This window comes from Telopea speciosissima, chromosome 8, assembly GCF_018873765.1.
Source record: "Telopea speciosissima isolate NSW1024214 ecotype Mountain lineage chromosome 8, Tspe_v1, whole genome shotgun sequence".
Lineage (NCBI taxonomy): Eukaryota > Viridiplantae > Streptophyta > Magnoliopsida > Proteales > Proteaceae > Telopea > Telopea speciosissima.
In genome coordinates, this window is record NC_057923.1 from 53,763,378 (window position 1) to 53,826,018 (window position 62,641).

Sequence of the window (62,641 nt, forward strand, 5' to 3'; positions counted from 1 at the left end):
AGCATAAAATGATAAAAATTACCAAAATGCACCTAGAGGGTGAAAAAGCAAAAAATATGAATAAAGACATATTTAAACATCACATTGGTTAAAACATGACTAAATACATTAAAAAAATGCATATGAGGTATTAAAAATATCTAAAATGCAAACTGACACAAAATGCTAAAATTACCATAATGCCTTGGAGGGCAGAAATGTAAAAAATGCATGAAAATGTCGTCTTTTGCTGAAAAACATGTTTATTAATGTTAAAACATTTAAACAAGTGTTAGGAGTCCATCTGGGGACCTAAACAAAGTTTGGATGCAAAATGACCAAAGTGCCCTTAAGGGAAAAATGGTAAAAATTGTCAAAACAGACACTCAATGGTGTTGCAGGAATCAAAAGTGATGTTAATAAACTTAAGATGACATGACATACCAAATAGTATTTCTGAAATGATGGTTTAGGTCCACACTTGGTAAATTATCGAAATGCCCCTGGAAGGCAGAAATAAAATTTTATGTGCAGTTATGATGCATGATGTATAAATATATATATATATGCATTGAAACATTATAAAACACCTTAAAAAATATTAATATGTACATTAAAGCAAGATACTTTGATGGCCTGCATTATGCCAAATTCAAAATGAAGTGAGGAGGTGAAAATACCTGAGGATGACCTCCAACAAGAGTCAAAAGGGAAGAACATTCACGCATAGGTGGAGCTTCGGCTTTATCAGAAGAGCTTGTCAATGAAACTCGGGCAGAACCACGAGTTATCAAACGAACTTTTTTTTTTGGTGAATAAGAGATTCATTACCAAAAGGAGAAAGAAACAAAGACCCAAGAATCAGCCTGAGAATCGGGTACGAGAAAAAAATATAAAAGCTACAACCCGCTTGACAAACCCCAAACCTCAAGAGGAGGGGAAACACAGAACAATAGATAGAGCTACAATCAGATCAAGCTAAAGAGAAACCACCCAAAGAATAACTAAAGGACAAAATGGTCCCAAGCAATGAATCACGAGATTTTAAAGTTGACCTTCTTCCCATTTGGATTATAGGGAGGAATAGGAGGAACCACCCATCTCCTGCTAAAACCACTGCCATCCTCTCTAGGATCTCCCCGAGTACTGGTGACTAAGTCAGAATTTAAGTCCCCCATAGGAGAGTCATTGCCTGGAACTACACCCTTAGAACCTACATCACAATCATTGTGAGCATTGCTCTGGCCCAAACTAACAACAACCCTATCATCGACAAATGATGAAACGGAACCTGAAATCATCAAATTCTTTTAGTGAGAGAGGTCATTAACTTCAGGAGCTCCAGGATCCCATCTCGGAGGAGGTGGCTTAGGCACCCTGGAGCTTCTTCTGCACACACTCGACCCATTCTTTTTTCCATTCATTGACTTCTTCTTTGACTTTTTCTTAGACATTGACCCCAACGAGGAGGGGGGGGGGGAGAGGATGAGACAGATAGATTACCATCATCCGCAAACACCTCTTCCAACACGGAAGTACCTAACTCCACCATCGAGTTAACTTTCCCCACATGGGCATAATAAGAATCGGATATGGGAGGAGGTGGGTCTTCTTGAATCTCACCTTCTTCAATCATAGACCCAACCTCCATAGTGGGCTCCACCCTTAAGTCAATGACTAATTGCATCTTTTCAGCCTCATGCACAAGAGAAGTCCTTGAAAGCCCAGGCCTAGTAGGATTTATGGGGTCCAGCATTGATGAGATTAGAGGACCATTAGAACCGTCCTCCACACCCAATTCAGAGTAAGTACTTAGGATTTCAAAATGATTTTTGTTTGGGGTCAAACTACAAGCGACATGATAAACCCAAAATCATCCCTAACCACTCAGGGATCGCCACGATCCTAGCCCAGGAAGGGGAACCAGCTCAGGACCAGAACCAAACAGGCGAACCAAGGAGAGATTCGACCCACACTGGACTGCCTTGGGCACGGACTGAACCCTGGGTGCGGACTGCTTGGGTGAGAACTGAAGACCCCAGGAGCCAAATACTTCGGGAGGGGACCGAACCCTGGCCTCGGACTGCCTGGGTGCCAATTGAAGACCCCGGGCACAGAGTGAAGCCTAGGCGCGGATTACCTGGGCATGGACTGAAGACCCCGGGCGCCAACTACCCAGGGTGCGGATTGAACCCCGGGTGAGGACCGAACCCTGGGCGCGGACTGCCTGGTAGCGGGCCGAAGACTCCGGGTGCCGACTACCCAGGGAGCGGAGTAAACCTCGAGCATGGACTGAAGACCCCGGGCGCAGACTAAAGACCCCGGGCGCGGGCATCCTGGGTGCAGTCTACCCCAGGGACGAACCCCTTTGGGCGCGGTCTCCATCGAACACGGCGACGACTACCACCATCAGCAAAACAGATCACATCACGAAGGACTCTAGGCCACCGCCTATCAATCACGTAGTCTAAACGGACTCATACTCCGAGAACCTCATCTACCACTTAGATAGGTCTATCCATCCAGGATACCAAGTCTATCATGACACTACGTCTCTCAGGAAGATGACTACCAGGTCTATTGTGACACCACGTTTCACTGGAAGACAACCAGTCAAGGATGAACCCTGCTACTCAGGGACTCTAGCGACTACAAAAGCCACTCTACATCAACTGAGACTCTCCACACTACCATAGTCTACTATAAAAGGGAAGGTACTCTACCCCATCAACCCATCTTGAATACTATTATTCATTTGTTTGCTCAGGAGATCTGACTTTGGCATCGGAGAGTCCTAGGCCGGAACCACACCGGTTCTCCTTTGTCATCCCCTGGTTCTTTTGCAGGTTACAACACTCGAAAGGACCCTTGAACGATTTTCTAACGCAATAGATTGGCGCCGTCTGTGGGAAGGATGCTAGCCATCATATCTACTAGCTTGTTTCTATACCTGTTCAGTAATGGCACCATGAGGCAAGAAGACCGCTCCCTCCACCAACAATGCCCCGAGGGAGGGGAATGGATCACCTCCTCTAGAGGGCTCACGTCACAGGGTCAATGACACATCTCTCACGAGGAAGAGATCCCAGAGAACCACCAGGCTGAGGCAGTTAACCTCAACCCCGAAGCAGCCATCGAAGCCACCGTGGAGCCATCACCTGATCCCAATGCACCGATGACTGTAGGTCAGATCAACAACTTGTAGCCCCAAATCCTTCGTGACCAACAACTCTTCTGTGATTACCTGAGGCAGCGTGCAACATCCCACCATCGTAGGATAGATCCTCGATGGGAGCAGAGCCCTAGGAGGACACCTCCCAGGGGTGACAGGTCAGAGAGGCACACCAGACAGCGGGGAGATCCCTCCCAGCATCTTAGGAGAATAGCAGACCTCCCAATACGGTCAAACCATGGGAGAACACCATCGCATTGATCTATGGTACCCAGTCCAGAAGGCTCAATTAGGAGGTCGGTGTTCCAAGGTCGACTAGGAGGAAGTCACACACCAGGGCAGAGCCAGACCTATCGAGAAGAAAGCCCCTCACGTTCACGCCAGGGGTCATCACGACATGACCATTCGCCATCCCGCCAACACTCAAGATGGGGGAAACTTCAAGGAGAGGTCGAGAGTGAGGTCGCAGTGAACATCCAGCCAGACGTGAGGGACAGTCGCGAGAAGAGGAGCTAGACAAGAGACTCTGAGATTTAGATGAGAAGCTAGAAGGATTGAAGAAGCAGACCAACGACGAGACACCCTCAATACCTGGGCAACATCCATTCTCGGCAGAGATCATGGCAGCCACACTCCCCTCTAGGTTCGGGCTACCCACCTTCGAACTCTACAGTGGTACCACGGACCCCAATGACCACATCAACTACTTCAATAGGATGATGACTTTATATGGGGGATCAGACGTGGTCTCCTGCCGAGCGCTCCCTGCATCCCTCAAGGGTGCAGCTACATCATGGTTTTCCAAACTACGACCGAGGTCAATAAGTTCATCTGCAAAGTTATTTGGACAGTTCGTCACCCGCTTCCAGAGCAGCGTCAAGCAGAAGAGGACCACAGTCAATCTACTAAATGTGGTACAGAACCCTGGGGAGTCCCTTAGGGAGTACGTCACCAGGTTCACCAAGGAGTCCTTGGAGGTAAGAGACTTAGACGACCAGACCCAACATGCAGCCTTGGCTGGGGGTATCAGAGACCTGGACTTGATTAAGGACCTGGCGCGACATGAGACCAGGACCATGAAGGAGCGTCTGGAGAGGTGTAACGAGTTTGCCAAAATGGCTGAGGCACTACAGGCTCGGAAGAAGGTGATTGATACCAAGCTACAGGATAACAAGTGATCAGCGTCGGACGACTGTAAAGAAAGCAAGAGGTTGAGGTCCGAGGACAACCGCCAATGACCGCGGATAAGAGACCACGGCTAAAAGACTACGACCAAGATGCCACAGCCAAAGGGCTATGGTCGTCATCAATGGGCATCACCTATCAAAAAAAAAAAAAAAGAGTGGCCACGACCAAGAGACCACAGCCAAAGGCCATGGCTTATGGGCATCAACCCCTTAGGCAAAGAGTGAAAAAAAACAAAAAAAATTTCATGAGTGGGCACCATCCATCAATGGACACCGCCCAAAAGTAAAAGATAAAGGCAGGAAACAAAAAAAGAGAGAGAGAGAAGGAAAGGACAACGCATACCAGGCATGGTCCAAAGCATAGACTGGGCGTGGATCGGAGCCTCGGGCGCCGATCGAAGCTTGGATGCGGACCAGAGCTGGGGCACGGATCGAAAGCTCGGGTATCGATCGAAGCTTAGACGTTGATCGGAGCCGGGGGCGGATCGAAAGCTCAGGCGCCGATCGAAGATTGGGCGGGAATCAAAGCTCTGGCGTGGATTGAAGCATTGGGCGAGGATCGAAGCTTGGGCGTGGATCGAAGCACTGGGCATAGATCGAAAGCTTGGACGTAGATCGAGGCCCAGGCGCGGATTGAGACTTGGCCACAGATCAAGGGTCAAGCGTTGTTGAGCACAGGAGCGGTCGGGTACAAGCGTAGACAAAGCTTGGGCACACACCTAGGAAGACGAACAAGGGTCGAGGCACAAGTGATAAAAGCATAGCACAATGGGCAAGACCGTGCGCACGATGCTAAGTAAGCCACCAAGGCAAGGCTAATAGCCAAATGGAATCAAGCAAACAAGTAGAGGACACTACTGTTCATTGTGACCCAGGAACAAATACATGGGGGGCACAATGAATAGCAACCAAGCTCAAAGCCCAAGCAAAAGTGGAAGATGCAAAAAAGCAAAAAGTGGAAAAGCAAGAGAGAAAAAAAAGATAAATAAGAAGGGGGTCTTTGGCCACAGCCAAGGACCGCGATCGACAAGCCATGGGCATGGATGTGGATCGAGGTCCAAGGTCCGAGGTCAAAGTTCGAGAAGGTTCAAGGTTCGAGGATCGAGGTCCAAGGTCCAAGATCAAAGTTCACAAAGGTTTGAGGTTCGAGGATCGAGGTCTGAGATCCAAGATCAAAGTTCAAGAAGGTTCAAGGTTCGAGGTTCAAGGATCGAGGTCTGAGGTCCAAGGTCAGAGTTTACGAAGGTTCGAGGTTCGAGGATCGAGGTCCGAAGTCCAAGGTCAGAGTTCACGAAGGTTCAAAAAAAAAAGGGGGGGAAGTATGAGACGTCATATTTGTGACGAGTTTGAGGTTTAGAGGCAGAGTCTGGGAAGTTCGTGGAGTTCGAGATGGTTCGAATACCAAGGTGTACTGCCACCAAGGCTTGTTGGCCACCAAGGTCCGTAGATCACCAAGGCGTAATGCCACCAAGGCCCGTTGGCCATCAAGGTCTGTTGACCAACAAGGCGTAATGCCACCAAGGCCCGTTGGCCACCAAGGCGCAATGCCACCAAGGCCCGTTGGCCATCAAGGTCCGTAGACCACCAAGGCATAATGCCACCAAGGCCCGTTGGCCACCAAGGTCCATAGACCACCAAGGCATACTGCCACCAAGGCCCGTTGGCCACCAAGGTCCGTAGACCACCAAGGCGCAATGCCACTAAGGTCCGTAGACCACCAAGGTCCATAGACCACTAAGGCCTGTTGGCCACCAAGGGCTGAAGACTACCAGGGTACAAGGCCACCAAGGTCCATAGACCACCAAGGCTTGAAGCCACCAAGGTTCGACAACCACCAAGGCTCAAAGCAAAAATGCAAAGTCTACTCTCTTGAGCACTCCGTTCCAAGAGAGTGGGGGGCAAATGATAAACCCAAAATCACCCCTGACTACTTAGGGATCGCCACGTGTCCTAGCCCAAGAAGGGGGACCAGCTCAGGACCAGAACCAAACAGGCGAACCAAGGAGAGATTCGAACCACATCGGATTGCTTTGGGCGTGAATTGAACCCCGGACGCTGACTGCTTGGGCGCGGACTGAAGACCCCGGGCGCCAACTACCCTGGGTGCAGACTGAACCCCGGGCACGGACCGAACCATGGGTGTGGACTGAGGATCCCAGGCGCCGGCTACCCCGAGAGTGGATTGCCTGGGCACGGACTGAAGACCCCAGGCGCTAACTACCCTGGGAGAGAACTGAACCCCGGGAGCGGATTGAACCCTAGCTGCGGACTGCCTGGGCGTTGACCTAAGACCCCGTGCATCGACTACCCTGGGCGAGGATTGCCTGGGCGCGGACTGAAGGCCCCGGGCGCCAACTTCCCCTGGCTCTGATTGAAGACCTCGGTCGCGGTCATCCTGGGCGTAGTCTACCCCAGGGATGAACCCCTTTGGGCATGGTCTCCATTGAACACGGCAACAACTACCATCATCAGCAAAACAGATCACATCACGAAGGACTCTAGGCCACCGCTTATCAATCACGTAGTCTAAATGGACTCATACTCCGAGAACCTCATCTACCACGTAGATAGGTCTATCCATCAAGGATACCAAGTCTATCATGACACTACGTCTCTCAGGAAGACGACTACCAGGTTTATCGTGACACCAAATTTCACGGGAAGACAACCAGTCAAGGATGAACCCTGCTACTCAGGGACTCTATCGACTATAAAGGCCACTCTACATCAATTGGGACTCTTCACACCGCCACACTCTACTATAAAAGGGAAGGTACCCTACCCCATCAGCCCATCTTGAATACTATTATTCATTTGTTTGCTCAGGAGATCTGACTTTGGCATCGGAGAGTCCTAGGCCAGAACCACACCGGTTGTCCTTTGTCATCCCCTGGTTCTTTTGCAGGTTACGGCACTCGAAAGGATCCTTGAACGATTTTCTGACGCAACACGACAGTTGTGTTGGAACAAAGCAGCAGAGTGGATGAAAGCTTAGAGTGTGCTAAGTTCAGACCTGCATGCACTGTAGTAGAGGGAGCCTCAAGAAAAGGGCCTGAAGCAGTGGTGGCAGGGACCTCGGGCATTGAAGAGGGGAGGTCAGCGGAGGAGACACCCTCCATGGTCGGACCTTGCATCCCTTCCGGCTAGGGCTGAGATCCAAACCTTAGGTTCTAACTCAATTACCAATAGGCTGGATTGAGTTATGACCCGATCTTCTGCCATTCTAGGAGCCTGAACGACAAGTCATTTGACCTACAATGACCTTGCCACAATGAACAGCTGAGTGGCCAAAGGAGCAGCACGTCTCACATCTTGGAGGCAACCATTCAAAGTAAACTTCTTGTTCAAAGTTGGTACCTCCCTCAGGGCAAACAGTAATGGACTATAGGAGCTCCGTCATGGCTTTTATCTGGACACAAATCCGAGCGTATGAGAGACGATCTTTTGAGAGGGTGATGTTATCAGAATACAAAGGTACACCAAGAGCACTACCTATCAAGCTGAGACCAGCAGAGGTCCAGAGGTGGAATGGAAGCGTAGAGAGGCATACCCAAACAGGGATGGATTTTACTCCATCTCCTTCAGAGGCAAATCGGGTTTCCACGGTCTAACAATCAGAGGTCTCCTTGCCAAACTCCAAGGTCCTTCTTCCAAGACTTTGATCTTATCTTCATCGAGGCTGAATTGGAATATAAGGTAGCCGTTATCTAATGCATTGATGACGACGTACTCAGACAAGCGCCACAGCTTCGGAAGGGTGGATTTGATGAATTCAAAGGATGGCTTGCGACCTACAAAGAATCCCACCACTGCCTTGCTCCACAGATGGAGATCCTTGTTCACAACACTCGCATCCTTATATCGCCATGAAGCATTCCTCGAGCAATTTTCATCCATATGGCGAACAAGGTCAAATTTTTCTGGGAAAGTAGCAAAAAATGCTCATTAAGTGTGCGAAACCCAAAAAGATTCTTTGCACCAATCAAGGCCCAAATGAAATTGGATTTGAACAAAATTTTATGCACATGCTCAAAATAGCTAAATATGATCCAAAAAGTTTTTTTTTTCAACTTTCCCCCTCCCTTCAAATCCGTTCCTCCTTTTTATTTCCCATTTCTAGCGCTAATCTGCCTTGTTGTTCCCATATTACCCTTGTATTACTACATCATTCTCTTAAACCATACTTTGATCTTTTGGGCCAAAGGTGAACCCCTTGGTCCTTAGACCCCTTGTTGTTCATTTTGAGCCAAATAAATCCAATTACTAAATTAACTAATAGGACCCCCATTGACTATAACTAAGCTATAGTAAAATCTATAAATCCCAATTAATTCAAATGAAAACGTGAATTATTACTTAATTACATATTTTTAAAATAAATCTTAAACAAATTAAATACTATGCTATCTATAAAATTATTTAAAATTCTAAGGTCTCACATTCAGGTAAACATACCCATCCATGGGTACCATTGAAGTGTCAACATCTGGTAGTACGAACAAGTGCTTTATAAATTTAATTGGGTACGAGGTATCACAACCCTTGTGTGCTGCGGTGCAGAGAACATCGCCCCATTTTTTTACCTATAAAACTTTAGAAAGACGAAAATTTCTGTCTCTAATGAACAAAATTCCAGAATTTAGATAGAAAATTCTGTCTCTAAAATAAACATTATAGTGATGGTAAAAAATAGGGGTGTAAGTTTGGCCCTATCAGCCCGAGCCCACCCTAAGCCTGAACAGGGCCCGGGCTGGATTTTTCAACCATTAGGGTGGGTAGAGTTGTAATTTTAAGGCCCGAGGTCATGGTCGGGCTGGGACAGGGTTGAGGCCTCGGGCTAAGCCCAGGCCGGCCCGACCCTGTGTTAGGTTATGCTTTACAATTTATTGATTATATTTTGCAATTTTTGTTTAGTATCTAATTATCTATCGAACAAAAGTATTTAGATTTTAAGATTAGGCTAAGTTTTCTAACCAAAAGAAAAGTCTAATAGTCGATTGAGTATTAAACAAACCAATACCCAATCACATGAGACTTGTTAATCAGGGCCAACCAAGCCCTAGAAAAAATCAGGGTCAATCTGGGCTAACCTGGCCCAACCCGGCCCGATTAGAATCAATCAAGGTCGGGTTGAGCTCGACAGGGTTGGGACTGAGTTGAGATATCTCAACCCAACCTAGGGCCAGGTTGGGCTTGGGTTGAGCTAAGAGGACTCAGGGTTGGGATAAGGGTTTACAAAACCCAGCCCAACCGGCCCTGCCTCACTCCTAGTAAAAAACCATCCCTAATTTAGTTTTTTTTTGCGGCGGTTAATAACTGTGCCTAAAAGTAAATTGTCCCTCAAAAACCTATTAGGAACGGTTGGTTTTCAAATGTCGCTAGCATTTGGGACGCTTCTTATGGAGATAGAATAGGCAAGACAATTATTTTCGTCCCAAAAAAGCTTTAGCAATTGAAAATTCACATTAGGTCAATTTTTTTTTCATTCCCAAAAGCCCAATGTTTTATGGTAGAAGAAAATCAACACTATAAGAATCCAGCTACTTATAGTTAACCATGGCCTTGTCAAGCTTGCAACATATACGATCCGTCCCCACCTGATAATTATTCAAGTATGGAACTGGCCTTTCCATTTAAGATCCATCAATCCCAAATCAAAGATGCATTTGTTAAATTCATCTGCCGCCACTTGGTAAATCATAGATCCTCCCAACTTCTCTCTTTGAAACCGGATCGAATTAAAGTCTCCTAAGATCACCCATGAGACATTAATATGACTGGCCATCAAAGAAAGAACAAACCAAAGAGCTTGTCTACCATCCAAAGAGTTCACCCCATAGACACTATAATTGAAAAATGCAGTCCAACATCTATGTGTTCTTTTAATAAATTTTGACTTAGTATTTTATCAAACGAAGCATAAACAAATACAAAAATAGTAACTTTATTAGGTAAGAGGGCCTTCGGCCCTTACTAAAAAATAAATGCAAAAAACCAAAATCAGATAAACGAGCTTGTCCCCCCCCCCCTCCCCCGCATGTTAATGGAAAGAACTCAAGGGACCAAACAACCAAAGCAATGAAGGCACAAAAAATAGATCCATACAGAATACCCCATAGAACAGAGTGTAACCACAATCAACATAAATTGGTATGATCATCAAGGCTGGGTTATGCTACGCAAGATGATTGTCTCCACAGTTAGACCTGGTCCAAACCCTAATAGCACACCCCAATCAAACCCTTCTCCAGTTGTGGCTTTCCCTTCCTTCATAGACTTGTTCCTCATCTCATCCAAAATGAACATCACAGTGGGGCTTGACATATTACCATATTCGCTCAACACTTTTCTTGATGCCTTGAGTTTCTCCTCCTCCAAACCAAGGGTCCCTTCAATCAGGTCCAAAATCGCCGGCCCACTAGGGTGAGACACCCAAAAAATGGAGTTCCAATCACTAATACCAATCTTGCTGAATGCTTCCTCCAAGCATTTTCCGATGTTCCCAGAAATAGTTTTGGCTACATCCTTGGATAAGCTGATTGAAAGACCCGTTTGACGTAAATGACCTTCAACCATATCATCCGAGTCTGGGAGAATTCGAGAACCTGCTGAGAAGAGTTGGAACATTGGGCGCTCAATTGATGTGTCGGGGTCTGCACCAACTATTAAAGCTGCAGCGCCATCTGCAAAGATTGCCTGCCCAAGTAAGGTGTGGAAGTCGGTCTCGGTAGGTCCCTTGAAGCCACTAACTGAGTTTAACTCCGAGCAAACAACGAGGACACGCGCACCTTTATTGTTCTCAGCAAGGTCTTTGGCAACACGGAGGACACTGCCACCACCGTAGCAGCCTAGATGATACATCATCACACGTTTGACGGTGGGTGAAAGGCCAAGGAGCTTGATGAGTTGGAAGTCGGCACCAGGCGCATCAACACCAGAAATGGTAGTGAATACAATGTGGGTGATCTTTGATTTGGGCTGCCCCCACTCATTGATGGCTTTTAAGGCTGCTTCTTTAGCCAACTTAGGAACCTGAACAACCATAATATCTTGGCGTGCATCAAGTGTTGGAGCCATGGGGTTGTAGAAGTCGGGGTTCTGCTCGATCATTTCCTCAGTCATGTAGAGATGACGTTTTATAATTGTAGATCTGTCACAGATTCGCTTGAACTTCTCCTTCAATCCAGTCATATGCTCACTCTTTGTGGATCTGAAGTAGAAATCTGGGAAATCAGGTTGATACACATAGTTGGATGGATTTGCTGTGCCGATGGCCAGCACTGTGGCTGGACCCTGAGTGCACTGCGCTTCATAGATTTCTCCAACTGACCCCATTGCTTGTGTGGATCGATCGATCAATCTAAAGGGTGGGAAAATCTGAAATAGAGAAATGAATTAAGATGGAAGGAAAGCGTATGTATTGAAACTAGCAAGCAATTAATGATGATTCTTGGATGAAATAGCAGGACAGATGGATGGGGTTTTATAGAAGTAGGAAGTTTGAATGGATCCATATGCGCGCAAGGACAAGCAATTCCAAGCTTTGAATTTTATTATAATCACTTAGACTTGGTGGAAGTTGCCTGTTTTGAAACTCCTATTTTGAAAATAAGTCAGAGAAGGCTAGAGTAATAAAACAAATTAATAATTGAGTAAGTTTTAGGGCATCTTAATCAATATTCATGTTAAGCAGTGATTGTGGACCAATTATTCATCTTTGTTTGAATGAGACTCCGTCAGTCACACTGACTTATATATATGGGTTGCTGTTATCAAGAGGATACGTACACTTGAATGGTTGGGGTTTCAAAGAAAACGTCTGGATTCCATCTAAACGGCTGTGAGTCGTTCTCGTACATTCATGTACGTGAATGTGAACATGCCTCCAATGTTTTGTATCCATCGAGTTACGATTGTGTATAAAAAAATAGGTTAACCAATAAGGGAATTTCCTTTAGAATCTAACAAAAGGTGGAGGGGCATTTATGACATATCACCACCTCATATGAATAGTGATATGTGAGGGAGTGTTCAATTTCACTTTTGAGCTGGTGTCTTACCAAACTTTTTTCCTTTAGGTTATTATGATCTTTTTCCTTTTTTTTTTCTTTTCCTGTTAATATAATGGGGGACTGTTCTTTGTTGGGGAATGTGCGGTTTGCGCCCAAATACAGAGGGGATGAAATGTCCACCCACATGCAAAACTGACCGCCTTACTAATGCAGGCTCAAAATTGCATCTTATTATTTATTTTGGCATATGATTAATTGTTTAATGTAAATGGGCATAGTTTTAGGATTCTTAATTATTTTAGATTTTTATTTGGTTGATGGGTCAGCCCAAGCCCCTGAATAATTTATATAAACCCATAGTAAAGTTAGGGATGTAATTATGTAAATGAATATCTGAAATCCGTTTTCGTATCCGTGTCCGTATCCGTTTAGCTCTATCCAACTCCGTCCGAAAGCTAAACAAATGCGAATACGGATAGGCTATAGCTATCCGAAAAGTTATATTTACATGTAAACGGATAAAATATTCGATCCGTATCCGTGTCCATATCCATTTAGTACTATCTGAATCTGTCCGAAAGCTAATCGGATACGGATGCAGATATAGCACTATCCGAGCCGAATCTAATCCGTTTACATCCCTAAGTAAAGTAGGTCTTAATCTCAATCATAGAAATTTAATTAGATAGGTGGTTGAGATTGGTTAGGGTTTTATTAGTGTAGAGAAGATTCAAAGAAGGAACCTGAAAGTCTCATCGGTGCAGATGTTCTGGCAAAAAGCTCCACTGCCAAGGCAGTCTATTTTTGAGTTTCTGGGAGTTTCTGCTCTTCCCCTTTTTTTTTTTTTTTAATATATTTATCTTTTACTTATTTTTTCTTCTCTTTATATACAAATGATCATTAGCCAAAACAAAAAAAAAAAAACAAAAGCAGTCTATTTATTGTTAGAAGATAGTGCACCGAAAATTATCTTTTGATGATATGATTTGCTCCAAGGGGGTTCCGCTACCTTTTAGATGTGACCTATGTCATGGCGTAGTTGAGTCTGCTTCTCATCTCTTCTTAGACTGTTTTTTATTGGTCTATTTGGAGCAACTTTTGGCGTGCTTTGAGGTGCCATGGATTACTACCAATGTCACTATTATTGAGTTATTTTCAAGGTGGAATCACAAGGCAAGGAATCTTGTTATGAAGGAGGTGTGGCGTGCAGGAATGGTTCTAGTGGCTTATTTTATTTGGCATGAAAGGAATGCCAAGCAGTTTGAGGGGTAAAGCAGACAAATTTGGTATGGTCTTTCATATGGTGTTGAGAGCTCTTAGATAGTAGCTTCCCATGCTTAAGGGTCGTGTCTAAGGGTGTCAAAACCAAGGTTCTAAAACTCGGGTTTCGACTAGGTTTCGATCAGTCAGAAAACAAGTTTGTCTCGGTTTCGACCATATCTTGGTCGAAACTTGAGATTTTCTCCAAGCTAACTCGAACCTTAGTTTCGAGGCCCAGAAGTTGTTTGTTTGCCCTGATTCTTGTTGTGTTGCCTATTTTTGACATTTAAAACTCAATCCATATATGCATTAGTTTCACATAGAGAACATTAAAATATTATTTGTGGTTTTGATCCAAGTTTGATACTGTATATTGTTCGCGGATATGGTATCAAATAAGGTTTGACCGGAACATAATTCTTCAGTATAAATGAGATTTAAGCAATCTTGGATTTGTTAGAAAGCTTTGTTTTGATAGCTTTCCAATAAGTCCAAGATTGCTTAAATCTGATTTATACTGAAGAAGTTAAGTACCGTTCAAACTTAATTTGATGTGCGCGAATACTGTCAAAATCAGGGCTGGGTTGAGCTCGACAGGGTTGGGCTTAGGTTGGGCTAAGAGGACTAAGGGTTGGGCTAGGGTTTTAAAAAACCCAGCCCAACCCGGCCTTATCTCACTCCTAGTAAAAAACCATCCCTAATTTAGTTTTTTCGCGACGGTTAATAACTGTGGCTACAAAAAACTTGTCCCTCATAAACCTATTAGTAACGGTTGGTTTTCAACTGTCGCTAGCATCTGGGACCCTTCTTATGGCGACAGAATAGGCAAGACAATTATTTTCGTCCCAAAAAAGCTTTAGCGATTGAAAATTCACATTAGGAGAATTTTTTTTTTCCTTCCTAAAACCAAATTTTTTATAGTGGAAGAAAATCAACACTATAAGAATCCAGCTACTTATAGTTAACCCTGGCCTTGTCAAGCTTGCAACATATACGATCTGTCCCCACTTGATCATTATTCAAGTATGTAATTGGCCTTTCCATTTAAGATCCATCAATCCCAAAACAAAGATGCATTTGTTAAATTCATCTACCGCCACTTGGGAAATCATAGATCCTCCCAACTTCTCCCTTTGAAACCGGATCGAATTAAAGTCTCCTAAGATCACGCATGAGACATTAATATGACTGGCCATCAAAGAAAGAACAACCCAAAGAGCTCGTCTATCATCCAAAGAGTTCACCCCATAGACACTGTAATTGAAAAATGCAGTCCAACATCTATGTGTTCTTTCAAAAAATTTTGACTTAGTATTTTATCAAACGAAGCATAAACAAATACAAATATAGTAACTTTATTAGGTAAGAGGGCCTTCGGCCCTAACTAAAAAATAAATGCAAAAAAATCAAAATCACATAAACGAGCTTGTCCCCCCCCCCTCCCCCAAATGTTAATGGAAAGAACTCAAGGGACCAAACAACCAAAGCAATGAAGAAATATAGATCCATACAGAATACCCCATAGAACAGAGTGTAAACACAATCAACATAAATTGGTATGATCTTCAAGCCTGGGTTATGCTACGCAAGATGATTGTCTCCACAGTTAGACTTGGTCCAAACCCTAATAGCACACCCCAATCAAACCCTTCTCCAGTTGTGGCTTTCCCTTCCTTCATAGACTTGTTCCTCATCTCATCCAAAATGAACATCACAGTGGGGCTTGACATATTACCATATTCGCTCAACACTTTTCTTGATGCCTTGAGTTTCTCCTCCTTCAAACCAAGGGTCCCTTCAATTAGGTCCAAAATCGCCGGCCCACCAAGGTGAGACACCCAAAAAATGGAGTTCCAATCACTAATACCAATCTTGCTGAATGCTTCCTCCAAGCATTTTTCGATGTTCCCAAAAATAGTTTTGGCTACATCCTTGGATAAGCTGATTGAAAGACCTGTTTGACGTAAATGGCCTTCAACCATATCATCTGAGTCTGGGAGAATTCGAGTACCCGCTGAGACGAGTTGGAATAGTGGATGCTCAATTTAAGTGTCAGGGTCTGCACCAACTATTAAAGCAGCAGCGCCATCAGCGAAGATTGCCTGCCCAAGTAAGGTGTGGAAGTCGGTCTCGGTAGGTCCCTTGAAGCCACTAACTGAGTTTAACTCCGAGCAAACAACGAGGACACGAGCACCTTTATTGTTCTCAGCAAGGTCTTTGGCTACACGGAGGACACTGCCACCATCGTAGCAGCCTAGATGATACATCATCACACGTTTGACGGTGGGTGAAAGGCCAAGGAGCTTGATGAGTTGGAAGTCGGCACCAGGCGCATCAACACCAGAAATGGTAGTGAATACAATGTGGGTGATCTTTGATTTGGGCTGCCCCCACTCATTGATGGCTTTTAAAGCTGCTTCTTTAGCCAACTTGGGAACCTCAACAACCATAATATCTTGGCGTGCATCAAGTGTTGGAGCCATGGGGTTGTAGAAGTCGGGGTTCTGCTCGATCATTTCCTCAGTCATGTAGAGATGACGTTTTATAATTGTAGATCTGTCACAGATTCGCTTGAACTTCTCCTTCAATCCAGTCATATGCTCACTCTTTGTGGATCTGAAGTAAAAATCTGGGAAATCAGGCTGATAAACACAGTTGGATGGATTTTCTGTGCCGATGGCCAGCACTGTGGCTGGACCCTGAGTGCACTGCGCTTCATAGATTTCTCCAACTGATGATCCCATTGCTTGTGTGGATCGCTGGATCGATCGATCTAAAGGGTGGGAAAATCTGAAATAGAGAAATGAATTAAGATGGAAGGAAAGGGTATGTATTGAAACTAGGAAGCAATAGCAATGATGATTCTTGGATGAAATAGCAAGACAGATGAATGGGGTTTTATAGAAGTAGGAAGTTTGAATGGATCCATATGCGCCCAAGCAATACTTAGAGTTTTGAATTTTATTATAATCACTTAGACTTGGTGGAAGTTGCCTTTTTTTGAAACTACTCCTATTTTGAATGAGACTCCGTCAGTCATACTGACTTACATGGGTTGCTGTTATCAAGTTGATACAGTTGAATGGTCGGGGTTTCAAAGAAAATCTGTGATTTCTTTTGTCGTCATTTGAGACTTCTGCAAAATAAATTAGAAAGAATGGCAAATGAGACAACTGTGAGAGAACGGCATTTAATATATATATGTTTCCCTTGATACTTGATAGCAATGTTTTGAGTTGGGCTGACCGGTTCACCGTGAATGTACGAGAACTGGTTCACAGCCGTTCAGATGGAATCCATCCTGCATCTAATGTTTTGTATTCATCAAGTTACAATTTTGTTTAAAAAAAAAGGTGAACCAATAAGGGAATTTCTTTTGGAAGCTGACAAATGGTAGAGGGGTATTTATGACATATCGCCACCTCATATGAACTGTGATATGTGACAGAGTTTTCAATTTCACTTTTGAGTTGGTGTTTTACCAAACTTTTTTCCTTCAGTTTATTATGATCTATTTTTTTTTTTTTTTTGTTAATATAATAGGAGACTATTCTTCGTTTGGGAATATGCGGCCTCCGCCCAAATACTGAGGGGGTGAAATGACCACCCACCCCTGTGTTAGGGACGCATGCAAAAATGACCACCGTACCTCTGGTCATTTCTGGGGTTACAGGGTATGCAACAGTCATTTCATAAACCCATGTGTCAGGCACAGGGGTGGCGTGCACTGTACGACCTAGTGCCGTTCTCTTTTTCGCTAAAGGGTCATTGCATTAAGGAAATAGAAAGAAATAAGAAAAACAAACCAAGGAAAAGGGCGTAGCCCCTTACAACGAAGGAAACAGCTATAAAGAAACCAACCAGGCAGAGGCGATCACTATACCCGGTCCTACAAAAATCTGTAGCTAGGCAAACCCATAGCATCACGGCCCAGAAGCTCATTAATATGGCTAGGGAAGGTATGGCTATTCAGGGATGTGCCCGTTCTCTTTCCCTTTAAATTATCTAATCTTTGTAAGTACCTTAATAATTTCAACTTTTGTAAATTTTTTTTTTTATTAATTTAAATTTATTTCCCTTTCTTTTATTGTAGAGGTTCCTCATGCTGCAACTGGTGGGTGAAAGTATCTATTCCACATATACATCTTCACTAAACTTATTAGCTTAATAGACTTCCTAACTCTTTAACTTTTACTTTCATGTTTCTCACTGCTGTAGGTGCCAAAGCTAAAAGGATGCATCAAACCAACTCACTGTTGATCTCACTGCTCTAATCACCAAACATTTTATTTATTAATGTGAGAGCCGGATAGAGAGTTTGAATTGGGATGAATCTCACCTTACCCACTTTGTTGGGTACTGATGGTATTTATAAACTTGAATTCAAAGTCTTTGTACACACTGTATCTCATTACAATGGGATAAACCCAATTAGTTACAACAGCCAATATTAGATAAGTGTTGACTAATTCAAATAAAATTGAATATTTGAAATGCCAACGGATCCTTATCCTTAACATCCCCCCTCAAGTGGAAGTTGGTCTTTGAATGATCTTCAACTTGTTCCGGATCATTTCAAAGCGAGAACGTGATAAGGATTTGGTGAAAATATCCACTAGCTGATCGCGAGTGGAGATAAATTTGACTTCAAGCAGGCCTTGTGCAACCAAGTGACAAACGAAGTGAAAATCCACCTCTATGTGTTTGGTGGGTGCATGAAACAATGGATTCACTATGAGATATGTAGCTCCTAAGTTATCACACCATAGTACCGGAGGCTTTGGTTGTGGCACACGAAGTTCTTGTAAGAGGGATTTAGTCTAGACCAGCTCTGCTGTCGCATTAGCAAGCGCTCTATATTTAGATTCTGTTGAAGATCGAGCGATTGTATTTTATTTACAAGCAGACCACGATATTAGGTTGTTGCCAAGAAATATTGCAAACCCACCTGTAGACCATCTGTCATCAGGGCATCCAGCCCAATCAGCATCGCCAAAGGCATTGAAGGTGGGAGATGTAGAGCTGGTGAGAAGAAGGCCATGTGAAACAGTTTCTTTAAGATACCATAGTGTGCGTTTGACTGCTTGCCAATGTTCATCAGTTGGGGTTTGAAGATATTGGCATACTTTGTTAACAGAATATGATATGTCTGGCCTTGTTAATGTGGCGTACTGGAGGGCTCCCATTGTACTACGATATGTTGTTGCATCAACCAATGGCTTCCCTTGACCTTGTGATAACTTGGTATTGATAGCCATAGGTGTATGTACTGGTTTGACACCATCCATGCCAGTCTTTTTGAGAAGATCTGTAATATATTTTTGTTGAGAGAGCACAATACCTTTAGAACATTGAAGCACATCCACGCCAAGGAAATAATGCAACTTCCCCAAATCACGAATGGCAAACTCTTGCTGTAGAGAAGTAATGGTATGATGAAGTAGTGTGGGATTAGAGCCAGTGATGACTATGTCAGCTACGTACACCAACATATAAACACAATGAGAGGCCTGCTTAAGAATAAATAATGAGGTGTCTGTTTTGGATCCTTCAAACCCCAAAGTAAGTAGATAGGCACTCAATCTTTGAAACCAAGCCCTTGGTGCTTGCTTCAAACCATACAACGCCTTATGTAACCGGCATAGATACTGTGGTTTAGTGGGATTAATAAATCCTTGAGGCTGTTTCATATAAACTTCCTCCTTGAGTGTTCCATGTAAGAATGCATTACTTACATCCAATTGGCGCATCTCCCAGTTGTTTACTGTCGCCAAGGATAACACAGTCTGAACTGTAGTAGGCTTTACCACAGGACTAAATGTCTCTGTGTAATCGATACCTTTCTGCTGGTTGTAGCCTTTGGCCACTAATCAGGCCTTGTAGTGCTCAACCATACCATCTGCTTTTCTTTTTATTCGAAACACCCACTTAGATCCAATTACATTCTGATGGGACTGTGGTGGAACTAAACTCCAAGTTCCATTTTTTAACAGTGCATTGAACTCCGTTTCCATAGCTGTCCGCCACTTATCATGTTTGTCAGCCTCTGTGAAACAAGTAGGTTCAACCTCAATGGGCCCTTCTATTAAGTGGGCAGATGGCAAAGGATAACGTGTTGATGGCCTTGGATTGGATCTTAGTTGCATTGGGTGAGTCCTTGTGAGAGGCACTGCAAGTAAATGATTTTGGGCTTGTGCAGATATTGAATCAGGAGGCAAGGAAGGTTGTGGATCTGCAATAACCCCTGCAACATTATTCATAGCATCTGATCCTTGTTCGTTAGTAGATGGGGTAGGGATCACATCAGCATTGGCAATGAGTGGTGAATAACTTAAGTAGGGGAGAGTGGAGGTGGTGAAGGTGTAGTATGTGAAGTCATATCAGATGAAGTGCATGTTGTTTCTTGGATCTGTAACGGACTGGTATCAAAGGTGGATATTGATAACCATGGTTGAGGTGGGATTGAATGTGGTTGTGTGCTTTGAATATGAGTGGCAAAAGGAAAGTGATCCTTAATAAACTGAGCATGGCGAGCAATGTACATGCGGTTTGCTTTTAGGTCCAAACATCTGTAGCCATGATGCAGGAGGACTGAATCCCATAAAAACACAGAGAGTAGAGTGGAGAGAAAACTTATGAGAATTATAGGGGCGCAAGAGAGGGTAGACAGCACAACCAAAAACTTTGAAGAAAGAGTAGTTGGGTGTGAGATTATATAAGACTTGAATACGAGATCTATTTTTCTGAAGAACAGTGGGTAAACAATTTATGAGATAAATTGCAGTTTCAAAAGCAAACAACCAATATTTTAGTGGGATTGAATTGGGATGAATCTCACCTTACCCACTTTGTTGGGTAGTGATGGTATTTATAAACATGAATTCAAAGTGCTGTTACACTCGTATCTGTTACAATGGGATAAACCCAATTAGTTACAACAGCTTGTAATAGATAAGTGTTGACTAATTCAAATAAAATTGAATATTTGAAATGCCAGCGGATCCTTATCCTTAACAATTAATTCTTCATAGGGGAGATGCAATTCATTTACAACAATTTGCAATCTGTGAATAGTTACTTAGTTATGCATCAATTCATAGTGATGGGGTCTATTTGTAACTTTCTTGACTCTAGTTTTAAATAAAGAAATAGAAAAATGGATACCATGTAAATTTCTCCCATGCTTTCATGCCCCGGTCAGTAAACTCTACTTTCATTTGTCTTATTCCAAAATCTGATCATCTCGTGGGGTTTAGTGGCTTTAGGCCTATTTCTTTATGCAATTTACTATATAAGTTTATTTCTAAGATTCTGGCTAATAGAATTCAGATGGTTGTTGGTACTCTAGTCTCCCTGAATCAATCGGCTTTTATCAAGGGAAGGTCTATTGCTAATAACATTCTTGTTTGCCATGTTGTTGTGAAGGGGGTTGCTCAAAAAAATTCTCTGCCATCAGCCATTCTTAAGATTGAGTTGCATAAGGCCTATGATTCATTGGAATGGAGCTTCCTGTTCCAAACGATGAGCCTCATGAGATTCCCTACAAAGTTTATATCTTGGGTGAAGCAATATATGTGTAATGACCCCCATGTTCTCAGTATTAGTGAATGGAAGCCCCGTAAGATATTTTGCTAGTGGTAGGGGAATTAGATAAGGAGATCCTCTGTCTCCCTACCTATTCACCTTTGCTATGGAAGGCTTGTCTATGATGTCGAAACAGATTGTTGAGGACAGAAGGATTCACCTTATTCCAAGGTGTAAAGCGATGAGGCTTTCTCATTTGGTTTTTGCCGATGACCTGATGGTGTTTGTGAAGGCGGATTATGGTTCAGTGGTGACAGTGATGGAAACCATTAACTCATTTTCATTAGCTTCGGGCCCTAAAGTGAATAACTCGAAGTCCTCAATAATCATTGGAGGGGTTAATCCTTAGATTGGGGAGCAGTTAATGGTGTTGATTGGTTTTACTGGTACTCAACATCTAATAAAGTATCTTGGAGTCCCTCTGATCTCAGGAAAGCTAAAAGCTACAGATTGTGCACCTTTGTTTGATTTGGTCAGGAAGAGACTGGAAGGATGGAAATCTAGATTTTTATCTTTTGCTGGTCGTCTTCAGCTAATCTTATCTATTATGCAGGGACATTACATTTATTGTTCTGGTCTGTTTGGTTTGTCTGCACATGTTATCAAGAAGCTGGAATCCATGTTCTCTAATTTCTTACGGTCTGGCCCTTCAATGGAAAGAAGAATTCACTTCTTGGACTAACATTTGTAAACCTAAAGGAAAAGGGGGGCTAGGAGTAAAACGCATTAAAGATATGAATGTAGCTGGGATCCTAAAGCAAGTGTGGTAGATTGTTTCCAAGAAGGATTCATTATGGGTTAAATGGGTCCAACATAGATACTTGAAAACAGACTCTATTTGGACAGTCCAACCGATCCAAAATTGTTCTTGGGTGCGGAGAAAAGTCATTATCGGGATCGGATCAGCTCGCTTGTTCTACACAGGTTAGGTAATGGAGCTTCTACTTTGCTTTGGCTTGACCCTTGGCATCCAGAAGGGGTCTTGCTTAATAGATTTAGGGATCGTATACGGTATGATGCAGGATCTAATAGACTGGCCTCTGTGCGATCCAGTTTGAGTGATGCAAGATGGAATCATGGCCCAGCTACATCTTCAGATCTTGCCCATGTTTGGGGCCAGTCAGACAGCGTATGCTGGCTCAATGGGTCAAGGGAAGATTCTATCATATGGATGGGGTCCTCATCCAACATCTTTTCTACTAGATCAGCTTGGGATATAGTGAGGAGCCACTCTCCTATGATAGATTGGGCGGTTACCGTTTGGTCTATAAGTGTATTCCTAGACACTCAACAACCACTTGGCATTGTTTGGTAGATGGTCTACCTACCAAGGACCAGCTTCGAAAGAGGAATGTGTTGGTGTCTCCCTATTGTTGCTTCTGTTGGGCAGGGTTGGAAAGTAGAGATCATTTGTTTTTTGACTGTCCATTTACTAAACAGATATAGATAAGTATATTGAAGCTTTGTTCTCCTTCTAGAAGGGTGGGGAGTAATGTCAGCTTGGAGGCTAGGTGGATTGCTAAGTATTTTAAGGGAGACTCAATTGGTGGTATTGTCATGATTGCTTTCTGTGCTACTATTGGTCATAAATGCAAGGAGAGAAACTTCCGTATATTTAGGACCAAGACCAGCCCAATGATTATTAGTGATATCCGGGCATATGTTGAAGACCGATCTAGGGTGGTTATCCCTAAGGGCAAAAGAACGCCTAGGAACTTGTTTCTAGTTGAAAAATGGAGGGCCATTCCAGTGTGGGAGAATAGATAAGTTGGGAAATCTTTGTAATATGTTTTGGTGATTTATTTTTCTGCTGTGTTGTTTATTGCTTCTCTAAGCTTTGAGATCTGTTTTTGAGGCCTAGTTTGGTTTGCCTTTGGCCTTTGTTGTAAGTATTTGTCTTTTGTTCTCTCTTAATAAATTGATACCACCTATGAAAAAAAAAAAAAACTACAAACCTTCCATTTTTTTGTAGAGGGAGTGCCTGAATGACACCACAATAGGTGTATTTAGAACCTGACACCTTTTAATTGTCACTTGTCTTATTAATTCTCAAAAGTTCTTTAAGATAGGAGTAAAAAAGGATTTTCAAAAATAGTTTGATAATGACAAATCATTACGTCATTATTAAAAGTTGTCAATTTCGTGCACAATTTTAGAGAATGCATGAGAAGTGATACTATTACCCTCATTAGAAAAAAATTGTGTATCTAACATAAAAATTAAAAAAAATTTAGGTTACAAATTATTTGACACCTTTCGAGATGTCAATAAGAAGATCCCATTCATAAATAACAAAATTTGAGTGCCAATTATACACACTTTAGAATTCGGCTCCGGTGGGGGGTTTCTATTTTTAATGATATGAATGTGTTTGATAATCCATATTTGGGAGCATTTCATGATATATTTTTAGAATAAAACATATTTGGGAACATTTCACTTTAGTGGTGTTTTACTGACCCCGTGCACAAGCCTTCCAATTGTCTGTTCCCGTTATAACGTTTCTAGTTGGAGCACACCGATTTTAATTCTATGGTAAGTAGCTCTTGGAACGACTATGTACCAGGATCTCCTTTTTTTGTTAGCCCGACTACAAATCAAGAAACGCAAAATCTAATAAATAAGAAAGGCAACATACTCTTCTTTGTGACATCACCACTAGTACGTCAGTAATGAGTGAGCTGAGACACGTACTCCACTTTTTGGGAGCAGTCAATCCCATGATCTTCGGAAGATGCTTGGGAATCACCATGAAACTCTTTCCCACCTGACCGAAGCCCAAGTAGTGCCCCAATATCCAGTAGAGTTGGACTCATTGCACCAAACAGAAACGGAAGGTGTTGGATGATCGAGACCAGAAGCATAAAGCCACTCATAGGAAAGGTTTGTTAGCATCGATTGGGGTCTTGGATAGATTGATAGCTTCAGCTATACCAAGCCTTCGCCAAGAATCCATCTTGTATTCAACCATTCTGTCGACCCAGGCATTCCAGGCTTGCAAGTATGTAGGCCAAAAACGAGAAAAGGGTCGAGGCAGTTTGTTGGGGAATGTGGGATGCTTGCAGAGAATAGCTTGGTCTCACTAACCAGTAGTGAAGTAACAAACTGTGCATTGGTAGAAGAGAAAATGCGTGGACCAACAACAAAGTGAGAATGCGATGTAGTAAGGTTTTCATACTGGAAGAAGTCACCAGGCAGGGAACCTCTTTCTTTCTTCAACCGATTAAAGTAAGAAAGAAGTTGACTCTCTCCAAGGAGAGAAGGAGTTGTCAAAGGCATTGGAACAATTGGAATGTCAAAATAAGCAGAGGCAGAGTTCATCTCAGCTCTCACCTTTGATGCTGTGAAAGGGTATTGGGAACTTTCAACCATTGAAACAGAAGAGGAATACACTAAGAAAATCCCAGAAAGGAAGAAGATAATCTTCTATAATCGTTGGCATCATTTATTTAAACCAGTGTTTGAGGGTTTCAAAGTGATTCAATCCCTAGGAAATCGGGAGCGCCGCCAAAATGAAGGAAGCATTAATGTGTACGTTACCTTTCACCTGCAACTGCTAACTCAAATGTCATACCAGACGTTTCTTTTCTGAAAAAGGAATACATATATAGGAAGGACGGATTCCAAAGGCCGACTATACCGTCTAATAACACTTAACAAACTGTTTTAGATGGAAACGAAATCAGCGGTTCAAAGTTGTGTTGCAACTCCATAAGGACTTTACGAGTATCATCCTTAGAAGTTGCAAGGGGCATTGTTTACACCCTAAAATTACAAATTAACTGCTAACGGTAGTCTGACTACCCTTTTAGGATCGGTCATCAAGGGAGGCTCTTTAGAGGGAAACATGGACCTGAATGGTTAAAACCATGAAGTACATGCCAACAATGGATTCTCACCCCTGCCCACCTTTTATTTGCTGACGATATTTTTTATATTTATGAATGCTTCTAATAGGTACATTCTGAACCTAAAGTCTTTCTTGGTTAAGTACATGGATTTTTAGGGCCAGAGGGTGAACTTGGAGAAAAGCAAGCTGTTCTTTGGAAATGTCCCTGTTCGAAGGCATAATAGGATCTCTAATGACCTTGGCATTCATATTTACTCCTTGCCTACGAGGTACCTAGGTGTGGAAATTTTCAAAGGGAGGGTCAAGCACGAGCATATGCTTCCCTTAATGGATAAAATCAAGGTGCGACTTTTGGGTTGGAAAGGAAAATTATTATTGATGGCTGGGCGAGTGGAGCTGGTTAAATCAGTGATTTTAGACATTCTAGTACATAATTTCTCCATTTATTGGTGGCCTGATTCTTTGGTGAACACTCTTGAGAGGTGGATGAGGAATTTCATTTGGACAGTGGATGCTGATTCCATGAAAAAAAGTAACTGTTAAGTGGGATTCGGTTTGTAAGCCTAAATCTGAAACAGGCTTGGGAATTCGGCATATGCATGATGTTAATAAAGCTTTTCTTTGCAAGCTTGTTTGTCAAGTCAAGCACTGGCAGTCAGGTTTGGGCCAAATTTTTTAGAGCTACATTTTTATAAGCTGATGGCTCTTTAAAATGCAGCTACAAATCCTTTTGAATCTGGCCTGGTATTAAACGCCTTTGGGATTTGGTGTCCAGTAATGAAAGATGGGCTGTGGGCAATGGGTCTCGAATCCTTTTCTGGTTTGATAAATTGTTGGGTCAGTCGTCAATTGCAAAAATGTCCCCTCTCAAGTCAGCATTATTAAAGGGGTTTGGAAGCAAGGTGGCGGATTTTATTCAAGGGGATCGATGGTGTCCCCCTAGTGTGGAGTCGAACTTCTTGAAAGGAATTTTTTATTCTGTTAGGCAGATCTGCATTCTGCCTGCGTCGCTGGAGGACAAATGTTTTTCGTCTCTTAACCCTGCAGGTGTTTTTTCAGTGAAATCAGCTTGGGAGGAGATTAGATTAATTAATCCTAAGCCGCCTTGGTTTTCGTTGGTTTGGAATAAATGTCTTCTGCCTCGCCACTCAGTTTTCGGTTGGAGGATTCATCATGGCATGCTACCTACTAATGATCTTGTTAATAAGTTTGGCATTCCTATCCCTTCGAGATGCATTTTCTGCTTTCGGGCTGAGATTTTTGCATCACATTTTTTGTTAGTGCCCGTTTGCTCAATTTATGTGGTTTTCTTCTCGATCTTTTTCAACATTGGTTAGCAGCCTCAATTTTTTCTTTTGGAGCTGAGTTCTTGGTGGAAAAGCAAGGCGTCAGTGTCCCTGCTCAAAGAAGTGTGGAGTTGTGGCCTAATTCTTATTCCTTTTTGTCTTTGACGGGAGAGAAATTTAAGAAGGTTTGAAGGTCGGTCTTCCAGTCAAGCGAAGGTCTGGGGTCTTATTCGTAAGGAAATTGAGGCTGTTTCCTCCAAACTCTCCTACCAATCATTTTCCATCAAAGACTTTTTGCTTGGGAGAAGACTGAATGTCTCTTTGAGGTCCTGTGGCGCTGCCAGATTACTAGAGATATTTTGGGTGCGGCCTTCTTCAGGGTGGGTCAAACTGAACATGGATGGTTGTTCTCTGGGAAATCCAGGCAGATCAGGGGCAGGGGGAGTCTTCTGAAACTCTGATGCCCAAGTAATCTTCTCTTTTAGGGAAAGTTTGGGAGTGGCGACTAATTTTGAGGGTGAGTTCCATGCGTATATTCTGGGCTTGGAATATGCTAAATCGCTTGGCGTTTCAAATCTGTGGATCGAGTGTCATTCGGTGGCCCTTTTTTTGCTAGCTTCGCGGAAAGTTGTCCCCTAGTTCCTTTGGCAGCATTGGTATAGTCTTATTTCTTTTATGGACTCACTCATGTGAAAAATTTCTCATTGCTTACGTGAAGCTAATCCGATTGCCTTGGTTCTAGATGAGCTTACTGTTGATGCTCAGGGTAGACTGAGATTTTAGAATTGTGTATGCCTGATTTCTTTTAGGGTCTTGTCTGTTTGGCGATTTGACAGTCCCTGCTGATGGCAATGCCGAAGATGGGGAGGTCAATTTGCTTTTTTTTTTCTGGTAAGTATTGCATTTTGTTTTAACTAGAGTTTCAAAATGTGGTGCGTAAAAGCCCATTGCTACCAGGAGGTCTTGGGTTCAAGCCTCCTGGTTCACATCTTCCCTCCCCTCTACCTATCAAAAAAAAAAAAAAAAAAAAAAAACTAGAGATTCAAGAAAATAAAGAGAAGTAGATTTTTTTTCTTGTATTAATGCCCCTTGAAGTAGAAGTTCAATTGAATTTGGGTCTCTGATTCCAATTAGTAACTTCTTTCAGTTATAAATCTATATGAAACACAAAAAGAAGGGGTCATAATCCCCACTATGTCGAATGGATATAGTGGGTTTAATAATGCTGTTTTGTCCTTGGAGTGCTCCCATGGTTTCCACCATTAACTTGTTGCTCTAAAAGTTCACCAGACCATGCATTCATTAGGCCTCTCCATTATTGAAAGTATTGTGTGGCCTTGGACAACTTTTCCATTGCCTCCAAGGATCAAAGCCCTTATCTTTTTATATGTGATTAGTGTAATCAAAATCATCATTGTTCTTCAGTTATAGTTTAACAATCTAAGATGATTCTGTGAAATATGGGTTAAATGATGTGATACTATGATAGCATTGCGTTAATCAGTGAAATGCCCATTAGGAATAGGATTTATTGTTGTTCTACTCATTGGCATGTGAATCAGTGAATGTAATAATTGTTTGGTGAAGGCACTAGTTCAGACTGTATAAGAACCTTGGTTATTGGATCCCAATATGAACTAATCTTGTCCTGTAGATAGGAATGAATATGTAGAAAAAAGAGAAAACAATAGGTTGAACATAATTTTCAATGAAGAAATGGATTTGCCAATATGGTTGATGTCTCAATCATTAAAATAGGTGAGTCTTTAGCTCAAATGGAAGAGAATGTGGGCTTTCACCCATGGGATGGTGGTTCGATTCGACCAAGACTCAAGAATAATTTTTTCTTTCATTTTTATTGTCTGTAGGCCTACTTGTTTTTTTTTTTTTTTGTTCCTCTAACTGTGTTCTTATAAGGTGATTCAGGTGTAATACGTCTCTCTGTTTTCAAATTATTTAACTACAGTTGTGTACAAGGCTTCCATTAGTTGAATATTGATGGAAGTTCCCTAGGGAACCCAGGTAGGGCGGGTTCTAGGGGAGTGTTTAGAAATCACCAAGCCCAAGTTATCCATTCGTACTGAAGACACCTAGGGGTTTCCAGCAGCTTTGTGGCTGAATTTGAGGCCTTGTTAGACAGTCTTTTTATTGCTATGGAGAGGAGCGTCAGGGACCTTTGGATAGAATCTGACTCGGCTGCCTTGGTTTTGTCCATTCAACATTCTAATGTCCCGTGGTTTGCGCTCCAAAGATGGTAGGTACTTAAATCTTTTCTTGAGTCTTGCAATTGGAAAATCTCACACTGCTACAGGGAAGCGAATCCTATTGTAGATTATTTGGCTAAACATGCGGCGATTACAGGAGAGTCTGTGTTACTTTCCCTAGTCATATTGAAGACCTTCTAGCTCGAGATGCAATGAGCATGCCTCGATACAGATTTTATAAGGTTTTTGGGTGAGATGGTTAGCTGTCTCAGCTTGTAGTTGTGATTTTTCAGTTCCTCTTTGTTTTTTTGGTTCTTTGTTTAATGCAATGATCTTTTAGCCAAAAAAGGCTTGAACATGCATTGATGTGAAAAACTATGCTCATCTTATCGCTCAATTTTCTCAGCTGCTCATGGATTTCTTTTCTAATGATTTATGTGAAAAACTAGGATGTCACAGTAGTATAGAATTTTTTAATAATATTTTATTCATATAATGGATGACAAGGACAGTTATTGGATAGGAACTCAATCAACTGCCATTTTAATTCAAGTTTAAACATTAGTTGCATGCAAATTTCGTCATAATTGTTTCATGTTCTAGCCATATAGTAGCCAATGTGTTGACATGATCTATCTGAACCAAATAGTTTTTCATGCAGATTCAAGCTGAATTCAACTGACAGACTCAGGGAAACCAAATAATTTTTCATACAGATTCATATTGAATCCAACTGACAGACTCAGGGTAACCAAACAGTTTTTTTGGAAGATTCAGCTAACGGGCTCAGGGTAACCAAACAGTTAATTTGTCAGGACAACGGATCAATTGGTGCACTACCAATGGATTCCTCACCAATATCAACGCAACCACCACTTGGTTTATGCAACCAAACACGTCCTTAATTTATGTTAATTTTTTTTTTATATGAGATTTTAAGTTTCAGTTTGTTATGTAAGAGAGACATTTATTTTGTTATATGGATGGCATAAATGTAATTAACATCAAATAGGAAGAACAAATTATACCAAACACCATTTTCGTTCTGAACGGCGTTCTTGAAACCTTATCAAACAGTCATTTTTGGTCTCAAAACGCAGTTTCAAACCAGAAATGCCAAAGAACGTTTCTAGTCAAGAACGGATGTTCTATGTTCAAACACTTACCAAACGTAGCCTTACAAGAATGCAAATCCAAGTTGATTTATGAAACGTTGTCGTTTGCTTAAAATTAATTTGAAATGTGGGAAGGATGGGTTTGGGAGATCGAACTACAGAGACTAGGGAGCATTCAGGGTTGGAGGTTTATTTAGGGTTCTTCACTGGACCTATTATGTTCTATGATTCTCTTATCTGATTATCAAGAGATTAACCAGGGAGAAGGGATAATATTGGACATGTTGCTGGTCTATTCTGGTTACCGCCAGAGTGTTCGAAAGAAGGAAGAAGAAGGAGAACTTCTGGAAGTTTTCTTTTCATTTAGTCTCTTGTTGTTAAGGGGGTAATATTGGAATATCACATGCTTAAGGGCATTTTTGGGTTTAATTGAATATATTAAGGGTGATGTCATCACTTAACAGCGTTTTTTTACGTAATGGGTACGGTTGAAAGAATCTTTTGATTATTGGAGAGGGGAGAGCTATTACTCAATATGCAGGGGAAGGGCTTGTCATTCGGATATAATTGAGGAGAGGGGAGAGTAATTTACTCAAATTATTTTTAAAGAGTTTTAATTTAATACATTATTATATTCCAAACCGTGTGTCTAATTTTGACAATCCTTATATCGCCATGAAGCATTCCTCGAGCAATTTTCATCCATATGGCGATCAAGGTCAAATTTTTCTGGGAAAGTAGCAAAAAATGCTTATCAAGTGTGTGAAACCCATAAAGATTCTTTGCACCAATCAAGGCCCAAATGAAATTGGATTTGAACAAAATTTTATGCACATGCTCAAAATAGCTAAATATGATCCAAATTTTTTTTTTTTAAACTTTCCCCCTCCCTTCGAATCCGTTCCTCCTTTTTATTTCCCATTTCTAGCGCTAATCTGCCTTGGTGTTCCTATATTACCCTTGTCGTATTACATCATTCTCTGAAACCATACTTTGGCCCGAATCTTTTGGGCCAAAGGTGAACCCCTTGGTCCTTAGACCCCTTGTCTTTCATTTTGAACCAAATAAATTCAATTACTAAATTAACTAATAGGACCCCCATTGGCTATAACTACGCTATAGTAAAATCCATAAATCCCAATTAATTCAAATGAAAACGTGAATTATTATTTAAATACATATTTCTAAGATAAATCTTAAACAAATTAAATACTATGCTATCTGTAAAATTATTTAAAATTCTAAGGTCTCACCTTCAAGTAAACATACCCATCCATGGGTACCATCGAAGTGTCAACATCTGGTAGTACCAACAAGTACTTTATAAATTTAACTGGGTACGAGGTATCACAACCCTTGTGTGCTGCGGTGCCGAGAACATCACCCCTTTTTTTACCTATAAAACTTTTAGAAAGACGAAAATTTCTGTCTCCAATGAACAAAATTCCAGATTTTAGACAGAAAATTCTGTCTCTAAAATAAACATTATAGTGATGGTAAAAAATATGGGTGTAAGTTTGACCTTGTCAGCCCGAGCCCGCCCTAAGCCTGAACAGGGCCTGGGCTGGATTTTTCAACCCTGAGGGTGGGTAGGGTTGAAATTTTAAGGCCCGAGGTCATGGTCGGGCTTTGCCAGAGTTGAGGCCTCGGGCTAAGCCCAGCCCGGCCCTACCCTATGTTAGGTTATGCTTTACAATTTATTGATTATATTTTGCAATTTTTGTTTAGTATCTAATTATCTATTGGTTTATAAAAAAATAGGCTAATTATCTATCGAACAAAAGTATTTAGATTTTAAGATTGGGCTAAGTTTTCTAACCCAAAGAAAAGTCTAATAGTCAATTGAGTATGAAACAAACCAATACCCAATCACATGAGACTTGTCAGTCAGGGCCAACCAAGCCCTAGCAAAAATCAAGGTCAATCTAGGCTAACCTGGCCCAACCCGGCCCGATCAGGATCAATCAGTGTCGGGTTGAGCTCGACGGGGTTGGGACTGAGTTGAGATATCTCAGCCCGACCTAGGGCCAGCTTGGGCTTGGGTTGAGCTAAGAGGACTCAGGGTTGGGCTAGGGTTTTAAAAAACCCAGCCCAACCCGGCCCTGCCTCGCTCCAAGTAAAAAACCATCCCTAATTTAGTTTTTTTCGCGACGGTTAATAGTTGTGCCTAAAAATAAATTGTCCCTCATAAACCTATTAGGAACGGTTGGTTTTCAATTGTCGCTAGCATTTGGGATGCTTCTTATGGCGACAGAATAGGCAAGACAATTGTTTTCGTCCCAAAAAAGCTTCAGCGATTGAAAATTCACATTAGGACAATTTTTTTCCGTTCCTTAAACTCAATTTTTTATAGTGGAAGAAAATCAACACTATAAGAATCCAGCTACTTAAAGTTAACCGTGGCCTTGTCAAGCTTGCAACATATACGATCCGTCCCCATCTGATCATTATTCATGTATGGAACTGGCCTTTCCATATAAGATCCTTCAATCCCAAATAAAAGATGCATATGTTAAATTCATCTGCCGCCACTTGGGAAAACATAGATCCTCCCAACTTCTCTCTTTGAAACCGGATCGAATTAAAGTCTCCTAAGATCACCCATGAGACATTAATATGACTGGCCATCAAAGAAAGAACAACCCAAAGAGCTCGTCTACCATCCAAAGAGTCCACCCAATAGACACTGTAATTGAAAAATGCAGTCCAACATCTATGTGTTCTTTCAATAAATTTTGACTTATTATTTTATCAAACGAAGCATAAACAAATACAAAAATAGTAACTTTATTAGGTAAGAGGGCCTTCGGCCCTTACTAAATAAATGCAAAAAACCAAAATCACATAAACGAGCTTGTCCCCTCCCTCCCCCAAATGTTAATGGAAAGAACTCAAGGGTCCAAACAACCAAAGCAATGAAGGCACAAAATATAGATCCATACAGAATAACCCATAGAACAGAGTGTAACCACAATCAACATAAATTGGCATGATCATCAAGCCTGGGTTATGCTACGCAAGATGATTGTCTCCACCGTTAGACCTGGTCCAAACCCTAATAGCACACCCCAATCAAACCCTTCTCCAGTTGTGGGTTTCCCTTCCTTCATAGACTTATTCCTCATCTCATCCAAAATGAACATCACAGTGGGGCTTGACATATTACCATATTCGCTCAATACTTTCCTTGATGCCTTGAGTTTCTCCTCCTTCAAACCAAGGGTCCCTTCAATCAGGTCCAAAATCGCCGGCCCACCAGGGTGAGACACCCAAAAAATGGAGTTCCAATCACTAATACCAATCTTGCTGAATGCTTCCTCCAAGCATTTTCCGATGTTCCCAGAAATAGTTTTGGCTACATCCTTGGATAAGCTGATTGAAAGACCTGTTTGACGTAAATGACCTTCAACCATATCATCCGAGTCTGGGAGAATTCGAGAACCTGCTGAGAAGAGTTGGAACAGTGGGCGCTCCACTGATGTGTCGGGGTCTGCACCAACTATTAAAGCTGCAGCGCCATCTGCAAAGATTGCCTGCCCAAGTAAGGTGTGGAAGTCGGTCTCGGTAGGTCCCTTGAAGCCACTAACTGAGTTTAACTCAGAGCAAACAACGAGGACACGAGCACCTTTATTGTTCTCAGCAAGGTCTTTGGCAACACGGAGGACACTGCCACCACCATAGCAGCCTAGATGATACATCATCACACGTTTGACGGTGGGTGAAAGGCCAAGGAGCTTGATGAGTTGGAAGTCAGCACCAGGAGCATCAACACCAGAAATGGTAGTGAATACAATGTGGGTGATCTTTGATTTGGGCTGCCCCCACTCATTGATGGCCTTTAAAGCTGCTTCTTTAGCCAACTTGGGAACCTCAACAACCATAATATCTTGGCGAGCATCAAGTGTTGGAGCCATGGGGTTGTAGAAGTCGGGGTTCTCCTCGATCATTTCCTCAGTCATGTAGAGATGACGTTTTATAATTGTTGATCTGTCACAGATTCGCTTGAACTTCTCCTTCAATCCAGTCATATGCTCACTCTTTGTAGATCTGAAGTAGAAATCTGGGAAATCAGGCTGATACACACAGTTGGATGGATTTGCTGTGCCGATGGCCAGCACTGTGGCTGGACCTTGCGTGTATTGCGCTTCATAGATTTCTCCAACTGATCCCATTTCTTGTGTGGATTGATCGATCTAAAGGGTATGAAAATCCGAAATAGAGGAATGAATGCAGATGGAAGGAAAGGCTATGTATTGGCACTAGCAAGTGATGATTGTTGGATGAAATAGTAAGACAGATGCATGAGGTTTTATAGAAGTCGGAAGATTGAATGGATCCTTTGGCTGAAGTGCGCAACCTTGTTTTGAATTTTATTATAATCACTTAGACTTGGAAACAAGTTGCCTTTTTTGAAACTTTTTTTTTTTTTTTCAGGAAACTAAGTCAAAGATTATCCATTGAATTGAGCAAAGCAGTGATTGTGGACCACTTGAATTCAGCTTTGTTTGAATGAGACTCTCCGTCACACTCACTTATATGGATTCTTGACTTCTTGTTGTAGTTGGGATTCGAAGGAAACGGGTGGTTTCTGTATTGGTCATGCGAGACTCGTAGTTGAGACAAAAAAAAATATATAATAATTAAATGCCATGTGTGACAATAGGAGGATCAAGATATTTTGTGTAAAAAAAAAAAATAAAGGCCAAAGATTCAGCTACATGATCGTGTATATTTCAGGTAAGCTTAGATTATCATGCATAAATGATCAAATTATTTTATGTTATTTATTATTAAATTTTTTTTTTTTTTTTTGAAAAAATAATATGCTTGTCACCATTGATCATTTAGTCATAAGTATTGAGCTACCTGCTACCTTCACCATCCTTAGTTCCAACGATCAATTCATCCATTTCCATGTTTAGAGGCTCGCCCATAATGGCTGGTGTAGGTACAACGTGCATCGATCGGGTCTTCTTGTGGGTGCTTCTGAACTTACCGAAGGTTGATATCACTTTTTAACGACTCCAAATGAGTTCGGTGAGACGGTTACATGAAGTCTATGCCTGTTGGGATGTACATAGAACTTAAAATAGGGAATTAAATTATGTTTTACAACCATAAGTTAAAATATTGAAAAGATTTATCAAATCCCCATAAGAGTAATAACAGCTAAGGAAAGGAAATAATCTAAACTACCCTTTGCATCTTTTTTTTTCTTTTTATTATTTTTTTATTCCCATTTTAGCGTTTTACAGCCATGTTATCACCTCCCTCCATCGGCGTCCATCACCAGGGGATGAGGTTGCAGCGGCTACTGTCACCACACTCCCTACTCCCACCTTTTAATTTTTTATTCCCCACCCCTGCAACCACCATCCCTCTTCTTCGCTGCTCCTTCCTGTTAGCTCTACGAATTTCCCTCCAGCCACCCTCTTCACCCCATCCCCTACAACCAATTTTCTGTGGAATATTTTGGACACTTGATATCCTTGAATATAGATTAATCAACTCATTCTTCAGATTTTTTTTTTCTTCCTTTCTTTCAAAATCAACATTTATTGCGTGACCTTCAAACCTTGCAATTGGTTGCTTTATCGTAATGGTTGAAGAGGGCAACACAAAACATTTTTCCTTGCTTAAAGCATTACACCCTGAGTATCTAGTTTGAAATACCCAGACTACTGCCTCCAACTAGTCTTTATAGGAAACTAGGGTTTAGGTCAGATGGGTTAATTACTAGATTGCCCCTCACAGCCTGGGCATTAATACAAGTAGGATTATATTAGAACATATGAAGGGATATTGCATAAATACCCTTACAGTTGCACATACCTCATAACATCATAAATGACAAATGATGGCAAATGATGGCAAATGCCTCTGTTCATATCCCAACTTACACCCACCTTTCACCTTCGCTGTCCCAAAGGAGTTTATTTATGGGTAAATTGGCTTCTCCCCACCTTTCACTTTGTTCTATCACAGAATTGATTCTATGAAAGAATAGTTTATGATTTGTATATTATACCTAGGTAAATTGGCTTCTCCCCATCTGAGCAGATCGAGGAGATATCAAGCTCCCTGGGCGCGGACTGCTTGGGCATGGACTGAAGACCCCAGGAGCCAACTACTTCTGGCGTGGACCGAACCCTGGCTGCGGACTACCTGGGCGCGAATCGAAGACCAAGGGAGCAGAGTGAAGCCCAGGCGCGGATTACCTGAGCACGGACTGAAGACCTCAGGCGCCAACTACCCTAGGCGCGGACTGAACCCCAGGCAAGGACCGAACCCTGGGCGCAGACTGTCTGGGAGCGGACCGAAGACTCAGGGCACCAACTACCCAGGGCACGGAGTAAACCCCGGGCGTGGGCTGAAGATCCCTGGCGCGGGCATCCTAGGCGCAGTCTACCCCAGGGATGAACCCCTTTGGGCGCGGTCTCCATCGAACATGGCGATGACTACCACCATCAGCAAAACATATCACATCATGAAGGACTCTAGGCCACCGCCTATCAATCAAGTAGTCTAAACGGACTCATACTCCGAGAACCTCATCTACCACGTAGATAGGTCTATCCATCAAGGATACCAAGTCTATCATGACACTACGTCTCTCAGGAAGACGACTACCAGGTCTATCATGACACCACGTTTCACGGGAAGACAACCAGTCAAGGATGAACCCTGCTACTTAGGGACTCTATCGACTACAAAAGCCACTCTACATCAACCGGGACTCTCCACAGTGCCACACTCTACTATAAAAGAGAAGGTACTCTACCCCATCAACCCATCATGAATAATATTATTCATTTGTTTGCTCAGGAGATCTGACTTTGGCATCGGAGAGTCCTAGGCCGGAACCACACTGGTTCTCCTTTGTCATCCCCTGGTTCTTTTGCAGGTTACGACACTCGAAAGGATCCTTGAACGATTTTCTAACGCAATAGATTGGCGCCGTCTGTGGGAACGATGCTAACCATCATATCTACTAGTTTGTTTCCATACTTGTTCAGTAATGGCACCACGAGGCAAGAAGACTGCTCCCTCCACCAACAATGCCCCGAGGGAGGGGAATGGATCACCTCCTCCAGAGGGCTCACGTCACAGGGTCAATGACCACATCTCTCACGAGGAAGAGATCCCAGAGAACCACCGGGCTGAGGCAGTTAACCTCAACCCCGAAGCAGCCATCGAAGCCACCGTGGAGCCATCACCTGATCCCAATGCACCGACGACTATAGGTCAGATCAACAACTTGCAGCGCCAAATCCTTCGTGACCAACAACTCTTCCGTGATTACCTGAGGTAGCGTGCAACATCCCACCATCGTAGGATAGATCCTAGACGGGAGCAGAGCCCTAGGAGGACACCTCCCAGGGGTGATAGGTTAGAGAGGCACACCAGACAGCGGGGAGATCCCTCCCAGCATCTTAGGAGAACAGCAGACCTCCCAATACGGTCAAACCGCGGGAGAACACCATCGCATCGATCCGTGGTACCCAGTCCAGAAGGCTCAATTAGGAGGATGGTGTTCCAAGGACGACTAGGAGGAAGTCACACACCAGGGTGCAGCCAGACCTATCGAGAAGAAAGCCCCTCACGTTCACGCCAGGGGTCATCACGACATGACCATTCGCCATCCCGCCAACACTCAAGACGGGGGGAAACTTCAAGGAGAGGTCGAGAGTGAGGTCGTAGTGAACATCCAGCCAGACGTGAGGGACAGTCACGAGAAGAGGAGCTAGACAAGAGACTCCGAGATTTAGATGAGAAGCTAGAAGGATTGAAGAAGCAGACCAACAGTGAGACACCCTCGACACCTGGGTAACATCCATTCTCGGCAGAGATCATGGCAGCCACACTCCCCTCCAGGTTCGGGCTACCCACCTTCGAACTCTACAGTGGTACCACAGACCCCAATGACCACATCAACTACTTCAATGGGATGATGACCTTATATGGGGGATTAGACATGGTCTCCTGCCGAGCGTTCCCTGCATCCCTCAAGGGTCCTAGATAATACAATGTGGGTTATATTTTGCAATTTATTGATTATATTTTGCAATTTTTGTTTAGTATCTAATTATCTATCGAACAAAAGTATTTAGATTTTAAGATTAGGCTAAGTTTTCTAACCCAAAGAAAAGTCTAATAGTCGATTGAGTATGAAACAAACCAATACCCAATCACATGAGACATGTCAATCAGGGCCAACCAAGCCCTAGAAAAAATCAGGGTCAGTCTGGGCTAACCTGGCCCAACTCTGCCCGATTAGGATCAATCAAGGTCGGGTTGAGCTCGACAGGGTTGGGACTGAGTCGAAATATCTCAGCCCGACCTAGGGCCAGGTTGGGCTTGGGTTGAGCTAAGAGGACTCAGGGTTGGGATAAGGGTTTAAAAAACCAAGCCCAACCGGCCCTGCCTCACTCCTAGTAAAATACCATCCCTAATTTAGTTTTTTTCGCAGCGGTTAATAACTGTGCCTAAAAGTAAATTGTCCCTCAAAAACCTATTAGGAACAGTTGGCTTTCAAATGTCGCTAGCATTTGGGACGCTTCTTATGGAGATAGAATAGGCAAGACAATTATTTTCGTCCCAAAAAAGCTTTAGCGATTGAAAATTCACATTAGGACAATTTTTTTTTCATTCCTAAAACCCAATTTTTTATGGTAGAAGAAAATCAACACTATAAGAATCCAGCTACTTATAGTTAACCATGGCCTTGTCAAGCTTGCAACATATATGATCCGTCCCCACCTGATAATTATTCAAGTATGGAACTGGCCTTTCCATTTAAGATCCATCAATCCCAAATCAAAGATGCATTTGTTAAATTCATCTGCCGCTACTTGGGAAATCATAGATCCTCCCAACTTCTCTCTTTGAAACCGGATCGAATTAAAGTCTCCTAAGATCACCCATGAGACATTAATATGACTGGCCATCAAAGAAAGAACAAACCAAAGAGCTCGTCTACCATCCAAAGAGTTCACCCCATAGACACTGTAATTGAAAAATGCAGTCCAACATCTGTGTTCTTTCAATAAATTTTGACTTAGTATTTTATCAAACGAAGCATGAACAAATACAAAAATAGTAACTTTATTTGGTAAGAGAGCCTTCGGCCCTTACTAAAAAATAAATGCAAAATACCAAAATCAGATAAACGAGCTTGTCCTCCCCCCCTCCCCCGTATGTTAATGGAAAGAACTCAAGGGACCAAACAACCAAAGCAATGAAGGCACAAAATATAGATCCATACAGAATACCCCATAGAACAGAGTGTAAACACATTCAACATAAATTGGTATGATCATCAAGGCTGGGTTATGCTACGCAAGATGATTGTCTCCACAGTTAGACCTGGTCCAAACCCTAATACCACACCCCAATCAAACCCTTCTCCGGTTGTGGATTTCCCTTCCTTCATAGACTTGTTCCTCATCTCATCCAAAATGAACATCACAGTGGGGCTTGACATATTACCATATTGACTCAACACTTTTCTTGATGCCTTGAGTTTCTCCTCCTTCAAACCAAGGGTCTCTTCAATCAGGTCCAAAATCGCCAGCCCACCAGGGTGAGACACCCAAAAAATGGAGTTCCAATCACTAATACCAATCTTGCTGAATGCTTCCTCCAAGCATTTTCCGATGTTCCCAGAAATAGTTTTGGCTACATCCTTGGATAAGCTGATTGAAAGACCCGTTTGACGTAAATGACCTTCAACCATATCATCCGAGTCTGGGAGAATTTGAGAACCTGCTGAGAAGAGTTGGAACAGTGGGCGCTCAATTGATGCGTTGGGGTCTGCACCAACTATTAACGCTGCAGCGCCATCTGCAAAGATTGCCTACCCAAGTAAGGTGTGGAAGTCGGTCTCGGTAGGTCCCTTGAAGCCAGTAACTGAGTTTAACTCCGAGCAAACAACGAGGACACGCGCACCTTTATTGTTCTTAGCAAGGTCTTTGGCAACACGGAGGACACTGCCAGCATCGTAACAGCCTAGATGATACATCATCACACGTTTGACCTGTTGGCCAAACAACGGTCCAGGGATCAAACCTTGGTTCCCTAGGGAGACCAAGATATTTATCTTTAGGGTTTTGCACGCCCTGGGTTAGCCCATGGTGTCCCATGGGTGCCCCATTTTAATTTTAGGGTTTCCCATGGTCGCCCATGGGAACCCTGGTGCATCCCTATTAGGGTTTCTCCTTCCCTATTGCATTCCATAAAATTAATTATCACAATAGGGACGGAGAAACTCGTCTCTAGTCCATCACATGGCAAGAGGGATCCATCCCATACTCGAATGCGCAGTGGAAAATAATCGATTCGAGTTTCTTTCGCATCCCATAAATATTAATAATCAATGAATAGAAGGAATTAATAAAGAACTGCTAACCTGGTGAGCCTCAAGTGTTGCTCCTCCAATAGATAGTGGTTCTTCCTCCAATGAGCGCTCCAAGCAAACAGATCTCGAACCTCCAATGGTGCTACCAAGGTTCTACACGCCAATCCCAGATGCCCTCAAACTCCTCAGCACAGATCTAGGGTTTCACAAACCCTAACTCTCAAACACAGGTGAGAGAAGCAAGAAGAAGAAGAGAGATCACAAGAGGGAGAGAGAGAAACCAAAAACGCAGGAGAGAGAGTGTCTGCTCCAAAAACATGGAGAGCTCCTCTTCTGCGTGTTTTTGGTCCCCTATTTATAATAATGGGGTTTAATTAAATCCTAGATAGATTTAATAGATCCCTAGTGAGAGTCTGACTCTCTCTCTCTCAGTCTGGCAGTTTTGTTTAAACTCAAAGTGCTACACAGGTGAAGAAGCAGAATCTAATAGGGAAAGTATTAATTAGATTCTTTATTTAATTATTAATGGATAATTACAATTAGCACCAAATCCATTAATTAAATAAAGAGCCAATTAAATTAGCAAATTCCAAATAACTCCCTATATGATAACAATTTATCATATACAACCCCCCCACTACTCAATACCATCATTATGGAATCTAGGGCATGTACACATGTACTGCCAAACCCCAATCCATATTACATGTCCATATAAGAGCGTCTGTGCATCCGATCGGGTCCCGCAAAACTCGATAAAACACTTTATTTGAAATAACTATAAATAATGTATCATTTTATGTAAAATAAATTTTGCAAAACCATTTCCAAAAAGCATCGGATCCGATTCTAATCCGACCATGCATGCAGGCAGTCTCTATCTTGGTGTTCCCCAATCGGGCGGTGGTGACCGTGTTGGATAACTCCTTCACTCACAAAGTGTTCACGCATTCCTAGAACACCGGCTTTGACTCGCTTGAGTCTCAGTCATTGATGAATCAAAGAATGCGATCACACTTTGCAGTGACAGGGTTCCCTCAGGTACAGGGTGTCGGTGACACATGTCTATCCCTTCCTACATCTGGCAGTAATACATGAGGGAATCAACAAAGTAGATTCTTCGCCAATGCACACATCAAACATGTGAGCACTCGCATTCGTACCCTGACATCACATGTCTAGGCATACCCAATGCGACGACCATATGATAAGGGTGCCCAGCCCAAACCCTAGTCGTGACTACCATTTTAAGTATAACTTATGGACACATAATGCTCAAAAAGTTTATATCGCATGTGACAATATTAAACTAAAATGTATAAATGTTCAATACAAAGGTGAACCGGGTTGAACCGGATCGAACCTGGTTTGATGGACACACACTTGTCCAACAATCTCCCACTTGTACATCAAAGCCAATTCCCCATACATTTTAAACCCATGCCCTCCATGTGTTTCTCAAACACTCCTGGTGACAAACCCTTTGTCATGGCATCAGACACATTTTCAGTTGTGTCCACTTTGGAGATACTCACGTCACTCTGCTGGATAATCTCTCTGATGAGGTGATACTTCCGCTGCACGTGCTTGTTCCTCTGATGAGCCCTAGGCTCCTTAGCTTGTGCAATGGCCCCTCTGTTGTCACATAACAGGGGAATAGGGCCCTTGACAAGATCAGGGACTACTCCAGAAATGTTAGGAACTTCCTAACCCAAACACCTTATTAAATGCATCACATGATGCAAGGTGTTCATAAAAATAGGGATCGGCTGTAGATTTCTATTTTGTACTCCTCTATACAATGGCACCTCCACTCATTAAACTCGTAATGACTCACAATACCTACTGCATAGCAGGCGTCCGGCCTCGTGCGCAACATGGCGTACATAAGACTCCCTACTGCTGAGGCATAGGGAATCCTCTTCATCTCTTCAATGTCTGTCTGAGACTGAGGACATTGAGATCTAGAAAGACTGACTCCATGTCTAAAGGGAACACTTCCCCTCTTGGAGTTCTCCATACTAAATCTGGCCAGGACTTTGTCTATATAGGTAGCCTGTGACAAGCCTAGCATCCTTTTCTGGCGATCTCTTATGAGTTTGATCCCAAGGATATAGCTAGCTTCACCAAGGTCTTTCATCGAAAATGTTGTGGATAACCACTGTTTTACTGATGAAAGGAATCCTACATCGTTACCAATCAGCAATATGTCATCTACGTATAAAACAAGAAAACATACTGCCCTCCCACTGATCTTCTTGTAAACACATGGTTCATCCATGTTTTGATCAAAACCAAATGATTTGATTGATTGATCAAACCTGATGTTCCAGCTCCTGGAAGCCTGCTTCAGCCCATAAATGGACCTCTGCAATTTGCACACCTTTCTTTCTTCCTCCAAGGAAGAGAACCCCTCTGGCTGTTCCATGTAGATTTCCTCTTGAAGGAACCCATTTAGAAATGCGATCGCACATCCATCCGCCGGATCTCATAATCAAAGTGTTTTGCGATAGCCAATAAAATCTGATGGATTTCATCATCGCCATTGGTGAAAAGGTTTCCTCATAGTCTATACCCTCTTTCTGGGTATAACCCTTTGCCACCAGTCTCACTTTGAATCTCTCGACCTTTCCATTTGCACCCTTCTTCCTCTTGAAGATCCATTTACATCCAATCGGCTTGACGCCAAGTGGTGGATCGACTAGAGTCCAGACCTCGTTGGAATGCATCGAATCGATTTCAGAGCGCATTGCTTCCAGCCACCTAGTGGCATCAACATCCTTTAGAGCCTCAGAGTATGTCATCGGATCATCATCCGATTCAACCGATACCATGTGGAACTCTTCCACTGTTTCCTCTTCAGTTAGAAGAGTTAGCCTTGTGGGTGGTCTAATAGTCCTCCCACTGCGTCGAGGTTCCTCAGGTGTTGGTATTGCAGCGGGTATGTCAGTTGGTCTCACTTCTGGAAGTGACGTTTCTGAGCCATCTGATAGCTCTTTTATGACTACTGGTTCGGACCTCTGGGTCATCATTTCTTCCTCCAAAAATGTGACATGTTTACTTACAATGACCTTTTGGTCAACTGGGTCATAGAAATAATAGCCTATCATGCCTTTGGGGTAGCCTAAGAAATAGCATCTCGAAGTCCTGGATTCTAACTTGTTTGTCTGTTGCTTTCGCATATGTGCTATGCAACCCCATACCCTAAGGTGTTGAATACTGGGCTTTCGCCCTTTCCACAACTCAAAGGGTGTCTTGGCTACAGACTTAGATGGAACCCTATTCAAGATATATATCGCCGTCTCTAAAGCGTACCCCCAGAAAGAAAGAGGCAGCTCACTGTAAATGAGCATCGTCCTGACCATATCCAATAGGGTCCGATTACGTCGTTCGGATACACCATTTTGTTGTGGTGTGCCTGGATTAGTTAGTTGACTAACTATCCCTTGGGATATGAGATGTTCTTTAAACTCATCCGATAAATACTCCCCTTCACGATCTGATCGTAAGGACTTGACGCGTTTATCGAGCTATCTTTCGACCTCGGCTTAGAATTCTTTGAATTTATCAAAGGCTTCCGATTTCCTACGCATCAAGTATATGTAACCATATCTAGAGTAATCATCGGTGAACGTGATAAAGTACTCATACCCATATCTTGCTTGTATGTTTATGGGTCCACACACGTCAGTGTGTATCAACTCCAACAGATCTGTGGCTCTAGGACCTTTATTGCTAAAGGATATCTTGGTCATTTTGCCCTGAAGGCATGACTCACAGGTGGGGAATGGTTCCACCCTCAGACTCTCTAAGGGCCCATCCCTCATCAATCTACTAATTCGGTCCACATTAATGTGACCCAATCTTAAATGCCACATATATGGTGAGTTCACTGGAGCTGCTTTCCGTTTTAAATCAACATTTGAAACAACATTCGTTCTAATAGGGCAATCTAGAAAATACAAACCACTTTGCATATATCCGGATGCCACAAAGGAATTATTAAAACGAATAATCAATTTAGAATTAAAGGAAAAACTATATCCGTCCAAAACAAGTTTTGAAACTGAAATTATCTTCCTCTTGAAAGAGGGTACATAATAGCAATCCTTTAAAACTAAACTAGCAGAACTAAAATTTAAAATAAAAGTTCCCACAGCCAACACCATGGTCTCAACTCCAGTGCCCATCCGAAGATGCACTTCATTTCTTTCCAGGTTCCTTGTCTCCTTGAACCCCTGCAAATCATTGCAAATGTGAATAGTGGATCCACTATCCACCAACTAAGAATTGGTCGGTTCAAAAGACAAATTAGACTCATAAAGAACGTGAACATCACATGTACCTTCTTTAGCAGCCTCTATTTCATCCGGCTTCTTATCTTTCAAAGTTGCCAGGTAAGCACGACAGTTTCTTTTCTAGTGACCCTCCTTCTTGCAATAGAAGCACTTGCCTTTGCCTTTATTGCCAGACTTCCCACCCTTGGCTTTCAGGGTCTTGCCCTTACTTTCCTTTTTCTTCTTCTTCCCATTTGAAGAAGGCTTTGCCTCAGTTGCATTGACCTCAGCCTTGTCCTTTTTCAAGGATGCTTTAGCCTCTACCAGTGCATTAGCAAGCTCGGTGAGCTCCATCTCCTTCTCGGACATCTTATAGGACATCCTAAAAGGTGCGTAGGCAGAAGTGAGTGACGCTAAGATCACATCAGTCTTGTATCGCAGGCTGAAATCAGTCCCCATGGATTCCAGTTTTTCAAACAGATTGATCATTTTCATTACATGATCCATCACTGGAGTCCCCTGAGACATCTTGGAGTTATGGATTTGACTCACCGCATCAGAATGTGCGTGTGTCAACGCTGTTGAACAATTCAGCAAGCTTATCCATTTTACCCCAAGGTGCGTATATCCTTGACTGAGTCTACAACTGATTTTTCCAACGATCCTAGGATATAGAGTGATGCCTTGGAATCCCTCATGAGGAACCCTTGCATCTCTTCATTTGCCTCAAAATCGTTTGGGTCGGGTTGAGGAGGAACTTGTTCATCTAAAACTGTGTACAGTCCTTCAGCAGTCAGGAGCAACTTAATGCTCCGGTACCATTAAGTTTGTATTCGCTAATGAGTGTTAACAGGTTGGAATTAACGGCAGCCATCGTATATTAATCTACACATGCACAAGTAAATAACCACATGCTAATTAATGACCATTGAAAATAATAGATTGAGCACACACACATCAATGGTCTTTCATGATTTGGGTTTCCCTCATAACCCAAAAGATGAATTGGATACCTACAACCCTTGCATGCATAACTTACCCTGTCGGGAGTCATTATACACACCATGGTAGTGTGGACTAAGCTGTCCGCCTCATGGGCTTCTAATATTTTCGGCCACCTGGGTGTCATGTCCAGATCCTATCGGCTGACATACACCCAAGTCATGTACTTACCTATCGCATTAGTTAGAATCATGGAATCATGAAAGATGGCCCACTGTCGCAGTGCCCTCTCACTATCCATACCCTAACGTATCTAGATGGAGGTAAATATAGATAAATGCATGACAAAGGTCCTGGCAATGTCCTATCGGCTTATGCGGGGTCATGTCACACATTTTCTACATTTATCTTCAATAGGAGGCCATGGACATGTCTACCGATTTAGACTAGTCCATATCATACATGTATTGTGAATAAAGAGGGATTAATTAACTCTCACATACATGGATAGATTTAAACAACATAATTAATCAACATTAATTAAAAGTGATTATGGGATGGCGGCATTTTTATCAGAAGCAATTAAAGAACCCTCCCAATAAAAATAAAACTAATAACTTTGGGTGCATTTATCATGCCATGGATGCCACGCCTCGATCATCTCCTCTGCCCGATCACGTTTTCAAAGTAGGTGACTCGCATCTCCATAAGCTTTGAGCACCACATGTGGATCACCATCTACATGCCCTGGGAGTCCTAACTCCTCTAAAATTACAATGGAAACCTAAAAAAATTCTATACACTTTCCTTTCCATAATAATAAAGAAACCCCGCATGGATAAACCAACCCACCATTTGGGTTGCCCATGGGGTGGAGTACATTTGTTTATAAAAAAGAAAGGGGGAGAGAGAGAAAGAGAGAGAAGCATCACATCTACCCATAACCCCATGTATCACATACATAAACAATCCATCCATTTATTAGAATGCCATTCCCATAATCACATCATAATATAATTTCATGCATGGGCATTAAAGCAAGTGAACCAAAAATTAAAACATGGATTCCTTCAATTATTGAACCACCACATCGCATGTGATATCATGTATCCAAGCACATAAAATTAAAATCGCATTTTAATTGCAAGTGGGTAAAGAGGGAATCTCTTCATCCATCATCATCCTCCAAAAACAAAACAAAATAATAAAATTCTGTTTTGAAAAATCTGTTTTTTTTTTTTTTTTTTGTTAAACTGGAGGGAAAACAAGGGGGGTGCATGCAGCCCACTTACGCAGGCTGCAGGCACTCCTTGCGCAGCCCATAGGCACAGGGCCCACGGACAGCAGCCTTGGGCTGTAGGCCGCAGGCCTGCTGCCCATAGGCTAAAGCCCATGGACAGCAGCGCAGCCCGCAGCCCGCAAGCTTGCTGCCGCAGCAGCAGCCCACAAGGGGATGCGCACAAGGGTAGGTTCATGGGGAAGGGCGTGCACAGAGGCTTGGCAACGTGCGCTCCCCCCCACATATAGAACATGATTAAAAATTTTTTAAAATAAAAATTTATAATCACAACCTAATTGGATACATGCTTCAATAATTGGAATAAACAAAACAAACCAAATCTATCATCACATGGGTAGGTTGTTACACTAACAACCTTGTAACTACCCATGTGCACATGGGAAGGTTGTTACAACAACCATATCCTAACCACCCATGTGCCAACTTGCATCCCAGTCATGATAATCATATTAACCATTAATTATCTAATATTCATGGGTGGGAAAGGTGGCTCTGATACCACACTGTTGGCCAAACAACGGTCCAGGGATCAAACCTTGGTTCCCTAGGGAGACCAAGATATTTATCTTTAGGGTTTTGCACGCCCTGGGTTAGCCCATGGTGTCCCATGGGTGCCCCATTTTAATTTTAGGGTTTCCCATGGTCGCCCTTGGGAACCCTGGTGCATCCCTATTAGGGTTTCTCCTTCCCTATTGCATTCCATAAAATTAATTATCACAATAGGTGATGAGCACATTTATGTGTGAAATCTTAGGGCATAAAGCATACATTTTACCACATTGGACAAAGTTACTCGGTGCTTTCTTGTGCTTTTCAGGGTTTAGGTGAATTATTGTGAAAATGGAGGAGATGATGCTAAGGAGATGTTTTTAAGCTTTTTAGAGGTGTTAATAGTATGGATGTTTAGCCCATCGAGTCAGCTTCGCAACGGTTCAAACGGTACTTGATTCCGAGTTGAAACGAAGAAGTTATGGCCGTTTTCGTAACGACGCGCGAAAGTGGTCTGTAGGGGTTTATTTATAATTATTAATAGTCAGATGGGGATAAAGTGAAGTGGAAGTTCAGATTTTAGGGGCCTTAATGCAATTATCAGAAGTTACTTTACTGTACCCGAAAGATTCCATTTGGAAGGCTCTGGACAGTCCAACTTCAACTTGAGATATCTTGGGCTCCCCAACTCCGAATTGGATGAAATTTGGGTCTATTTTGTGTGATTTTTCACAAGGAACACAATGGTGAGACCTATATAAGCACCCCATGCTCCACGTTTTCTGAAGGACAGAATGGGTATTTTATTTATTCTTGAAGGAATCCTAGTCATCACCCTTACTCTCTCTCTCCTCCAACTTCTCAAGGGCACTTCTGGAATTCTACTTGGGATAGATTTATATTTTCTCATCTATGGAAGGTTGAAAAATCAAAGATGCTTTGATTTTATTGCTTGGAGAAGATATCTACAAAGAAAAGGAAGCACTTGTTAGAATTTGAAGTTTATTTTTCTAGAAATAGAAGGTCTATGTAAACAATCTTCTCTTCTTCTTCTTTCTATTTTTTTCTTTTTTCTTAGGATTCAAGGCATTGTAAAAGAGGAAAGAGAAGAGAATATTCTCTTTTCTTAGGGAATATTTCTCCTACACGTCCATTTTCTCTCTTCTCCTCTCTTCCACCTATAAATACCCCTACCTCTCTTGTAAAAATTTGCTCATTCACTTAGTGAAATTTCTTCTCTTCTTCTCCTTCTAATTTGTGATTTTTGGCTTTTCTAAGTTCTAGTTTGCTTTTATAATTTTTAGTTAATGGTTATAATAGGTTTAGTTTTTGCTTTAATTTCAATTTAAGTCTTCAATTGGGTTGTAATTTCTTAATTCTAGTTTAGGTTTTAAGCCTTTTAGTCTAAGTTCTTAAGTTGATGACAAGACTTGAAGATTTAGAAGAGGAGGCCATGGTAAGTTTATGCAAGTATTCAAGCTTTTCATTTACATTCATGCAAGCACATCCAGGTTTTACTATCTAAACTCTCAATCTCATTCTCCATCTCATCTATCTCTCTCTATCTTCTTCTTCTTCCCCCTCTATTTCTTTTATTTTAATTTTATATGGTTGTGGTTTATGGATGCATTTTTATTCCCTTATTTCTTTTTATGTGGTTAGTATGTGTGGCTGCATTTTTATTCCTTTCAATTCGCTTTAGTTTGATAGGTTAGATGTTCATGTGTTAGGACACCGATTTAATCCCTTAATTTTGTTAGATGCTTATGAGTTAGGATGCATTGATTTTCGTTAGTTTAATTAGTTTAATTTAACACTTTAATTTGGTTCATTTTGCATTACTTTTAAGTTAGTTAAATAGAGTGGCGTATATCTCCTCGTGTTCGACCCGTAGCTACGATTGACCCGTATGCTTGCGGTTTTATTTTAACTCAAACAAGTTTTTGGCGCCGGTGCCGGGGAGATTATTGTCCATTTTATTTATCTGATTTTTAAGTAGTTCGAAGTGTTTTAGTTTATTATTTTCTCTTCTTTTTTTTTTTTTTGAAAAAAAAAAAAAATCAGTTTTTGAAAACCTCTTCTTGTTTCTCTTCTGTTTCAAATAGTGTGCGTCCAATCTAAAGTCCTTCATATGCTTCAACCCTCCATCTTTTGGTGTCCCTCATAGGATTAAGTTACCTATGACGCTACATCTTGACTTGGTTGGGTGGATTGACATGTGACTTATCTTTGGAGGTGACCACTGTTGATAACAGGAAAGCGACATAGTGAGAGTGTTGGAAACATAAACGTATAGTAGACCTCCATTCTACATCAGAATCCATATTGGAGTCGCACGTAGGTGGTTATAGAAGACTATACGGGTTCCCTTGCTGTCAACCTATATGGTATCCTTACAGCTTTTGAACCATTGTTTCGATTTTTGAGGGACAGAGATGCACTATCTACCTTGGGGTCCCTCTTGTTTCTAGTTTTTTTTTTTTTAAGTGTTTTATTTTTCTTTAATTTTTCTAAAGGAGACCTCATATCTATTTAGGTGGCTAAGGCGTGGACTCGTGATTCAAGTAATCGTCTTATTAGAAGACCACCTTCTCTACCACCTTTGACCATGGGTGACCAACAACCCAAGACTCTTAAGGATAGGTTTTACCCCACCAGGGCTGCACAGCCCTCATGCATTAGTTTGCCTGTTGTTACAGGGAATAACTATGAACTCAAGACCAACTTCATCAGCATGCTACCCCATTTCCATGGGATGGCTAATGAGGATGCATATCTCTTCCTTAGGGAATTTGAGGAGGTCTGTGTTCTAATTAAGGTCCAGAATTTGACTGATGATGCAGTTAGGCTTAGGTTTATACCCTTTGCCCTGAAAGACCAGGCCAAGAAGTGGCTCCATGGACTGCCAACAAACTCCATTAATACATGGGATGAGTTCACCATTGTCTTTTTGAGAAAATTCTTCCCTCTTCACAAGACCAATAAGCTTAAAAGTGACATCCTCCAGTTCAGGCAGAAACCACATGAGTCCTTTTCTAAATTCATGGAAAGATTCAAGGACCTCCTCTTAGAATGCCCTCACCATGGTTTTGACTTGTGGCAGCTATGCCAAATTATTTATGAGGGTATTGATTATCAGACCAAGCAACTTGTAGAGTCTATGTGTCCAGCAGGCTTTACTTCTTTTTCTGAGGAGAATGATGCATGGACATTCTTAACCAACTTGGCTGATAAGACTAGGGAATGGGAATCTTCCCAAGAGGCTGAAAGGACCACTAAGGGGTATCTCATTGAGGGTATGCCAGCCAAGGAGGCCAAACTTGATAGCCTCATAAAACGGTTGGAGTCCATAGTTCTTAAAGAGTCTATACCAGTTAATCCGGTCAACCATGTGTCAGTATGCAGTTGGTGCCAAACCCCTGGACACCTTTCTGAGGAATGCCCCAACATCTTGGTGGGCAATTCCAGCACTGAGAATGTAAGTGCTCTCTACCAAAATAACCCATATAGCAATACTTACAATCCAGGATGGAGAAATCACCCCAATTTCTCATGGAATCAAGGGAACCAAGTAGGCCCATCCAACTTTAACCATCAAGGCCAGGTTAGTGCCCAAAGGACCAACTATGCACCACAAAGCCAAGGAATGTCTCCTAACCCCTTTCCCCCTCGTCCTCATCCAGGATCTTCTATTAATTCTGCTAGGCCTCCTCTCCTTGCACCTTATCAGCAACCCCCAGGGTTTACCAATATAGGAGAGACAACAAGACTGAATGAGATGGACAATAAGATAGCTCTTCTCACGACAAGCCACAATAACATGGAAAAACAACTCACCCAGCTTGTCACAATCCTGCATGAGAGGGAAACAGGGAAGTTACCTAGCCAGCCTGAGCCAAATACTAGGCATCAGGTTCATATTCAGCAAGGTACCCAAGCTCCTCCAACCAATGTTGCACAAGGCCAATAGCACCAAGGGCCCTCCAGACAGGTAAATGTTGTTTATGCTTTAAGGAGTGGCTGTGAGTATCAACAGGCTAGTGCACCTCAGTCTTTATCATCTCATACTCCTGTTGACTCTCCCCCTTCTGAAGAGGCCATTGAAGTGCCTACTATTTCAGGTTCGTCTGATGAACCTAAAGATATACCAGATGATTTGGTTGAGGAAACCAAAGAGGATTCTGTTGAGGAAGTTAAAAAGACCAACCCTGAAAGAATTTATACCCCACCTGCCCCTTTCCCAAATAGGTTGGTTAGCAAGAAGTCTCCTTCTGTGGAGAAGATATTGGATGTGTTCAAACAGGTTCAGGTGAATATCCCCTTGTTGGATGCTATTGCCCAGATCCCCGCTTATGCTAAAGTCCTCAAAGACTTATGCACCCAAAAGCGGACCACCAATGTGCCCAAAAGGCATTCTTGGCTGCTAACATTAGTTCTCTAATCTCACACCCGTAGAGCCAAGCATAAGGATCCGGGAAGCCCCACCCATCTCTTGCACTATAGGCCATACTACTATTGATCATGCCTTATTGGACCTTGGTGCAAGTGTGAACCTCTTACCCTTTCATGTCTACCAACAACTGGGATTGGGAGAACTGAAACCGACCAAAATTACTCTTCAACTTGTAGATCGGTCGGTTAAAGTTCCTAAGGGAATGATTGAGGATGTCCTATTGAAGGTTGGGGAATTTATTTTTTCTGTAGATTTTATTGTTTTAGATACCCAACCCACTGCCAACTTCAAGGACCAAATCCCAATCATATTGGGTAGACCATTCCTAGCTACCAGTAATGCTTTAATCAATTGCAGGAATGGTCTCATGAAATTATCTTTTGGCAATACTTCTGTTGACTTCAATGTGTTTAGGTTGGGCAAGCAGCCTGACATGGATGAAGAGGTGCATATGCTTCAAGGATTTCCCGATGATATTGATACGTTCTTTGAGATTGATTTTGATTCAGGATTTCAAGAATGTATGCAGGAATTGGAGGGTGTTGATGATACTCCCTTATCTGAGGTCTGGAGCATCCAACCACCTTTGGAGCCCCTTGGACCCCTATCCACTTCCATTCCCAAATCCTCTATTATTGAGCCCCCCACATTAGAGTTGAAGGTATTGCCCTCCAACCTCAAGTATGTCTTCTTAGGACATGATCATACTCTTCCTGTTATTATTGCTTCTGATTTGACTTTTATTTAGGAAGAAGAGTTGATTAAGCTTCTAAAGGACAGTAAGGAAGCCATTGGTTGGACCATGTCTGACATCAAAGGTATTAGCCCCTCCATTGTTCAACATCATATACATCTGATGGAGAGTTCCAAACCTTCTAGGGAACCCCAAAGGAGGGCTAATCCTGTGATGAAAGAGGCAATCAAGAAAGAGATCCTAAAATGCTTGGATCATGGCATCATTTATCCTATTTCTGATAGCCAATGGGTGAGTCTTGTGCAGGTTGTGCCTAAGAAAGGAGGAGTCACTGTAGTTGAGAATGCTAATAATGAGTTAATTCCAACCCGTATCCAAACGGGATGGAGAGTGTGCATTGACTATAGGAAATTGAATGCGGCAACTTGGAAGGATCACTTCCCCTTACCTTTTATTGATCAGATGTTAGAGAGACTAGCTGGCCATGAATATTATTATTTTCTTGATGGTTATGTAGGCTATAACCAAATTCCTATTGCTCTAGAGGACCAACACAAGACCACTTTCACATGCCCTTATGAAACCTTTGCTTACCGGCGTATGCCTTTTGGGCTTTGCAATGCCCCTGCTACATTCCAAAGGTGCATGATGAGTATCTTTTCTGATATGGTAGAGCACTTCCTAGAGGTGTTTATGGATGATTTTTCTATTCACGGCTCTATTTTTTCTAATTGCTTGCATCATCTCTCTTTAGTTCTTAAAAGATGCATAGAAAAGAACTTGGTCCTGAATTGGGAGAAGTGTCACTTCATGGTAAAGCAAGGTATAGTTCTTGGTCACATTGTGTCCAAAGAAGGGATCAAGGTTGATAGATCTAAGGTGGATCTTATTGCCAATTTACAACCACCCAAGAGTGTGAAGGACATTAGATCTTTTCTTGGCCATGCAGGTTTTTACAGGAGATTCATCAAGGACTTTAGCCAGATAGCTAGACCTCTCACCTCTCTTTTGGCAAAGGACTGCCCATTTGATTTCTCTTCTGAGTGTCATGATAGCTTTGAGCAATTGAAAAGAGCGTTGACTTCAACCCCCATTATTCAAGCTCCAATTTGGACAGTTTCATTTAAACTTATGTGTGATGCCTCTGATTTTGCTATAGGGGCTGTTCTTGGGCAAAGAATCAATAAATTGTCCCATGTGATTTATTATGCAAGTAGGACTCTTAATGATGCACAGCTTAATTATACCACCACTGAGAAAGAATTTTTAGCTGTTGTGTTTGCTTTAGAGAAATTTAGGCCCTACCTGGTTGGATCACATGTGATTATTTATACTGACCATGCAGCTATCAAATATCTTGTGCAGAAGAAAGATGCCAAGGCTCGCCTCATTAGGTGGGTTCTTTTGTTACAAGAATTTGATCTTAAAATTAGGGATAAGAAAGGGTGTGAAAATTTGGTTGCAGACCATCTATCCCGGCTGCCTAATTCCTTGACTATTGATTCTCCAGTCAACGAGAATTTTCCTGATGAGTATCTGATGGCAGTGTCTAGTGAACCTTGGTTTGCTGACATTGTTAATTATCTGGTTACGGGTGTGACGCCTGCACATTGGTCCACCCAAGATAAGAATCGTTTCTTTTCACAAGTTAAGTATTTCTTTTGGGATGATCCTTATCTTTTTAAGACCTGCCCGGATCAAGTAATCCGGAGATGTGTCCCTGATCATGAGCACCAATCTGTCTTATCTTTTTGCCATGATCAGGCTTGTGGAGGCCATTTTGGGCCTAATAAGACTGCGGCCAAAGTTTTACAGTGTGGATTTTATTGGCCTAGTCTGTTTAAAGACGCTTTTACTTATTGCAGGGCATGTTCTTCATGTCAATCCTTAGGGTGTCTTACTAAAAGAAATATGATGCCCCTCAACCCAATTCTGGTGGTTGAGGTGTTTGATGTATGGGGTATTGATTTCATGGGGCCTTTCCCTAACTCTTTTGGTAACCTATACATATTACTTACTGTGGACTATGTGTCCAAATGGATTGAGGCAGTTGCTTGTAAGACCAATGACCACAAGGTAGTTGTGAAATTTCTGAAGGAGAACATCTTCTCCCGTTTTGGTACTCCCCGGGCTATCATTAGTGATCGGGGCAAGCATTTTTGTAATCAACCTTTTGAGGCCCTCATGAAAAAGTATGGTGTCGTCCATAAGTTGGCCACACCCTACCATCCCCAGACCAGTGGCCAGGTTGAGGTTTCAAATAGGCAGATCAAGCAAATTCTTGAGAAAACCATCAACCCGAACCGTAAGGATTGGTCTAACCGGTTGGTAGATGCGTTGTGGGCCCATAGGACAACCTTCAAGATCGATCTTGGTCAATCTTAGTACCGTTTGGTGTATGGAAAGGCATGTCACTTACCTGTAGAGATTGAGCACAATGCCTTTTGGGCTATCAAGAAGCTTAACTTTGACCTACGCACTGCAGGTGCCCATAGGAAACTCCAACTATCAGAGTTGGAAGAGCTTAGGAATGAGGCATATGAGAATGCCCGGATTTACAAAGAAAAAACCAAGGCTTTCCATGATAGGCACATTTTGAGAAAATCTTTTGAGGTAGGCCAGAATGTTTTGTTGTATAATTCTTGTTTGCATATCTTTCCAGGTAAGCTGCGTTCTAGATGGGATGGCCCCTATATTGTTCAAAAAGTTTATCCTCATGGGGCTGTTGAAGTCCTCAATCCAAGTACATGAGCTACTTTCAAGGTCAATGGCCAAAGATTAAAGCCGTACATAGAGATGCCTACTTCAGTTGAAGAAGAGGTCATGGATCTCCATGAGCCTCTTTACCTTGACCCCTGATATCCTGGTATGTATCCCCTCCCTTGTCCTTATTCTTTCTATTCTGCATGCATCGAGGACACTGCATGAATTAAGTGTGGGGGGTGTGTTGGATTTTAATTGTGAATTTAGTGAATTTTGATTGTGGCAATAGTTTGGTTTTGTGCATATGTCTCTTTGATTGCAAAACGAGAGAGAGAGGGAATTAGGTGTCCTAGCATACAAAATAATAAAAAATCCCTTTTCAAGGACGGTGGTTGGTTTGTATCCGGTGAGAGTGATTGAATTGGAAAATATGAGCATTATTTCATTTGATGGCTAGATTTCTCTATGTATTTTATGGACCCTGTGATCTTTTGGCTACTAGTTGAGACCAATTTGTTTCTGACAAGGCAAGGCATGAAAGTGAATGAAAGAAAAAAAAAGAAAAAAAAGAAAGGAAGGTGGAATTCCTTGGGACTAGACAGGGCACTGTGCCTCATGAAGCAGGGTGACTTGATCGAAATTCCTTGGAAGGAAACTCAAAAAAAAAAAACTCTTGCATCAATGTCTCAATGTCTTATGGATATATGGAAAAAGCGAAGCTACCAAGTATTTGGGTGTTTGGTGTATGCTCCACCATGTCATTCAGGGAACAGTAGTGGAGTAGAAAAAGAGTTTGTTGTTAAGAAAGAAAAAAAAGCTTTTGCCTTAATGCCTGAAAAAGAAAGTATGGTCAACAATACTCAATGCCTAAGTCTTTGGTTCCATCGATGCTATGGGGAGGTTTACTTGAAGGTGAGTAGTGTTCAAAAAAATATGAGGAGATCCCTTGAACTTGATGCATGCTTGTTACTTGAATTGATGTGGGGTGATAAAATTCAAGTGTGGGGGAACCTTTGACTCCTTGATCTTTAGTTGAACACTTTTTTGGATTATGTGCACTGTACTACTTATGCTATGATTAAAATTTGCAGCATTCATTTACAATTGAATTTTGGGTGTATATTCACTGCAAACACCCACGAGACACAACTCGTCCACTAGGGGTAACCTAGGGGTTCAAAGGCTTGTTGCACATGCTAAGTGCAACTGTGATTCCTACGAAAGTGAGTTAAGAGTTTTTTTGCATTCTAGGTTAGTTTATCTTTTTCTTTACTTGAGGACAAGTAACGTTCAAGTGTGGGGGAATCTGATGAGCACATTTATGTGTGAAATCTTAGGGCATAAAGCATACATTTTACCACATTGGACAAAGTTACTCGGTGCTTTCTTGTGCTTTTCAGGGTTTAGGTGAATTATTGTGAAAATGGAGGAGATGATGCTAAGGAGATGTTTTTAAGCTTTTTAGAGGTGTTAATAGTATGGATGTTTAGCCCATCGAGTCAGCTTCGCAACGGTTCAAACGGCACTTGATTCCGAGTTGAAACGAAGAAGTTATGGCCGTTTTCGTAACGACGCGCGAAAGTGGTCTGCAGGGGTTTATTTATAATTATTAATAGTCAGATGGGGATAAAGTGAAGTGGAAGTTCGGATTTCAGGGACCTTGATGAATTATCAGAAGTTACTTTACTGTACCCGAAAGATTCCATTTGGAAGGCTCTGGACAGTCCAACTTCAACTTGAGATATCTTGGGCTCCCCAACTCCGAATTGGATGAAATTTGGGTCTATTTTGTGTGATTTTTCGCAAGGAACACAATGGTGAGACCTATATAAGCACCCCATGCTCCACGTTTTCTGAAGGACAGAATGGGTATTTTATTTATTCTTGAAGGAATCCTAGTCATCACCCTTACTCTCTCTCTCCTCCAACTTCTCAAGGGCACTTCTGGAATTCTACTTGGGATAGATTTATATTTTCTCATCTATGGAAGGTTGAAAAATCAAAGATGCTTTGATTTTATTGCTTGGAGAAGATATCTACAAAGAAAAGGAAGCACTTGTTAGAATTGGAAGTTTATTTTTCTAGAAATAGAAGGTCTATGTAAACAATCTTCTCTTCTTCTTCTTTCTATTTTTTTCTTTTTTCTTAGGACTCAAGGCATTGTAAAAGAGGAAAGAGAAGAGAATATTCTCTTTTCTTAGGGAATATTTCTCCTACACTTCCATCTTCTCTCTTTTCCTCTCTTCCACCTATAAATACCCCTACCTCTCTTGTAAAAATTTGCTCATTCACTTAGTGAAATTTCTTCTCTTCTTCTCCTTCTAATTTGTGATTTTTGGCTTTTCTAAGTTCTAGTTTGCTTTTATAATTTTTAGTTAATGGTTATAATAGGTTTAGTTTATGCTTTAATTTCAATTTAAGTCTTCAATTGGGTTGTAATTTCTTAATTCTAGTTTAGGTTTTAAGCCTTCTAGTCTAAGTTCTTAAGTTGATGACAAGACTTTAAGATTTAGAAGAGGAGGCCATGGTAAGTTTATGCAAGTATTCAAGCTTTTCATTTACATTCATGCAAGCACATCCAGGTTTTACTATCTAAACTCTCAATCTCATTCTCCATCTCCTCTATCTCTCTCTATCTTCTTCTTCTTCCCCCTCTATTTCTTTTATTTTAATTTTATATGGTTGTGGTTTATGGATGCATTTTTATTCCCTTATTTCTTTTTATGTGGTTAGTATGTGTAGCTGCATTTTTATTTCTTTCAATTCGCTTTAGTTTGATAGGTTAGATGCTCATGTGTTAGGACGCCGATTTAATCCCTTAATTTTGTTAGATGCTTATGAGTTAGGATGCATTGATTTTCGTTAGTTTAATTAGTTTAATTTAACACTTTAATTTGGTTCATTTTGCATTACTTTTAAGTTAGTTAAATAGAGTGGCGTATATCTCCTCGTGTTCGACCCGTAGCTATGATTGACCCGTACGCTTGCGGTTTTATTTTAACTCAAATAATAGGGACGGAGAAACTCGTCTCTAGTCCATCACATGGCAAGAGGGATCCATCCCATACTCGAATGCGCAGCGGAAAATAATCGATTCGAGTTTCTTTCGCATCCCATAAATATTAATAATCAATGACCAGAAGGAATTAATAAAGAACTGCTAACCTGGTGAGCCTCAAGTGTCGCTCCTCCAATAGATAGTGGTTCTTCCTCCGATGAGCGCTCCAAGCAAACAGATCTGAACCTCTAATGGTGCTACCAAGGTTCTACACGCCAATCCCAGATGCCCTCAAACTCCTCAGCACAGATCTAGGGTTTCACAAACCCTAACTCTCAAACACAGGTGAGAGAAGCAAGAAGAAGAAGAGAGATCACAAGAGGGAGAGAGAGAAACCAAAAATGTAGGAGAGAGAGTGTCTTCTGCGTGTTTTTGGTCCCCTATTTATAATAATAGGGTTTAATTAAATCCTAGATAGATTTAATAGAGCCCTAGTGAGAGTCTGACTCTCTCTCTCTCAGTCTGGCAGTTCTGTTTAAACTCAAAGTGCTACACAGGTGAAGAAGCAGAATCTAATAGGGAAAGTATTAATTAGATTCTTTATTTAATTATTAATGGATAATTACAATTAGCACCAAATCCATTAATTAAATAAAGAGCCAATTAAATTAGCAAATTCCAAATAACTCCCTATATGATAACAATTTATCATATACAACCCCCCCACTAATCAACACCATCATTATGGAATCTAGGGCATGTACACATGTACTGCCAAACCCCAATCCATAGTACATGTCCATATAAGACCGTCTGTGCATCCGATCGGGTCCCGCAAAACTCGATAAAACACTTTATTTGAAATAACTATAAATAATGTATCATTTTATATAAAATAATTTTTTGCAAAACCATTTCCAAAACGGTACTGGATCCAGATTCTGATCCGACCATGCACAGACAGTCTCTATCTTGGTGTTCCCCAATCGGGCAGTGGTGACCGTGTTGGATAACTCCTTCACTCACAAAGTGTTCACGCATTCCCAGAACACCGGCTTTGACTCGCTTGAGTCTCAGTCATTGATGAACCAAAGAATGCGATCACATTTTGCAGTGACAGGGTTCCCTCAGGTACAGGGTGTCGGTGACACATGTCTATCCCTTCCTACATCTGGCAGTAATACATGAGGGAATCGACAAAGTAGATTCTTCGCCAATGTACACATCAAACATGTGAGCACTCGCATTCGTACCCTGACATCACATGTCTAGGCATACCCAATGCGACGACCATATGATAAGGGTGCCCAGCCCAAACCCTAGTCTTGACTACCATTTTAAGTATAACTTACGGACACATAATGCTCAAAAAGTTTATATCGCATGTGACAATATTAAACTAAAATGTATAAATGTTCAATACAAAGGTGAACCGGGTTGAACCGGATCGAACTGGGTTTGATGGACACACACTTGTCCAACATGACGGTGGGTGAAAGGCCAAGGAGCTTGATGAGTTGGAAGTCGGCACCAGGTGCATCAACACCAGAAATGGTTGTGAATACAATGTGGGTGATCTTTGATATGGGCTGTCCCCACTCATTGATGGCTTTTAAAGCTGCTTCTTTAGCCAACTTGGGAACCTCAACAACCATAATATCTTGGCGAGCATCAAGTGTTGGAGCCATGGGGTTGTAGAAGTCGGGGTTCTCCTCGATCATTTCCTCAGTCATGTAGAGATGACGTTTTATAATTGTAGATCTGTCACAGATTCGCTTGAACTTCTCCTTCAATCCAGTCATATGCTTACTCTTTGTGGATCTGAAGTAGAAATCTGGGAAATCAGGTTGATACACATAGTTGGATGGATTTGCTGTGCCGATGGCCAGCACTGTGGCTGGACCCTGAGTGCACTGCGCTTCATAGATTTCTCCAACTGACCCCATTGCTTGTGTGGATCGATCGATCAATCTAAAGGGTGGGAAAATTTGAAATAGAGAAATGAATTAAGAGGGAAGGAAAGGGTATGTATTGAAACTAGCAAGCAATTAATGATGAATCTTGGATGAAATAGCAGGACAGATGGATGGGGTTTTATAGAAGTAGGAAGTTTGAATGGATCCATATGCGCGCAAGGACAAGCAATTCCAAGCTTTGAATTTTATTATAATCACTTTGACTTGGTGGAAGTTGCCTTTTTTGAAACTCCTTCTATTTTGAAAATAAAACAAATTAATAATTAAATTTTAGGGCATCTTAATCAATATTCATGTTAAGCAGTGACTGTGGACCAATTATTCATCTTTGTTTGAATGAGACTCCGTCAGTCACACTGACTTATATATATGGGTTGCTGCTATCAAGAGGATACACTTGAATGGTTGGGGTTTCAAGGAAAACGTCTGGATTCCATCTAAACGGCTGTGAGTCGTTCTCGTACATTCACGTACGTGAATGTGAACATGCCTCCAATGTTTTGTATCCATCGAGTTACGATTGTGTATAAAAAAATAGGTGAACCAATAAGGGAATTTCCTTTAGAATCTAACAAAAGGTGGAGGGGCATTTATGACATATCACCACCTCATATGAATAGTGATATGTGAGGGAGTGTTCAATTTCACTTTTGAGTTGGTGTCTTACCAAACTTTTTTCCTTTAGGTTATTATGATCTTTTTCCTTCTTTTTTTTTCTCTTAATATAATGGGGGACTGTTCTTTGTTGGGGAATGTGCGGCTTGCGCCCAAATATAGAGGGGGTGAAATGTCCACCCACCCCTGACACAGGGGCATGCAAAACTGACCGTCTTACTAATGCAGGCCCCAAATTGCATCTTATTATTTATTTTGACATATGATTAATTGTTTAATATAAATGGGCATAATTTTAGGATTCTTAATTATTTTAGATTTTTATTTGGTTGATGGGTTAACCCAAGCCCGTGAATAATTTATATAAACCCATAGTAAAGTCAGGGATGTAATTATGTAAATGAATATCTGAAATCCGTGTCCGCATCCGTTTAGCTCTATCCAAATCCGTCCGAAAGCTAAACGAATGCGAATACGGATAGGCTATAGCTATCCGAAAAGTTATATTTACATGTAAACGGATAAAATATCCGATCTGTATCCGTGTCCATATCTGTTTAGCACTATCCGAATCTGTCCGAAAGCTAATCGGATACGGATGCAGATATAGCACTATCCGAGCCGAATCTAATCCGTTTACATCCCTAAGTAAAGTAGGTCTTAATCTCAATCATAGGAATTTAATTAGATAGGTGGTTGAGATTGATTAGGGTTTTATTAGTGTAGAGAAGATTCGAATAAGGAACCTGAAAGTCTCATCGGTGCGGATGTTCTGGCAAAAAGCTCCACTGCCAAGGCAGTCTATTTTTGAGTTTCTGGGAGTTTCTGCTCTTCCCTTTTTTTTTTTTTTCATATTTATCTTTTACTTATTTTTTCTTCTCTTTATATACAAATGATCATTAGCCAAAACAAAAAAAAAAAAAAACAAAAGCAGTCTATTTATTGTTAGAAGATAGTGCACCGGAAATTATCTTTTGATGATATGATTTGCTCCAAGGGGGTTCCGCTACCTTTTAGAAGTGAACTATGTCATGGCGCAGTTGAGTCTGCTTCTCATCTCTTCTTAGACTGTTTTTTCTTGGTCTATTTGGAGCAACTTTTGGCATGCTTTGAGGTGCCATGGGTTACTACCAAAGTCGCTATTATTGAGTTATTTTCATGGTGGAATCACAAGGCAAGGAATCTTGTTATGAAGGAGGTGTGGCGTATAGGAATGGTTCTAGTGGCTTATTTTATTTGGCATGAAAGGAATGCCAAGCAGTTTGAGGGGTAAAGCAGACAAATTTAGTATGGTCTTTCATATGATGTTGAGAGCTCTTAGATAGTAGCCTCCCGTGCTTAAGAGTCGTGTCTAAGGGTGTCAAAACCCAGGTTCTAAAACTCGGGTTTCGACTAGGTTTCGATCAGTCAAAAAACAAGTTTGTCTCGGTTTCAACCATATCTTGGTCGAAACTTGAGATTTTCTCCAAGCTAACTCGAACCTTAGTTTCGAGGCCCAAAAGTTGTTTGTTTGCCCTAATTCTTGTTGTGTTGCCTATTTTTGACATTTAAAACTCAATCCATATATGCATTAGTTTCACATAGAGAACATTAAAATATTATTTGTGGTTTTGATCCAAGTTTGATACTGTATATTGTTCTTGGACAAGATATCAAATAAGGTTTGACCGGAACATAATTCTTCAATATAAATGAGATTTAAGTAATCTTGGATTTGTTAGAAAGCTTTGTTTTGATAGCTTTCCAATAAGTCCAAGATTGCTTAAATCTGATTTATACTGAAGAAGTTAAGTACCAGTCAAACTTAATTTGGTGTGCTCGAATACTGTCAAAATCAGGGCTGGGTTGAGCTCGACAGGGTTGGGACTGAGTTGAGATATCTCAGCCTGACCTAGGGCCAGGTTGGGCTTGGATTGAGCTAAGAGGACTCAGGGTTGGGCTAGAGTTTTAAAAAACCCAGCCTAACCCGGCCCTGTCTCACTCCTAGTAAAAAACCATCCCTAATTTAGTTTTTTCGCGACGATTAATAATTGTGCCTAAAAATAAATTGTCCATCATAAACCTATTAGAAATGGTTGGTTTTCATCTGTCGCTAGCATTTGGGGCGCTTCTTATGATGACAGAATAAGCAAGACAATTATTTTCGTCCCCAAAAAGCTTTGAAAATTCACAGTAGGACAATTTTTTT

At 41.7% G+C, this 62,641-nt stretch overlaps 3 protein-coding genes and 2 pseudogenes across 3 annotated transcripts; all 5 read right to left on the reverse strand.

Moving 5' to 3' along the window:
* Positions 1 to 10,497: 10,497 nt before the first annotated feature.
* On the reverse strand, positions 10,498 to 11,687 carry LOC122672441 (chalcone synthase 2-like). Its single transcript, XM_043869915.1, has one exon. It carries the CDS (start codon positions 11,671 to 11,673, stop codon positions 10,498 to 10,500), a length of 1,176 nt encoding a protein of 391 aa, XP_043725850.1. The 5' UTR covers positions 11,674 to 11,687.
* A 3,488-nt stretch (positions 11,688 to 15,175) lies between these two features.
* LOC122671925 lies at positions 15,176 to 16,354 on the reverse strand (annotated as a pseudogene).
* A 3,126-nt stretch (positions 16,355 to 19,480) lies between these two features.
* Positions 19,481 to 19,870, reverse strand: LOC122672442 (uncharacterized mitochondrial protein AtMg00820-like). The gene has a single exon (XM_043869916.1). It carries the CDS (start codon positions 19,868 to 19,870, stop codon positions 19,481 to 19,483), a length of 390 nt encoding a protein of 129 aa, XP_043725851.1.
* A 12,775-nt stretch (positions 19,871 to 32,645) lies between these two features.
* Positions 32,646 to 33,822, reverse strand: LOC122671926 (chalcone synthase-like). Its single transcript, XM_043869416.1, has one exon. It carries the CDS (start codon positions 33,819 to 33,821, stop codon positions 32,646 to 32,648), a length of 1,176 nt encoding a protein of 391 aa, XP_043725351.1. The 5' UTR covers position 33,822.
* Positions 33,823 to 38,968: 5,146 nt separating this feature from the next.
* Positions 38,969 to 59,808, reverse strand: LOC122672443 (annotated as a pseudogene).
* Between the last annotated feature and the right edge of the window lie 2,833 nt (positions 59,809 to 62,641).

Excerpts from the sequence above, each read along its gene's own strand:
- LOC122672442 (XM_043869916.1), bottom strand. The coding sequence starts at position 19,870 with ATGAATAATGTTGCAGGGGTTATTGCAGATCCACAACCTTCCTTGCCT.
- LOC122672441 (XM_043869915.1), bottom strand. The coding sequence starts at position 11,673 with ATGGGGTCAGTTGGAGAAATCTATGAAGCGCAGTGCACTCAGGGTCCA.
- LOC122671926 (XM_043869416.1), bottom strand. The coding sequence starts at position 33,821 with ATGGGATCAGTTGGAGAAATCTATGAAGCGCAATACACGCAAGGTCCA.